This window comes from Lygodium microphyllum, chromosome 22 (genome assembly GCF_053477565.2).
Source record: "Lygodium microphyllum isolate KBCC chromosome 22, Lygodium_microphyllum_v1.1.10, whole genome shotgun sequence".
Classification (NCBI taxonomy): Eukaryota; Viridiplantae; Streptophyta; class Polypodiopsida; order Schizaeales; family Lygodiaceae; genus Lygodium; species Lygodium microphyllum.
The window spans coordinates 19,861,663-19,933,751 of NC_141156.1; the positions used below are offsets into that span (position 1 = coordinate 19,861,663).

The window sequence follows — 72,089 nt, forward strand, 5'->3', positions numbered from 1 at the left end:
GGGAAGTAGATCCACTCAGGGAATTCGAGATCCTCTATGGGAAATTTTTGCAACACATTTTGTTGGTTTGTAGCAGTGGAAAATATTTTCTTCATCCTTTTTGTTTTGTTGCTTCTTTAATAACCTTTGAGCTTCTTCTTGGTCTTCTTGGACTTCTTTTTCTTCATGCTCCTTGGCTTTTGTTGTGCTCCTAATCCCTTTCACCAATGTGTGGTACTTCTTTTTTTTTCCCCCTTCAATCTTCTTGACATGGTCATTTTGCTTCATGCTTTTACACGTGAGTACACTAATGGATACATGAGCTTTGTTTGAAAAACTCTCACACATGAGATGAATTTTGAGATACATGGTTTTTGGGTTTTCATTTGGCATTGGCTTTCCTTTTGCGCTCTTGTGCAAGCAAATCATTTCATGCGGGAAGGTCTTACCACGAGTATACTCAGGCAGTGTCTAGTCCCTTAAAAGAATATGAGTTCAATAGAAACTTTAATCACAAGTAACCTCTTAGGATTTTTGATAACTAATTATCAAGCATGTTAACAATCCATTCTTTTAGTTCAAACTTGATTCCAAATGCTTCCAATTGCCCACCCCGTGCATCCACCAAAAAGAGTGCCAGCCATGCCCTGATCTCAGAAACAAAGGGGTATTGAGAGGAAAACTGCATGAAATCATATGTATGTACCTTGTAACCTGGCCCATCCACATAGTTGAACCCTATCCTGTCAATGACACAAGCAACCTGATCCCAATCTTTTTGTCGTACAAGCAGCGAGATGCAAATGGATTCTATGAATCACACTCGAAAGCAATGATTCACATGAACCATCATCTTTGAGGATGGGCTCTGCAAGTGCACCCACATGGTTGTGCAGATGTTTGGGGAGGGTTCACAATCCCCATAAGGGATTTAGATGCTGGAACCACATCCAAGTACATAGGCCGCGAGTCGATCCATATGTCAATGTAGAATTTGAGCACATCAAAGGAGAGCTTAGGAGATGGGGAGGGTCGGGACTTGCACCTACAGAGTCTAATAAAGAGGCGGTGATATCCATGGGTCGATCCAATCGAAAGGCTGGTGGTGCCCTTACCACTACTATGGGTGATGGAGGGCCAGCGATGGGCACAGAGGAGCTTCCACAGGTATTTGTCTTTGGATACATACCTCCATTGCCTACAAATGCACATGCAGGCTGCAAGCTTGGGCCCAATGAGGAAGGGGAAGAGAGCCTTCAAGACCTCACTATTGGGCAAGCTGCTGTTCTGCTCCATGCCATAATGATATCACAATGCAAAAAGATTAGGGTAAGGTCAAGAAATCCATACAGAGAAAAAATATCACTCTTTCCAATTGTTCTTCTACACGAAGCCCCACAAACAAAGAAGGGAAGAAAAGAACGAGATAGAAAGGATTTAGAGTATGCAATGAGAGGAATGCTGAAAGACTATGCCTACTAGCTACCTAGCTCAGCCATGGCTTTGATACCATGTTGAAGAACACGGATCTAGAACTAGATGAGCTATGGTGGATGCAAATCAAACACACGATACATGATTAGAATGAGAAATTGTAACTCAAGTGAATTAGGTTCCAAGTTAGATTAGCTTGGACTCATAAACACAATCTTGAGTGACTCAAAATGATTTTTCCTCTATATCAAAATGAGTGTCAAGTGCATGCCTTTATAGCTTTTTGGATAGTACCAATTTTCCTCACTATGCTTATGGGATTCTGGGCATCTCTCACAGAGCTTCTAGAGCATACATCTTTTCTCTATCTTCCATACAAAGCCTCTTGTGGTGGGCAAGCCTCTTTTGGGCACACATCTAGCCTCTACGGGCATTCATGTTAAGCATCATTTGCTATTCTCAACACTAACTTGATCTCCATACACCTAATTGAACCCACTTGTTGCCCACCATGTTGCAAACTGAGCCACATGGTAGTCAAGATCTTCCTTCTTTGTCCTTGAAAACTTAGAAGCTCTCACCTTTGGATTGACAAACTGATTTGGATTCATTGTACTTTGCTTTTGAGACTTCTTTAGTGGTAGTAATGGGTTAAACTTCAAAGACTTCTTTGCTAGAACTCTTGCACTCCACAATAGTATTGTCCTCCCGAGTACTATATACTACAATATTTCAAGTGCCTATTTAGGAGGAGTATCTTGGTCTTTAGGAGATAGTATTGTTTCCTCATCATTTGACACACTTGGTAGGCTTGAAGGATCTTGAGTAGTTGAAGGAGATTTTGTAGAGGTAGCAAGGGAATGGTATACTATTGTAATACCTGTAGAGGTAACCACATCCTCAAAGTCCTACCTATCACTTGTGAATTATTCTTCATCCGACATGCCTAATCCTCTTGCTTCTCCTCTATTATTCAGTATTGCATCCTATTGCTATTGTCTTGCCAATACTTCCCTTAATTCTTAGGATTTTCTCCTCATTAAAATAGGATTTGACAAATATGGGAAATTTTCTGACATACATGCTGCCCATGAAAGGCACCTTGCACATCTTCAGTGCCATTACCATCATGCACTCTTGTAGCTAATTCATGTAGTAATTGCTTCCAAGCCTAATTTCTAAATCATGAGAATTATGCCCATGAAACTAGTAGGATTGCCAAAGTGTTATGGCCTCTCAAGACCAAAACCAAAACATAGAAACACTAGTCTACTTGGAATTTTCCTCTTGTTGTAGACAACTTCTTGAAATGATTTATATTCATATTGATCATTTAATCTTCAAGACTAATATGTAAACATAAAATATACATTATAATAATTCACAAAGCACTACTCTCCTAAAAAATATCAATAATATTACTATCATCATGATCATTCTTGAATAGATAACTTATCATAGACAACATTAATTTTCATGAGCTAAGAATAGAATAGAAGAATCAAACATAAATGATCGTGTGTGGGCATTGCCTTAAAGATTTTTGCATTTCCCATGACAAAAGATATGAAAGGATACAATTGAAACACACATGATAGACACCACCTTTTCAAACGAAATCACATGATATTTCAAGGTCTCTTTACACATCTTGATTCTAGGCACCTACATGCATACAAGTACTAAAGTGAAAAATTCTAATGTGGATGATCTAATCCAAGCCCTAATATTACTTTAAGAAAATATTATGTATTCCTTCTAGCTATGATTTGAAGAAGAAAATACTTTGGGAGGTGCATGATTCTCCATTTTCAGGACATCTTGGCTACAGTAAGACCCTCAATGCAATAAGAAAAAACTATGATTAGGAGAAATTAAGAGGTGTACTAAAGTATGTTATTAAATGCTTAGGCTACCAAAGAGTGAAAGCGGAGTGTGTTAAAATGCGATGAAAACTTCATCCCTCGATATCCTCTCAAATGAAGTGGAAATTCATTAGCATGGATTTTGTAATAGGATTGCCTTTAGTTCATGGAGAATACAACTCTATCATGGTGATTATAGACATGCTATCAAAAGTTGCTCACATTATTCCAGTCAAACTACAACCCTTTCGATGTTGCAAGGTTGTTTGTTAAGGAAATGTTTAAACTTCATGGACTACAAAAAAGAATTGGCATGATCAGGATTCTCTCTTTACTTCTTGGTTGTTGGGATAAAGGGCAGTGCCTAATGCACTGCATGTGCCTGCCCTAAGGGTTGGGCTTGTACACAACTTATATACCTATCTGAAAACTTTACTGGGTACTTGAGTATCACAAAAATATTGTATCATTCTCTCTCTCTCTCTCTCTCTCTCTCTCTCTCTCTTGCATCTACAACTTCACTCCTTTGATCTCTGCATTCAACAAAGTGGTATCGAAGTGCAGGACTTGGAGTTGGAGCTTGGCATTGTGGAACTAGAGCTTGGCAATAAGTGCTACTGCCCTGCCTGAATAGTCCACGTAGTTTGCACCTGTAGACAGCATCCCCTCTCTTGGCACTTTTCAACATATCCCTCATCATAGGCAATTAAGGAGTGCACACTTGAGCTCCTAGATGCTTGGTGTTGAGTCTTGTCATTGACATGTTGGTCGTGACATCGGCTTGGAGCACCTACCTTTAGATTTGGGACTGTGGTTTACACACTTTATGAGTTGGAAACAGGGCAACACGTATCTTTGTGTGTTTGGTGCATACTAATCATGCTCATTTGATGGCTATTGGATGTTAGTGGATGGCAGATGTCTCGAGGTTCATGTGGCATTATCTTGAGATCATTTAAAGCTAATCTTGGCAATCATTTTACTCAACTTGCAGACTTGCTTGTGGCTGGAATACACAGTCCAAAGCTTGCAAGTTACAGGTAGCTCTCTGTCCTTTGATGACATTGGTCCTTGGACATGCATGTTGATAAGTATACATGATCAAGTGATGTCAAAACATTGAGGAATGATATGCCTATGTATTGAAGTGCATTTGGGCTGATTTTGACTGAGATTTCACTCAGTTTTGATAGGGATTTGTTGGTTGAAACATACAAGGCTGAATGCTATTTTGATAGTACATGTCTCATGCATTGCTTCCAAGCTTGATCTCAGGGGTTCAGAATGATGTATTGATGCTTGAATTTTATGTCATGTATGTGGATATGGCCTTGGGAAGATCTTATGCTTGTTTTGGAGGATTGAAATCTTGCTCATGACTGTCATAAAATTGCAGGTCACAGGAACAAATCTCTGAGAGTTTTACTTGGATTCTATGCTTCTTGCTTGAGTCAGTAGACACTGTTTTAGTACTAGATTACTTGCATGCACTTAGGACAGAGATTGGACATGATTTATATGTCATGTTTGGGATGAAATGCATTATTTTGTGTAGACATTTTGAAGCTATAAATAGTGGACATCAAGTCTTGTCTGTAGACATGTTATACATGCAAATGTCAAATGCTTGTTGGACATACACTGATGTATGTAATTGAGTCCATATGCCATTGATATGCCAGGATATGATCAGTAAACTGATCTGAATCAAAGATCTTGGAATCTCTTGCTGGTTGAAATTTACAGTTCTTCTTCATCACTTGTCTTGACATTTTTTGGCTTGCATCTGTGTACTTTTGGGCTGCAACCATGGTTGGAAGTAGTGACAGTAGCAATTTATTGCACATTAAGAAGCTTAATGGAGCACACAACTTTGTAGTTTTGCAAAAGCAATGCTATAACATCTTATTGTAGAAGAAGCAAGCAAATCCTATCAAGGAGAAGCCGATCAGTCTCCGATGCTTTGTTGTTCAACATAGAAGGGCTTGACATTGCTTATGCCATTTGGATGCAATTGGAGGAATTGTATGCCCAGAAAAGTGCTACAAGAAAAGTTTAATGGCTGAAGAAACTCATGGATCTTGCTCATGAAAGAAGGCACTGCCATGTCTTCTCACCTCATTGAGTTTAATTCTATTTTCAGTCAGCTTGTTGCCTTGAAGTTCAACATTGATGAGGAGTTCAAAGCTACGTTCTTGTTGTGCACTTTGCTAGAGAGCTAGGATACTTTTAGGACTGCTATAAGCAATTCTAATGCTATGCTATTGTATTCGGATGTAGAGAGTACTCTACTCATGGAAGAAATGAATCAGCAAAGCAATGTGTCTAGCAAGTCTTCCAATTCTTTGCATACCAGAGGTAGACCACAGTAGAAAGGGAAATCTCACAGCAAGGGACGTAGTAAATCCCATGGTAAGGATGTTGAATGCCATCACTATGGAAAGAAGGGTCACTTCAAACATGTTTGCTATAGATGGAAGAAAGAGAAAGGCAAAGGGAAGAAGACAAATGATAGAAAAGAAGAGAAGAAAGAGAGTCATCCTGCTAAAAAGAGCAGTGTAAAGATCAAAGAGGTAAATGTAGTCAACCATGAGAGCGACATTGGGCATGATGTCCTCTTGGTTTCTTCTTGTTTCAATGCACATGCTGTGATTGCAGATATGGATGATGACATGCACACTTGGATTTAAGATTCAGGTGCCTCTTTTCATGTCACCTCTCATTGCAAGTGGTTTTCTGACTACATTGGGGGTAGACATGAAGTTGTCCATATTGGGGACAACTATGCATGTGACATTGCAAGTATTGGTAGTGTGCAGCTTTAGTTTCAGCATGGATCTGTCTTCACTCTTTAGCATGTCACGCATGTACCTCAGCTCAAGAAGATCTTGATTAGTACTGGTCAGCTAGATGATGATGGTTTTCATACCACCTTTGGTGATGGGAAATGGAAGATCTAGGGTTATTGCCAGAGGATGCAAGAGTGATACTTTGTATCCACTTCATGTATCTAGTGTGTGTTACCATGTTGTCTCCGTGATCGAGAAGCCGAGTGTTTCCTTGTGGCTTGGCCAGTTGTGACACATGAGTTAGACAAGAATGAAAGTGATTTCTTGTTTTGGTTACTTGCCTTGTCTTCATTATGCTGATTTTGAGCACTGTGATCATTGTGTTTATGGGAAGCATGCACAAATGTCTCATAAATTATCTCTTTCATTAAAATCTTTACCTCTAGATTTAGTACATTCCGATGGTTGGCGGCAGGGTTATCTCTAGGGGGAAAGAAATACTTTGTCACATTTGTCGATGATGCTACTCAAAAGGTATGGATTTGCCCTATTTGTAGCAAGGATAAAGTGCTTGACAAGTTTTGGAAATTCGTGGCATTGGTTGAGAACCAGACTGATAAGACACTTAAGTTTCTTTGATCTGACAATGGTGGGGAGTATGTGTCCAAAGCCTTTCATGCATTTTGTGATAGCAAGGGGATAAAGAGGGAGCTCACTGCCCCTCATAATCCACCCCAAAATGGAGTTGCAAAGTGCATGAATCGGACCATATAGGATAAGGTCTATATGATGTCGTCTCGTGCTGCATTACCCCATGGCTTTTGGGCAGAGGCTGTTATGACAGTCGTTCATTTGATTAACAGGTCACTGAACATGTCTTTGGGGGGGAGAGTCCCTCAAGAAGAGTGGTCGGGCAAGCCACCTTCTTATGCTCATTTACGAGTGTTTGGCTATGCGAGGCTTTTGTGCACATATGGAAAGAAGAAAACAGCAAATTGGAACCAAAGGCATGTAAATGTATATTCCTAGGATACGGTGACGACGGTGAGATGGGTATAGACTTTGGGATCCCGAGAAAATAAGGATAGTATGCAGCAATGATGTCATGTTTCGGGAATATCACATGCATAAGCAATCTGAGAAGACTAAGGGAGTCAGGAGGGTTGTTTTTAGGGAGGAGGATGTACCTTTTAGACAACCACTTGTGCCTAGTGGACAACAGTGTATACCTGCTGTAAATGACCCTGAAAATGCAAGGAATGGTGCTAGAAATGACCAGTAAGGTATTACCTAGGATGATCCACTGTTGCAGCAAGAAAATATGCAGTTAGGATAGCTAGCAGGGATTGGACAACATGCTGAAATTTCAAGACAACAAGCTGAAAATGCAGGTTTACAAGTTCCACAGTGTGCAAAAGCAGACAACAAGCTGAAAATGCAGGTTTACAAGTTCCACAGTGTGCAAAAGCTGAGCCTTCACTCCATAGGTCGACCCGACCATCAAGGGCACATGACAAGTTTGTTCTTGGTGCACAGTATGCTATAGATTATGTCATGGTTACTGACTATGGTGAGCTGTCATGCTTCAAGGAAGTAATGACTAGAACGGATAGCAAGAAGTGGTTCAAGGCCATGCTGTCGGAAATGTAATCACTTGATAAGAATGGTACTTGAGACTTGGTGCAGCTATCTAAAGGGCAGAAAACTCTTCCATGCAAGTGGGTTTACAAGATGAAGGTCACTTCTGGTTCTTCGCCAAAGTACAAAGCACGGTTGGTTGCAAAGGGGTACAAGCAGGAACATGGAATTGACTTTGATAAGATCTTCTCTCCCATAGTCAAGATGACTACTCTAAGAACCATTTTAGGCTTGGTTGCAGTTCCCCAAGAACAATAGAACTCTACTTTCTGCACAAAACTCAAGGTAAAAAGCATACACGACATGAACAAGAGACCAATTGGGTGCAATCTCCTCCCATGCCTTGTGTGAGCGCTCCACAAAGCATGTATTTTATGTATTAATCATCTTCAAGCTCAAATAATAGCCCAAATTACAAAATAGCAAGCTTTTAGCTTTTGAGTTTGCTTTAGCACAAAATAGAAATAAAGCTAATGGGCGGTGCCCAAAGAGTTTGGCATACCCAATACAATGTCCAAGTACGAATAACATAATCGTGTGCCATGCGCATACAAAATAATAAATATCCAACGCCTCAATAAATAGGCGCGACAAAATATAGGCGCCATGCCTAAGGTATGCGCCCATCAAAATATAAGTGATAACTCGAATACTCGCTATCCTCCAATGCTTTCCTTCGCCACTGCTGCTGCTATCTCTACACATCAACTAAAGCATTCACAATCGTTAGTAAAATAATACAATTAAACCGACAAAAGTGAATACCTAGCAGTCTTCAGCTACATAAATAAATCAACTGGTTAGAAATCAATCCTAACCTTAATTTATTACGAGTGCGCACTCTAAAATCATAAATGTTTATTAATTTAATATGCATTTTGCAGAATCACCCGCTATGGAATCACCCATGTACACACTAAATTAATGAAACGCCCGAAAAGGATAGGCGTCCCCATCAACTTCTCGCACAAAGAATCCACTTTGCGTATGAGCCCCGGTCATCAAAGTTTACGGAATCCACTGTAAAACCTCACGGAATCCACCGTGAAATATGCCTCCTGGCATCATACCCCTGGGGTGGGATAGCAATTGTCCTCAATTGCTATTAGCTCAATGTGGAGCTAACAGAGTGGGGAAAGCATTTAAGTCTCTAGCGTGCATCCATTGGGCTTCTTCTACAGGATGGTTCTTAAATTTGACTAGATATCTAGAATATTTTCGACCAGTTCTAGTGGTCATAAAGTCAGTATCTATGATAGCTTCAGGTTCAAGTATTTTAGTCTCTTCCTCTAACAAAGGTGGGTTTTCATATACGGGATATACAGGTAATTGGCCTCTAAAGGGTCGTAATAAACTAATGTGAAATGTGTTGTGAATTTTCCAGTGAGGAGGTAATTCTAACTTGAATGCATTGTCATTAATTTTGTGAATGATCTTAAATGGTCCATAGAATCTAGGGGCTAATTTGACAACTAGGTGTCTATCTACACCTTGTAATCTACGTTTTTCTATTCTCAACCAAACATAGTCATCAACTTTGAAATTCATTACTTGTCTTTTCTTATTGGCTTGTTTGGTATATGATTGCTGGGCTTTGGCAATTATGTCTTTAACCTCATCAAAAATAGTATTGTGCATACTAGCAATATCATCAGCACTCTGAATTCTATTTGATAAAGATGCAACAGGTGTAGACAATCTATAACCATAAATCACTTCAAACGGTGCTTTCTTTGTAGATGTGTGTGGTGTATTGTTATATGCAAATTGTAGTAAATGCAAATGTGTGTCCCATGTCTGTGGTTTAGAAATAGTGTAAGCACATAAAAGATCTAGAGTAGTACTGTTAGTGGCTTCTGTTTGTCCATTAGTTTCAGGATGAAATGCAGATGAGAAATCAATTTTTGTTCGTAGGTTAGCAAACAAAGTAATCCAAAAGTTGTTACAAAATCTAGAATCACGATCAGAAATAATAACTTTTGGTAATCCATGGTTAGTGAAAACAGTTTTCAAAAACAATTGTGCTGCCTGTGATGATGTTAAAGTTTTCTTACTTGGAATGCAATATGCTTGTTTACTAAACCTATCTACTACAGTCCAAATCATATCATGGTTAGATTTAGTATTAGGTAAACCAGTAATAAAATCCATAGAAATTTGTTCCCATGGTCTTGACGGAATAGATAAAGGCATAAGTAATCCATATTGTTTACCATGATGTCTCTTAACTCTTTGACAAATCAAACATTCAGAAACAAAGTTAGATACATCAGTGTCCATATGCGACCAATAAAAATTTTCAGTTAATGTACGTAAAGTAAATATGATACCTCTATGACCTTGATATGGAGGACAATGAATCTCATTCAAAACAAAAGATCTGAATGGAACTGTAACACATAATCTCTTTTCATAAAACATAAATCCATCATTATAAGATAGTGAATCAATAGGAATCCAGTTATTTTGAACTAATTTATTCCAATCAGCATGAAAAGTAATGTCCTGATGATAAGTATCTTTCATAGGAGTTAAAGAATCAAATGATATAACAGAAATATTATGAATGGCAGGTCTTCTACTTAATGCATCGGCCACTACATTTTCTTTACCGGGTTGATATTGAATGATAGGATGAAAACTCTGAATAAAGGCTGCCCATTTGATATATCGGTCAGATATTTGGGGTTGGCTAAGTAAATGTCTAATACTTTGTTGATCGGTCTTAATCATAAATTCAGAACCCATAGTAGTGTTTCCACTGTCTTAAGGCTTGTACTACAGCTAATAATTCTTTGTCATATGTGGAATATTTAAGTTTGGAGGGTTTCAGTTTAGAACTAGAATAGGCTATGGGATGATTGTCCTGCATAAGTGCGGCTCCTATTCGAGATCCGCTAGCATCGGTCACTACTAAAAAGAATGGTCTATTAAAATCAGGCAATTGTAAAATAGGAGCATGGGTTAATGCATGTTTCAATAAGTCAAAGGATTTCTGTTGATTATTGGACCAATGATAAACAATACCTTTCTTCAAAAGTTTGGTCAATGGTAAAGCAAGTAATGAAAAATTACGCACAAACTTCGTGTAGAAACTAGCAAGACCTAGGAATGATCGTAACTCATGCACATTTTTAGGTATAGGCCAATTCAATATTGCTTCTATTTTCTTAGGGTCAACCTTAATTCCATCAGATGATACAATATGACCTAAATACTCAATTTCTGTTTTAAAGAACTCACTCTTTTCCGGATTGGCATATAGTTGATTATCTTTTAATAACTGGAAAACCAATGACAAATGTTCATAATGTTCTTTCTCATTTTGACTAAACACCAAAATATCATCAAAGAAGACAATAACACAATGCTGATATTTCAAAAAGATACGATTCATCATTCTACTAAAGGTAGCAGGTGCATTAGTCAATTCGAAAGGCATCACTAAAAATTCATAATGACCAAATTGTGTCCTAAATGCAGTCTTGAATATGTCTGATTTATCTAATCTCACCTGATGATAACCAGATTTAAGGTCTATTTTACTAAATATGGCAGAAACTTGCAGTTTATCCATAAGGTCATCGACTCTAGGAATTTCATATCTATTCTTTATTATGATCTTATTTAAAGCACGATAGTCAATGCACATACGATAGGTATTATTTTTCTTCTTTACTAACAAAACATGTGCACCAAATGGAGAACTGCTAGGTCTAATCAATCCTCTATTTAGTAATTCCTCAACTTGACTTTGAATTTCTTTTTGCTCTATCTGGTTATGCCTATATGGTGCTTTACAAGGTGGTTGTGTGCCAGGAATCAAATCTATTTTATGGTCTTCTGAACGTGAAGGAGGTAAACCAGGTGGTAGATCTTCTGCAAAATAGTCTTTAAAGTATGCAAGAAATTCTTTATGCCTAGGGTGCATATGATTTTCTTTAACTTGCAGTTCATTCACCCAAATGAGATAGGATTTACTACTTTTGCGTAATGCACGTTTAGCTTGAGTATGCGAAAGTAGTGGAAAAGCATTAGATGCATGCATACCATACAATGTAATATGTTTTCCTTGAAATTGAATATTAATGGAATGTGTGGAATAATCTATATCAGGGTTATGCTGATGACGCCAAGGCATACCTAATATAATATCACTGGACTGTAATGGTACAACTAGAAAATTCCTTCTTTCAGTGTATTCACCAATTTGAATTTCTAAGTCATGCACTTCTTGTGTTCCATTATACCTAGTGCCTAAGAATGCTGCTTTAATGCGATAATGAGTAGGAACAGTTTGTAACTTCAATTCTTTCACTAGCTTTGCAGAAATAAAATCATTACTACCATCATCATGCAAAATAATCTTTTCCTTTCCATGCACTAAACATTTCATTGTCAATAAAGAATGTGGAGTTGGCATACCTGGTAAAGTATCCGAAGGAGTGGTAATGTCATCTTCATCTTCTGTGAAATCAGACATTTCTTCATGTTCATCGTCTTCCATTGCTCCAAGGTAGTTGATATGGACAGGTGGCTTCTTCGAATGGCAATTTGCTGCTAGATGTCCAGGTTGGTGGCATTTATAACACACTATAGGTTTGGCTTTGGTTACATTGTTTGCAATGGCAAGAAGTCTAGGAATATTAGGATTTGGCTTGGGATTGTGATTGGTATTGGATGGTAAAGCAAGTGGTTTTGCCCAAGTTTTACGGAAAGATGATGAAGGAAAACGACCTTGATTAAATCTTTTAAAATTTGAGTTGAATTGCTTAGATCCATAGTTACCATTGGCTTGAAATTGCTGTGGATGCTTGTCTCTTCCTCGAAGCTTGTCTTCAGTGTCATGAGCTAATGAAATTGCGTCTTCAAGAGTTGCAGGCTTGAACATATTAACTTCAGCGTAGTAATGCCCAAGTAGTCCAGACATATACTTGCGCTTGTGTGTCGCTTCAGGTACGTCTTCAAGTATGTGTAATTGGAGTAATGCATTCCAAAAGCGTTCGGAGTACTGAGGAATAGGCTCACGATCTCGTTGCTGAAGAAGGTCCCATTGCTTTATGGCTTTTTCATGGAATTGTGGAGGAAGGAAATTCTGCATAAACTTCTTCTTGAAATTCTCCCAAGTAGTGGGACAATCTATACTTTTACGAACCACGGTCTACAAAAGCGATGCTCTATCCACTAAATGATTAGTGACACACTTGATTTTATCTTTTTCTGCATATGTTTCCTCATGAAAGTAGTCATCAAACTGACTGATGAATGCAAGAACAGTTTTTCCCTCTCGAGTGCCATTGAAAGTACGGAATTTGAAATTTTTTTAACTTATCTTTGTTTCCTTGCTGATGGTTCGAGCTTCAAGAGTCGCGTCGATGAGGTTCCTCTTTGTCGGTAGTCGATCTTTGTAAATTAGCCAATTGAACTTGTAATGCTTGCCTAGCTCGTCGTTCTTCATCCAACTGCATCATAATTAAGTCTAGCTTTTGCTCCATCGTAGGTTCAGGAAGATCACCTTCAGCCATTAAATCATCCATATGTGGTTCCGTCATCCTGCAAAACTCAAAAGACCTCACACTCTCAAAATCAAATTAGCGGGATGAGTGTAGCTCAAGATCGGGTGTACAAGGCTTATATATATATATATATTATGTGGCTTTCACAATCTTCGTCTTTGGCTATTGCGGGATTTGTAATCTTTGAAAAATCTGTGTTTTAATCTTCTGCGTGTGCTGAAAATGGTTCAGCAAACCTGCGTATGTGAATAGTACCTTCCAATGAACAACTTTGTAGTTCGGAGTTTCTGCGCAAGAACAGCCCTTCTATGAGTTTTGAACAGAAGTCAGTTTTGACTTCAGGTGACTTGTCTGACTTGCAGAGTTGCAGACTTATGTGACTTGCAGAGTACGAAGACTTGCAGAACTTGGTTGCTTTATCAGACTTGTAGAACTTGAACTTTGTAGACTTGCAGTTCTTGCAGAGTTTGTGAGGCTTATGTGATTTGGAGCTTTGGAGACTTAGCTTAGAGCCTTATCTGAATCAAAACGGTGAAATTTAGGGGGGGGGGGGGGCGTTTTTTCAGCCCGGCGCAAATTTCGAACTCCTCCTCTGATACGTTGCGTTGAATTTTAGAAGCTTTTAAGCTTCTCTAAGCTTTGTAAGCTTTAGTTTTTAAGCTTTGAAGATATGAAAATTGAAACTTATCTCTGCAACTCCACGACTTGTATGTGAGGATGTAGGAGTGGTCCTCCGCTGTGCTGCAGGCCGGTCCTTCGCGATCTGATGATGGAAACAGAGGTTCTTGATCGCCAGGAATCCACTCGTATCGACCGTTTGCGACGAGATTGACCGTAGAGCTTGATTGTTCCAGGAGCTTTGCCTTCGCACAAGATGGGTAGCGATTGGAAGCTCTTGATCTCAGCTTCGCTCTGATACCACTGATGCGCAGATCAGATGCCGAATGCTTGCGTAGTGAATGCCGGAAGGTCCCCAAGAACAATAGAACTCTGCTTTTTGCACAAAACTCAAGGTAAAAAGCATGAACGACATGAACAAGAGACCAATTGGGTGCAATCTCCCCCCATGCCTTGTGTGAGCGCTCCACAAAGCATGTATTTTATGTATTAATCATCTTCAAGCTCAAATAATAGCCCAAATTACAAAATAGCAAGCTTTTAGCTTTTGAGTTTGCTTTAGCACAAAATAGAAATAAAGCTAATGGGCAGTGCCCAAAGAGTTTGGCATATCCAATACAATGTCCAAGTACGAATAACATAATCGTGCGCCCATGCGCATAGAAAATAATAAATATCCAACGCCTCAATAAATAGGCGCGACAAAATATAGGCGCCATGCCTAAGGTATGCGCCCATCAAAATATAAGTGATAACTCGAATACTCGCTATCCTCCAATGCTTTTCTCCGCACTGCTACTATCTCTACACATCAACTGAAGCATTCACAATCATTAGTAAAATAATACAATTAAACCGAAAAAAGTGAATACCTAGCAGTCTTCAGCTACATAAATAAATCAACTGGTTAGAAATCAATCCTAACCTTAATTTATTACTAGTGCGCACTCTAAACTCATAAACGTTTATTAATTTAATATGCATTTTGCGGAATCACCCGCTATGGAATCACCCATGTACACACTAAATTAATGAAACGTCCGAAAAGGATAGGCGTCCCTATCAACTTCTCACACAAAGAATCCACTTTGTATATGAGCCCCGGTCATCAAAGTTTACGGAATCCACCGTGGCACGGAATCTACCGTGAAATATGCCTCCTAGCATCACTATCATAGGGGAGTCAAGTTGATCACTACTTGTACACCAAGAAGGCAAAAGATGGAAGCTTAATTATCTTGGTTTTGTATGTAGATGACATGCTGATTACTGGCAGGGATACTCATGCTTTGGATTCATTGAAGTAGAATCTATATGGAAACTTTGACATGAAGGATCTAGATGGTAGCCTAATTATCTTGGTTCTATATGTAGATGACATGTTGATTATTGCAGGGACATGCTTTGGATTCATCGAAGTAGAATCTATATGGAAACTTTGACATGAAGGATCTTGGTAATGCAAATCACATTCTTGGGATGCAGATAGTCAGAGATAGGTCAAAGGGGTTACTCTATTTGTCTCAGCAGGAGTATGTCTCCAAGATTTTGCAACATTTCAATATGGAGGCGGAAAAGCAATCGGAGCTCCATTGCCTCCATATGTGAAATTCAATGCAGATGACAACTCTACATCTGATTATGAGAAGGCTGAAATGGCCAAGTTTCTATATGCTTTAGTTGTTGGTAGTCTAATGTATACCATGGTTGCTACATATCCTGACATTGCCTTTGCAGTGGGAGTGGTTGGCAAGTACATGGTAAACCTTAGAAAGAAGCATTGGGAAGCAGTGAAAGGTATTATCAAATACCTCAAGGGCACAAGGGATTTATGCGTCTATTTTGGTAAGCAAAAGGCATCTGTCGTTGGCTTTATAGATGTAGACTATTCTAGACATGCAAACTTCAGGAAGTCCACTTCAGGGTATGTGTTTACCTTCACAAAAGGATTTGTTTCTTGGATATCCAAGCTACAAAAGTGTGTTGCACTATCTACTACCGAGGCAGAGTATGTGGCTACCACTGAGGCATGCAAAGAGGCTTTATGGCTATCATTTTTGGTTGCTAAGCTTGGTATCACTGAGGTTCATGTCCTCCACTATGATAGTTAGAGTGCTATCATGTTAGCATAGAGCCCTATCTTTCATGCAAAGGCAAAACCCATACATGTGAAGTATCATTTCATCATGGAGATACTTAATAGCAAGAGCATTGAGCTAGTCAAGGTACATAGTGATGATAACCCTATAGACCTTCTCACGAAGGGTCTCCCAATAGAGCGGTTTGCCCATTGTAGGCAGATGATGGGTATTGGATAGGTATGGTCTCTTTCATCTTTCTAAATCCTTAGACTTAGCTGATTCTTTTCCTCTACCTTTGGGCACATTGCCTTTAGGGGGGAGGTTGTTGGGATAAAGGGCAGTGCCCAATGCAGTGCCCATGCCAACCCTAAGGGCTGGGCTTGTACATGACTTACATACCTATATGAAAACTTTATTGGGTACTCTTGAGTACCACAAAACTACTATGTCATTGTCTCTCTCTCTCTCTCTCTCTCTCTCTCACTTGCATCTACAACTTCACTCCTTTGATCTCTGCATTCAACACTGGTTCTAGAAGAGCTTATGTGAAGCTATTAGCACACAATTATACTTTAGTACAACATATCATCCACAAATTGATGGCCAAGTAGAGCAACTCAATCAAGTCATAGAGGATATTCTAAGGGCATATTGTAGAGAGCATAAGGAATTGATGCAATATTTATCCTTAGTGGAATTTGCCTACAATGTCTCGTACCACGAAAGCATTACGATTACTCCATTCCAGGTGTTGTATGGACAAGATTGTCTTACTTCTCTTAACTTCTTCAATATAGAAAACTCCAAGAAGATGTTGGAGGAAATGGATGAGCAAGTTAAAGCCATAAGACAAGACATCAAAAAGCATACACTGACCTTGGAAGATAAGAGCAAATCTTCAAAGGAGGAGACATGTTGTTTCTTCATGTCCTTCCAAAGAAGAGCTCACTACTAACGCTGGGTGAATTCAAGAAGCTAAATCTGCGATATTGTGGACATTATAAGATCCTTAAGTGCCTAGGGATCAATGCCTACAAGTTACAACTTCTTGAGCACTAAAAGATCCATAATATTTTTCATGTTAGTCTACTAAAAGCTTATGTACCCAATCCAAATCATGTCTCAAATTATCAACATATTGTAATGCCAAGATAGTGAGTCCTTGAGATTTGACTTAAGAGAATCCTTGATGTAAATGAGAGAGTCCTTAGAAGTTGAACTTTAAGAGAATATCTCATCTAGTGGGGAAGGATTATCTTGAAGAGGATACCACATGGATTGATGAGGAAGCCCTAAGCAAACAATATCCCTAATTTCTCTTAAGATTAGGATATCTTAATTCCACTAAGGAGAGAGAATGTAATAACCTTAATAATTTTTTTAAAAAATAAATTCAAAAAAATGGTTGTCACTTGTTGTCATCCATGCCTCCATGTCATCTCCATAATTGATGACATTCTCACAATCGCAAAATTGTCATCATTATCTTGGATCCGTCATAAAGCATGGTGACAAACAGAGCTTGATAATAGAGAAATCCAAAAGCTATATAAGGGGGAGAGAGGAATGAGAGAGAGGCATAATAGAGGGAGTGAATGAGAGATAGCAAGAGAAGAAGCTAGAGAGAGAGATGGTTAGAAAGATAGAGAGATACTAGAAGAAAGAGAGATAGTAGGAGAGAGAAGGATACAGAGAAGAACATAATGAGAGAGAGGGAGAGATAACAAGAAGATAGAGATAGATAGAGAGAGAGAGAGAGAGAGAGAGAGAGAGAGAAGAAGAAGAAGAAGAAGAAGAAGAGAGGGGGAAATAATGAGAGAGAAGGGAAACATAGAAGGAGAGAGAGAGAGAGAGTGTGTGTGTGTGTGTGTGGGAGCTTTCGCTCGACCGGCAAGACCCACGGACCGCTTATTGCTTCAAGAGTTTCAAGCCGAGCACTAATGGCTACCTCTCACACAGCCGACGCGCCATCCATATCTACGGGTGTAGTGAGCTTACCTCCATGCCATTCAAGTTACCTCCTCTCCCGCACACTCCGGTAGCTCCACAGTCCAAGTGCAAGCTTCAAGCAAGCTCCATCCTCAAGCTCCATGCTCCAAGCTCCATCATCGCGAGCGAGAGAAGAGAAGAGAAGAGAAGAGAAGAGAAGAAGAGAGGAGAAGATGCAGAGCTTCTCCATCCCACAGTCCCTCACCCTCACACACTCACTCCCTCACACTCCCACACTCCCTCTCTCAAGCACAAGCTCAAGCAAGCAAGAAGAAGAAGAAGAAGAAGAAGAGGAGAGCCACTTTTTGCCACACACAAGAATGAGCTTCTCATTCACTTTTCAAATTTATATACAAAACCCTAAATCCCTTTTGGGCGGTCATCCCCTTTTCCCTTTTTTACATGGCCGGCCGTAGCCTAGGCCCTCTTTCCCATTATCCTTCTATCTTCCTAGTTTCCTTTCCACCGCCTGTCTACATTTACAAATTGCATGGGTGAGAGCTCGGCGCTCCTTGAATTAAACCATGATGCGCTTGCGCTCTTTTACAAAAGTTTTGACTTGCGGTTTTCCTTGTGCGCCTTTCTCCCTTATTTAGGACTCGTCTCCTTGTGCGTCTTTGTCTTCCGTTTCTCTTTGTCTTTGTCTTCTGCTTTAGCTTTTCTGGATTTTTCACCTTTGTTTGTTTGAGGGTTAACACACACACACACACACACACACACACACACACACACACACATAGAGAGAGAGAGAGAGAGAGAGAGAGAGAGAGAGAGAGAGAGAGAGAGAGAGAGAGAGAGAGAGAGAGAGAGAGAGAGAGAGAGAGAGAGAGGGGGGGGGAGATAGTCAGGTAGAGAGAGGGATAGTAGCCTAGTGGAAAATAGTAAGGAAAAGTGAAGAGCATGCATAGAGGTATAGTAAGAGACAATGAAAAATCATAAGAGAAAGTGAGGAGTGTGCATAAAGGGAGTGAGAGATTGTGAATTTCATATTTGGCTCATACTCGAGGGTCCTGTGCTAATTCACACTTGTAGTTTTGAAGATCTCCATCATACCAAATTACATTGCCACTCTCTTTGCCTCCTCTAAAGTAAACCCAATTATCTACACCACTTCCTCCCCATCCCTTATCATCATTGCCTTACACTTGTCATTCCCTTTATTCTCTATTCAGGATATACATCAGAAACCCCTTCTAAAAATCCATCATAACCTTATCACTAAGCCTATCATCTCAAGCCAGATTTCTCCCTACTTAGACACTACCTACACTTCCTTTGAACTTATTGTCCTACTTCAACAAACCTCAGTTCGAGGTTACAAGTCTAATGAAGATCAGAGAAGAAGATAGCGAGAGTGTATTGACAAAGATGGCCCCTAAGCAGAGAAATACTGGAGTTGGATGTGAGGTAGCACATGCAAGCTATACCTCATTCCGCAATCCCAAGTCCAAGTTATTTCTTCATATTTCAATGCAATCTTGTTTAAATAATGGAATAGAAATCTAGTTAATAACTTCAATTATCTAAACAAACCATAAATACTAGACAGTTTGGGATCCTTGTGGATACCTGATACGTTGAGTATAAGAACAAACCACTAGACACTTAGGTGGACGTTCAACTAGAATTATCCTCCTATGATGGCACCTAGTCCTTATATAGAAAATCCTTAAATAAGTCGAATATTCTTTATACTAGTGATGAATTATGGGTTTACATAAATTATTGTGAGATATTTAAATATAAACCTAGCCACCTCATAGAAGGAATTAAGGAAGATATTACCCTAACTTCACTATTGTAGATACCAACAAGTATTTTTTTAAAGGCTTTAAACATAAGGATTCATCATCTAGGATAAACCTCGCTGCTCAAATAGAGGCATCACTATTGCCTAAAAATGGGTAAGAGACCCAAAAAAAATCATGAACCTATGTTTGTGAACTCATGGCCTATATGGGCCCTTACATATTTGTCCTATTGCTTGCTGCATCAAAAAGATTGTTTGAAAGTGCTTGTGATTTCTAAGGAGAATACTTAAATACAAGTCAAACTTATGGTTGGATCACACTAGGCCTCTCCTAAGGATAGTTCCATTGGCTCTATACCAAAGGAGTTAGTTTACTGCTCCAAATTGCTAGGATTGACACCACATGCGAGAGGTCTCTCGACTTGTTGTAGGCTAGGAGGCGCCAAGGAGCCAAGGGGGCTTTGGCCATAATTCATTGGGCGTGCTAGCTAAGGGTGGATTTGATGGTTTATTTTGACCTTTAGGCAGAGTTTGGACATGGACTAAAACAATTATTGAAATAAAGACAATAAGATTTGAATAAATGTTTTCTTTTCAAAAATATTATTTTTCTTTCTATTCATGTCTATGCCTAAATTACTGAATGAATATTGTTTAAAAGGGCTAATTAATGAAGCTGATCTCTATATGTCTAATTAAACTATGCTAGATTAATTAGAAAATTAAAGAAAACCACCCTTGAGAGAAATGGGTGGTTAGATCCTTGACACGGGTCTTTCGAATGGCAAGGTGGTTTTAGTTAGTCGAGAGGCTTCCATCACGGCCCAAACATTAAATGAGGCAAGCTAGAAAAGGCTGGCACGTTGGCTAATGTAGCATGTCATCACTAGAACCCAAAGAGTGCCATTTTAAGGGGGGGTTAGACTATATACTGTCTGTGGAGGGGTCAACACACTTCTAAATATTAATCAAAATTTATCTCGATACTTTATTTAACTCTTTTAATTTACTTTATATTAAATTTTAGATTTATTTCATTATGGCTTGTTTTGGTGTAGTAAATTTTTCTATTGATAAAACATAAAAAGTGAAATATACATTTTTTTTGTTCTTTTCAAGACAAGTATAGAAATGTGGATGAGTTTTTTTTTTAAATGCCATTAGGTAATATGTTGAAATCACATGTCATTTTGATGAATAGATTTATACATTTCATTATTATCATTTTGGTTATATATAGATGCTTTTTTAATCCATAATAATTGATGATTATGTTGACTACATCTAATTTTGAAAAAAAAAACAATAATATTGTTTTTCTCCATGTATTTATTTATCAATTTTTAGTAAACTTATTTAACATCACATTTATGGTCAAAATATTCTATGCTTATTGAAAAATATGCTCAAAGAATATTATTAATCTTTTGATCTTTGTTATAGTTTAGAAATTGCAATCAAAAAAGAAAAAGAAAGGAAAGAAAAAGGGTTATATAAACACTCCACTTAGAGTGTGTTTACCATTATTATTATTTTTCTTTGTAAGGATATCTTCGAAGTCAAACTTAAGCACCAATTGAGGGGAGCCCTTAGAAAAAAAAAGAAAAATACAAGGAGCTTATCTCTACATGGGAGCCCCATTAGCCCAATTTTAAAATCCCATATGAAGCCCTTTAAAAAAATGGTAAAATATTTTTAAACAAGGAAGAAAAAGGTTTAACAAGCCATTAGCCCTCTCTTTCCTCTCCCATGCCATTGGCCCCTTGCCACTTACTTCATCCGCATTAGTTATTGCTTTCCTTCTTGATTTCTAGTGTTGCACCTGACCTACTCTCTAACCTTATCCAATGACTTGCTACTTCTTTAGCCTCTTAAAGCCATCTCATGCCCCATTGGGTGCATCTCCTCTCTCACTACCACCTCAACCCTTCAATGTTGCCACTAGTGTGTAGTGAGTCTCCCTTAGCTTTTGTATAACTACTCCTCCAAACCCCCATCTCACATCTTGTAGGATACCTTCTCAGAACTAACAACACACACACACACACACACACACACACACACACACACACACACACACACACACACACACACACACACACACACACACACACACACACACACACACACACACACACACACACACACACACACACACACACACACACACACACACACACACACACACACACACACACACACACACACACACACACACACACACACACACACACACACACACACACACACACACACACACACACACACACACACACACACACACACACACACACACACACACACACACACACACACACACACACACACACACACACACACACACACACACACACACACACACACACAGAACCATATCTTATAACTCCCATTCTTTAACACACACACACACACACACACACACACACACACACACACACAGAACCATATCTTATAACTCCCATTCTTTAAAAAGAAATGATCAAATATCTTAGTGCTCTAAGGAACCATTATGGGACTTTCATCAAATACTAAAAAAGAGAAACATGTTGTTGAGTTAGCTCGTTCACAATAGAACTTCTGTCTAGCAGAAACTATTAGTGATATCTTGATGAATAGTCTTTGTGTATTGATTGAACTTTGAACTGATGACCATCTTGCAGTGAGATATTCACTATCCTCATTGATCATAACATCCCCTAACCCAAAAAGAATCTTTTTACCCTAGGTATAGTAGTAAGTTTGTCATTATTAGTATTACCATCATTGTATAAAGTTAATTACTTTGAAAACTAGGACTTGGATTCTACCTAATAAATCTGATTGTTCCGACTTCTATCAAGTTCTACAAAGAAAATGAATACAAGAGAGATATTCTTATCAAATTTTTTGTAGAGGCTAGATTATAGCTTTTGGCTTAGGAATATATCCATCTTCATATGGCTATTAGTTCATAGGAGCCTAGTGGTTGGCACTTAACTTGGATATGACATGGACCTAGTGACATGTGTGAGATTGGGTGAACTTGATGAGACACTTCCAATGGGATTGTCCTAGATCTCAACTCTTTATCAAGTCACCTCAAAGCATTTGAACCAGCATGAAGCAAAATATGAAGGAGACATTAGGAAAATGGGATTGTCCTAGATCTCAACTCTTTATCAAGTCACCTCAAAGCATTTGAACCAGCATGAAGCAAAATATGAAGGAGACATTAGGAAAATATGAACTCTCTTTTGGAATCTTTAGACCCTATCTTGATTTCTTAAATCAAGAAAAAGTTGGAGAGAAGAACAACAAAATGCTCCTTTCCTCTCACTATTTTTAGAATCTCATTTATAAAAAAAAAAGATCTTATCCTCATGTGGTTATCTTAGACTTCTTATATCTCTTCATTCAAGAGTTGATTTTTGACAAAATTTTATATCCAAAAAGTAACTATTTTCAAGAATGTAGTACTCTCTTTTATCCCATAATAATTCTCTTTTTGTCTATAGTTAATATTTTTAGGTAAGATAACAAAAAGTAAAATTTGAGAGTTCCTTTTTGGATTTCAATAGGATTTTTATAGCTTGAGTCTTGGTCAATAGATATAGCTTTTAGTAAATATTCATTTTTTAGACTTGTTTCAAGCATTCTAAAGGTCAATAGAATTCATATAAATTGAAATTTTACATTTGACTTCATGTATTGGCCTCTTTTCACTTCCCTATATGGGCTCTATTGAATCCTCCTCTCTAAATATGTTCTCTACCTCCATTGAGCTTTGTCATTCACCTTATTCTCCCTAAATTTTTGGGGCTCTATATGACTTCTTATCATCATAAACATTTGGGCTCTCTCCCACTAAAAGATAATGAGTTTAGGAAAGAAAGACATACATATGAAAATAGGTGTTCAATGTACTCCTTTATTTTTTATAAGAAGTTTGTACAATAACATTTCCTCAACTATCCCTATTTGGCCCACAGTTTGAGCCCTACCATAGAGGTAATCCATCAAACCTACCTATCAAACAACTAGTATAGGGCCTTTTGAGAATACTCTCTCAAGCTCATAGAGGCCTACTTATTCTTAACATACTTGGGATAATTACCAAAGTCCCATGGTTCCCTAAGCATTGTCAGTCTTAGCAAGTGGAGTGGACATAAGTCTTGCGGTGAACATGGAACATGTGACTTGGGGGAGTTAGCCCTATTTTCCATAACAATTTATGGGATACCACCAGTGAAACCATCTTATCAATCACATAAATAAGAAAACAATCTTCCATACAATTGAGAGGCAAACAACTCCTTTCCAAGAAATGTTCCTTCTTATGTTCTAATTTACCATGGGTTAAGTCTATCGGCACAATATTTTTAGCTGAATCTTCTTGGGTTCAACAAAGGTAATAAGTAGCTCCCTTAACTTCTTTATCCTATAATTAGTTGACTGATTTCCCTCTATAAGCTACAAAGGAAGATAGTCAAGAGGTGGCCAGAGGTCAAAAGTAAAATGCTACAGATGCAAAGAGAAGGGTTATGTTTTCCAAAACTATACAAAACTTAGAAGGTCCATGGATTACAAGCCCCTATGTAATCAATGTAAAGGTGAAGGCCACAATATTAAAGATTGTCTTGATCTAGCCCTTGTGAACACTACTGTAATCAATCAGAGGTTCAAGAGCCTGCATCCAATTTGGTGGAATTGGATGTTGCTGCAATTATGTATATCTAGAAAAGAGAACTATTAGTTCTAAAAGAAAATAATCCCCCTGTCACAATTGTAAAAGACATAGAGTAGTATAGTATAGGATAGTGTGGTGCCGAGCACCTCACTACCATAAAATGATATAGAGATTGTCCAAGAAACAAGACCAAAGGAGCCCCAGTCCCTAATCAGCTAAAGAAGCCATTGGATTCCATAAAAGGGTTTGTTTTGGTTAAGGACAAGAAATTCAAATGGTCTTTGTCATGTGACATTCCTGGATGCATCTTTAGAATATGAATCCTTGAGTCAAGAAGTGATTATCCCTAAAATAAAATAAGTAACAACTTTTATAAAATTTCAATATCCAAGAGTATGACCGAGGAGTTACAATCAAAGAAAGAAGAAGCTAGTTCCATTAGAGAATCCGAAGAAGAGGCAACTCCTCTCAAAGGAGTTTGACCTATACCCCTAGAACATGTCTGCAGACCTTCATCTGAGAAATAGAAGGTGAAAAGTAGTTGAACTTTATTGATGTAGATGGGACTGAGTATCATCTCAAAGTGGAGAGTAGTCTTTTTTACAAGGAGTTATTAGTCCTTTGTGACCTATTGAAAGAGAACTTGGATTTGTTTGCTTGGTTCTATAAGGATCTGAAGGGGATTGACCCCATAGTGTATCAACATCCCATTGATCCAAAGCCCAATGCTAAGCCAGTGTATGGCAACATTAGAGGTACATGAATCCTAAATATTCTACTTTGTCAAACAAAGTTGCTAAAACTTTTAGAAGCCAAGTTCATCATACAGTGGCCAACCATGAATGGGTTTCACCTATCGTGGTTATGTTGAAGAAGAATGGGAAGCTAGACATATATGTGGGCTTCCAAAAAGCTAAATTCTAAGATAAAGAAGAGTCATTTCTCTATTCCTTTCACAAACCAACTGTTGGACACAGTGGTAGGACATGAGCCATATTTCTTATTGGATGGATTTAGTGGATACAATTTGGTGAAAATTATAGAAAAATATCAATCTAAGATGAGCTTTATCACTGAATGGGAAACCTATGTCTATAGAGTGATGCCATTTGGGCTCTACAACACTTAACTGCCTTTCAGTTGAGGGATAATGGCCACCTTCAAAAACCATCTCATGATTTTATTGAGGCATATCCAGATGAATTTTGTGTCTTCAACCTACTCTGTAAGCATTGGAGACACATGCAAAAGTCTTTGATCAATGTCGAGAGTATGTAATCTTCCTCAACCTTGTTGACAATATTTTTGGTTTCTTTAAGAGTTCTATTGGGCCATGGCATCTTTACACAAGGGATAGCAACGATCTAACAAATAGTGGAGATTTTGTAGCCCTAACTGCACCAACTAATCTTGAACAATTGTAGGTATTTCTAGGCCATGTGGTATATTATAGAAGATTTATTACATACTTTGCAACCAATGCATCCCCCTTGTGCAAGCTTCTCTAAAAGGAAGCAAGCTTTTTTGGATGCCAAATTGTGACAAAGCTTTCAATGCCCTAAAGAAAGTCCTTATTAAAGTACCCATCTTGTGGCCTCCTAATTAGATGAAGGAATTCCATGTGCATATTGATGCATTGATTGAAGGGTTAGGTGCAATCCTATGCTAGAAATGTTTTCCAAAGCTAGATCAACCTATTTATTATGCAAGTTGCAAAGTCGCTGATAAGGAAAGGAGCTATATGATGACAGAATTGGAGTGTCTAGTGATGGTGTTAAGTTTTGGTACTACCAATTGTCAATTCATTTCAAGTTTTATGTAGATCATGAGGCTCTATTATTCTTGATGAATAAAGATGATGTGCAAGGGTGAATGATGAGGTGGATACTCTTGTTTTAGGAGTTCAATTTTTAAGTGGTGAAAAATCCCACTCACTCCTATGTTTTGGCTGATCATACTATTGTATATTGCTCAAAGTGATAAAGAGGAATAAGATGATTTGGACCTTCTTGATGCTTCCTTGTTTCTAGTGGACATTATTACCCCATGGTACATTGATATTGCCAATATCTTGGCTACATAACAATACTCTCCTAGTCTCTCCAACCAAGAAAAGAAGAAGCTTTTGTTGAAATCATTCCCCTACACCTTGCTAGGTGGCACACTATATAGAAGAGGCAAGGATAAAGTGCTACAGAGACTGTGTCATAAGACAATAGATTGGGATCGTGTTGAAAGCTTGCCATGATGAACCATGTGGTGGATACTTCATAGGAGAAGTGATGATTTAAAAAAAATCTCTACTCAGAGAATACTAGTAGCCTACGTATCCTTCCCTTGAAGCCATTTTAGTGATGAGGTATCAACTTCATTAGATCTATTGACCCTCCCACCAAAATGGAGTAGAACAGCTAAAGAGCGGCTAAATCTTCATATGTAACTGACTATGTCACAAAGTGGTATAACGCCAAAGCTCTCAAGCAAGATGATTGAAATAGCGTGGCTATATTTCTATATGAAAACATTATCACCCACTTTGGAAGTCCCTTAGAACTTGTTAGTGCCAAAGGTACTCACATCTTCAACAAAATCAAACATAGCTAAGACCGAGATCTATAAGATCCACCATTGGAAGTCAATGCCCTATTACTATAGAGCCAATAGCCAAATTGAGATCGCCAAATGCATTCTATGGTCAATCCGCACACAAACTATTGTTACACATCGCTTGACTAGGATGATCAATTTACAAAGGCCCTCTTAGCATACAAAACCTCTCACAAGACCACAATCAAATAGCCATCCTTTAAGTTGGTGTATGGCACAAAAGCTATCTTTCTAGCCAAGATTGAACTATCCTCTTTACAAGTGACCATCAAAGAGCATTTAGGAGATTATGAGTCCTTGTAGCACCATCTTCTGTATTTGTAATGCTTAGATGAGATTCGAAGGATGGCCTTACAGTGTATGGAAATCACATATGCCTATCATGACATCTTCATTAAGTATAAAGAATTCAAAGAAGAAAGCTCTATCAATTCTGTTGGGAAGACATTTGCATATTTCTTCATCCAAGAAGGTTCCTATTCTGCTTCTTTATCCTGATAAATCTTATTAAGCTTGATCAAGTAGATTGTTAACACTTTTCTTAATCCTTGGACAATGCACAAGGCTTTTGCTAGTTGGATCTATGCTCTTCTACCTTTACCTTGCATAGTTACTTGAATTCCTTTTGCATTTTGGAATGTGACTTGGCATGTCCCACAATGGATGTGGGTATCATTGGGAATTAGCCAATTAGCCAATCCATTTCAAGAAGGCACTCATAAGCACCCAAATTCATGATACGAAACCTTATGTTTGTAGGCTCATTGCCTAGATCAAACTCTACATTTCTATTTTAGTATAATGACACAACTTTTTTTCCACTAGCTAATTCTACCAAGATTTTAGATGCTTATATAATCTCTATGCCTAATTTTTGTGCACAATTTGTAGAAATAAAGAAATGAGTACTTCCACAATCTATCAAGACTTGGAAGGGTTTATCTTAGTAGTTTACCAGTGTTTGAATCATTAAGAACTTACTATTTGGCCCCGTATTGTCAAGAGTGGCGTGAATCATCCCTCTTTCTATCTCAGTCTCCATTGAGGGCTCTTTTTCCTTTCCTATGAGAGTTACTATAGCAACTCTTCCTCTCCCTCTTGCCCCTCTGTTTGGGTCATGAAATTATCCCTTTTTTTGCTTGCCTTCACAATAAGATAAACAATAATTGAAAATAAAATAAAAAGTAAATAAATTGCATGGGAAAAGAAAATTCCAAAATCTTACACCACACGATTGAATACAATCTCCCCTTATGCATGGGTGAGCACCTCCTTCATGTATGTATTTATAATATTAGATTAAGTTTTTGTGCTCAAAATACATTAAAAGCATCATTTTTGTGTTTTTCTTTTTCTCACCTTGTGCGACTTGCTTTTATGCAAATAAATCAAGATATACTCCATTCTAATAGTTTTACAAAAATAGTATTTTATCTTCTAAATACCTCAAATAAATCTATTGCACATGTGCGCATGTTAAGTCCTTGTCTAATAGATGTATATAAAATATAGTGCTTTCGGCAATATTTTTTCACAATGTAAAGCGCATAAATTTCACATATTAAAATTCACACTCCAAAATAATAATTCTACTTAACTCTGTCTAGTTATATGCTCACTATGACACAATACACAGTATTATCCTTCGATCTATTTACCAAGTATAATGTGACCAGTACCATATGCATACATTTGCACAATAAGTCACGAATTATGTGGCAAATAAACAAAATCCACAATAATAAAATTTGTTAAAATGTTATGATAAATATAATTCCATCACATTTCTTAGGGGTTAAAAAGCAACTATCCCTACTTGATAATCTGAAAGAAAAATGCAAAGGTGGTGATGATGCATATTGTGGCAAATATGCACCATATACTAATGATGTCTACTATAACAAATCTACACTATAAAACTCCATGGATTTTATATGAAACATTGTCTACTATGATGAATTTGTGCCCATGGAATATTTAATGTGATTGTGAGTGATAGGTATTAATTAGATAATTATATTATAGAGTTAGCATTGATTTATATATCCATTGGGATTTTTTAGCATAATGATTTTTATACTTAACTAAATATATATTGTATTGATTTCTTGTTCTAATAGTCGTGTGATCATGATCAAGGATTATTTCAGAAACTAAAATTTCAATTCCAATATATAAACAAAGGTGGGTCATCGACAACTAGAGTAACTGGAGGTGTTCCTTGCTAATGAGGAAAACCTAATGTAAATGCATTCTCATTAATCCTGTGAACAATTCTAAATGGGTTATAATATGTGGATGCTAACTTAATTTTCGGATTCTTTTCGATGGATTGAAGCCTCCTCTTTTCAATTCTTAACTAGACTAAATCATTTTCTTGAAATTTAATAGCTTGTCACCTTTTGTTAGCTTGGATTGTGTACCTCAATTGAGCTTGCTTAATCTTTTTGGTGACTTTCTCTAAAAATTTTCTATAGTTAGTGTTCAAAGAGTTAGTTGAGAGATCATTATAAATGGTCATCATAGGGATAGGTAATTTCTTCCTATAAAATACTTCACAAGGGGCTCTACCAATTGCAAAATGTGAGGTATTATTGTAGGCAATATTGGTCCCAATTACTAGGTTCATCAATTGTGTAGGATCTAAGAAGGTCAAGAATCATACTATTGGTCGCTTCAGTTTCTCCATTTACGTGCCTTTCTCCCTTCTTCTTTGATCTTTGTTAGACTTGTAACCTCGAATCAAGGTTCGTCGAAGTAGGAGAATAAGTTCGAAAGAAGTGTAGGTGGGATTTGAGTAGCAATAAATTTGACTTGAGAGGATATGCTAAGCGATAAGGTTTCGACAGATTTTTAGAAGGGGTTTCTTATATATTCCTAAGATAAAGAATAAGGGGGATGACAAGGGTAAGGCGATGATAATAGGGGATGGATAGAAAGTGGTATAGATAGTCAATTTTACTTTAGAGTAGGCACATGGGGGTGAAGAGAATGGCAAGGTAATCTGGTACGATGGGGATCTCTGAAATTGTGAGCGCGAATTAGCACATGACCCTTGAGTATGAACCAAATATGCAACCCTTGATCTCACTCCCTCTATGCACACTCCTCACTTTCTCTTATTATTTCCCATTGGCTCTTACTATCCCTCTCTCTACCTCATTATCTTCCCCTCTCTTTGTCTTTTATATATATGTGTATATATATCCTTCTCTATCTCTCTTCTCTCTCACTATCTCTCCCTCTCTTCTTCTTATCTCTCTTAAATCTCATCTATATCTTTCTCTACCTCCCTATCTTCTTACTATATCCCCCTCTCTCTCACTATGTTCTTCTTTATCTCCTCTCTCCCTCTATCTTCCTTTTTTCTACCACCTCTCTATCTTTCTCAGTGTCGCTCTCTCTAACTGCTTCTCCACTATCTCTCACCCACTCCCTCTCTATCTTTCTCACTGTTGCTCTCTCTAAGTGCTTCTCCCACTATGTCTCACCCACTCCCTCTATCATGCCCTCCCTCCCCCCCGCCCCACTCTCTCTCTCCCCTTAGCAATGCAGTGCTCAGAGAAAAAAGCACTCCATAGGCTTAAGCCTCTAAGGCTTATATAGCCTTTGGCCATCTCTGATATCTAGTGTGCCTTATGCTTACGCATGCAGGCCTTTGCGAACCTTTTTTTGCCACCATGCTTTACGACGGATCGACGATGATGACTATGAGTTTTGCGATTTTGAGGATGCCGTCGACGATGGAGATGATGTGGAGGCGGAGCTCCCATGCGACGGCCGTTTTTGTTTTAAATTATTAACGTTATTACAAAGAGGTTTATTTGATTTAATCATAAATGAGCTTATTGTAGTATGAAAATATCGATATAAGGCACATTTACATTAGAGGTAACAATAAAAATATAAGGTTTATTAAAAGGAAATCTTATTTATTAAGTGATGGATAAAATATGCTCTATAAATATCAACATAGATTATGGTCTTCCCCACAAAATGTATGAAATTTTAAAATAATATAAAATTTACATGGATGAAATTAAAAATAAAATTTCAAAGTAGATCAATAGCTAGAATCCAATGGTAGAGTGCTACCTACATATCAAGGCCATGTTATATAGATCTCTCCAAGGCTTTCAAGCCCATATGGGAACCTATAATAAGAAAGACTAGTCAAATTATAGGAAGAGGCAATTAGGACAGCACTTTAAAAGTCCCTTCACTTTAGACTTGTGAGTAGGAGGATTTTTGTTAGACTACATGCATCAAAAATCAAGAGTCTACTAAGTAACAAAAGTGTTATTGCAATGAGGATTAGAGAAGCATGGGAAATGAATGTCTCCAAAGAAGTGTTAATGGACATCTTTAAAGATGTATGGACTCTAGAACTTCCTTTCAAAGATGGGGTCTTTGTTTGGAGGGTCATCATTGATGCTCTCATGATAGCCAAAAAACTTGGCCGAAAAGAACTTATGGATGGGAAATGCCCTTGTAAAGAGGAGTCTATAATTCATTCTAGAATGGTTGTAGTGGGACAAATGCATGGTCAAGGGTCCTTGTATGCTTGCTATCATGCCTAGATAATGGAAGTATAGAGTTTTATATATTTGGAGATAAGGCTGTAACGTGCCCGTCTAAGGCACTTTTTTAGCACTCCATCGAGAGACGAGTCTAAACAACGCCGCCCGACACTCCCATGGAATGTTACGGGGCTTGTCACCTAGGGTTTCCCGAGTCCGCCTCGCAACAGAACGTCCGCCCAAACCCACTAGGATAGACCTGAAATTTGGGTTCCTAGTGGACAAGGTCTCCTGACAACATCCTAGCATTAGATTTTGGACATCCTAATTTACGCAAAGATACCCAATCCGAAGCATATCCATACTGCACTTGGTTCAAAGAGAATGGAAAACGAGAGGGATGTGCCACTCAACCTCTCTGCTCGTAGGGCATAGTCCCATTCATTTCCCCTAAAACGGCAAGAATCAAGATTCTAACCTAACAAAACCTAAGGGTCGAATGACAATAAAACCTTGTGAGAAGCCTCCCATTCTCTGGGACCACCCTACCATAGGACAGAGCCGTCAGGTTTCCGTCCACCCGCTTCCCTTGATAGCTTTAGTTTTCTAATTAGGTCCTATCACAATTACATGTGACATTTAAAACCAGCTTCCTTAATTAAGCCTTTAGGAAACAAGGTTCGTTCGCATAATTTACGGTACATACACGAATACAAAGCAAGAAATCCTTTGACAAACAAGTTCAAACAAATTCATTAACTTAACTTCACATTAATCTTTGTCTCCTACCCATACAGGAGAAATTATGTATCCCTTCTATTCAACAAAAGTACCCAGTCCAAATTACATGGTACCATAATTTCCATCCATTATATAGAATAGGATCTTCCAACGCCTCCAGACATTGGGCTCACAACAGTCTACAACTCCATTCCGAACTAGGCAAGGGGTGTCCAGAGCTCCACTGACCCCAAACGACCTAGGAGTGAGACACAACTTCTGTGGTTGGCCTTTTCACCACTCAACCTTTAGCCCATGAATCGAGTAGTGCACTCTGGGGTTGAAGTACAGTGTGACCTTGGAGATGATCCACCCACGCAAAATATCAATCCTTAATTAATCCAATTAAGTATCAAGCACAATCAAGGAAATTAGCCTAATATCATCTTCCAAGAAAGCATTCCTTTATTCCCCATGATAATTTGTCATCAGAGACTCGCCATGAATTTACCATCAATCACAAGCACTTGGAGTAATCATCCAAACCACAATCCAACAATCAATTGAATGTACGAGTATTTAGGGAGTTATTCTATCAACCAACAATAACGAATTGTATTTTTCCCAAACAATACAAGAATAGATGCAATAACAACTCCATCGCATATTCGCTCTTCCCCTTGGAATCAAAGAGCAATTCTATGCAAAATTTACTTAACACTTGTATGCACAATTTTTAATGTCATTCATTTTACAATTATGCCATTCATAACCCCTAACAGATTCTTCCTTGTAATTTCTCTATCAATGAATAAGCCATATGCAACTAGGTGCAATTAACTTCCCTTGATACATGCACTTAGCAAGCTTTATCTTTCGAATATGTGAGATAAAATTTATCATTTTCAATAACCTATACTCATGCATCATAGTATGGGGCCTAACGTATCTCATACTAGAATCAAAGCAAGCATATATCAATTCGGAAATACATTACTTACGACTGGTACCGTAGTTGGATTGGTAGTGATGCCTTCTCCAGAAGCTTCGTTGGTGGTTGTAGGATTGCCATCCGCACGCGATATTCTTCGCTTGGGGACCATCATTTGCAAATAGATTTGAGAGATAAGATTGAGGAATGGATTTTGAGATGGAAGGGCGTAAGAGAAGGTGGCTTAGTCGAAGACCGAGATAGGAGGAATTGAGCTAACTCTCTCCCTTCCAGCCTCTCAGGGTAACTCCTCTCTCTCTCTCTCTCTCTCTCTCTCAAGATCCTTCTCGCAATCTCTTGAAGGGGTATCCTTATACCTCTCTCTCGTAGCCTCTCGGGGTCTCCTTGTGCTTCCTTGTACCTTCTCATGTCTCATATTTATCATGAATTAGAGAATAGGGGCTGTGACTAAGAAAAAGAGCTCTTTGTGGAGGAGATCTTGAAAACAAATCAATAATTTGATGCTCAAATCATAAATTTGATGGTTCCATTGGCACTGAAAGGGGGGTAAAACAACGAGACACTTGATTAAAAATCTTTCATATCACTCATTCTTTTTCTCCCTATTTGAAGTACTGTCTATTGCCTGCAAAGTGCGATCGCGGCACGCACGATTTTGTCAATCTCTCTTTTTTTTTTCTTTTTATAAAATCTCCAAAACTAGTTGAAACGTCACTTGCCTTTTTGTTTTTAATATGACATCTAGTTCTAGAAATCTCCATATCTTTTTACGATAATATCTAAAATATGCTAGTTTTTTCTCAAAAATCTAATATTTTTGGACCATCCATACTATACACATTAACACTAGTTATTAATATGGCTCATAACTCTCGTTCACGTTGTAACATCCATGAAGGGTGGCTACGGTCCTTGTCAATCCAAGAAAAATATCGGATTACGACTCATTTTTTATATATTTAAATATATATTTATAATTAAATAAAAATAATTAATTATTAATGTTAGTTAGTTTTTAGTTAGTAATCTTACTAACTTATTAATTGACTAACTAACTTTTAAACTAACCAACTAACTTTTAATTGCATGGAAATATTACAAAGGCCAACATGAGCAAAAACAAACTATTAGGATTGAACACATTAAGAATTCTAGCACTTCAAGATATTTGGGAAGCTAGAATTAAGATAGTGTTTGAAGGTATAGGGGAAAAGGTTTAGGCAAGGAAGAGTCCAACACCCCACAAAGTATCGTGGCGTTAGTATATTGCATGCATGGTTGGTGAACTAGGCAAAGGCAGCACAAAGTGTGGTGGTTTTTAGTATACTCCATATATGGTTGGAGTTATATTAACACTAATCTTTATATTTTCATATATAAAATGAGTATGGTATATCTTACTACTATATTATTTTGTTTGTAGGTTTGGAAAGCCCCGAACCTCCAAAAGGCTTCTTGAACCTATTCCCTTCTTGAACCTCCCCTTTTTAATGAAAACCCCCTTTCTCTCACATTTAATCACTCCCTCTATCTTTCCCCTCCTCTTTTTAATTAGACCCTCCCCCCCGGCTCCTCTCTCACATGTACTCTCTCTCTCTCACACATGTACTCTCTCTCTCTCTCTCTCTCTCTCTCTCTCTCTCTCTCTCTCTCTCTCTCTTTTATAGTTAGATTAAACTTTTTAATTTAAACTCAGGGCCTCCTTTTTTCATTTTTTCTCCTCTTTTAATTATTATTTTTCTTTTCATTAAATGCTTCGAAATGTTTTTTAATTTAAAATATTTTGATATAGTTCTTCGCATATTTTGAGAGAGAAGGGGGAAGGGAGAGAGAGAAGAAAAAGAAGAAGAAGAAGAAGAAGAAGAAGAAGAAGAAGAAGAAGAAGAAAAAGAAAAAGAAGAGAGTGAGAGACACATACTAAGAAGGGGGAACTGAGAGATAGAATTATAGAGTGAGAAAAGATAAAATTTAAAAGAGAGAGAAAGTTACAAAAGAAAAAAATGAGAGAAAGAAAAGAGATGATAGAGAGAGAGAGAGAGAGAGAGAGAGAAGAAAAGCGAGGAGAGAAGGAAAAGGAGAAGAAGAGAGAGAATATGAAGAAAGAGAGATAATTATAGAGAGAGGAAAGATAAAGTTTAAAAGAGAGAGAGAGAGAGAGAGAACAAGGAGATAAGAGAAAATAAATTGAAATAAAAGACAGAGAGAGAGGGGGAAGGGACAAAGAGAGAGAAGAAGAAGAAGAAGAAGAAGAAGAAGAGAGGGAGGAAGGGAAGAGAGAAAAGATTTGAGAGAGAGAGAGAGAGAAGAAGAAGAAGAAGAAAAAGAAGAAGAAGAAGAGAGAAAAAAGGAAAAAAGATGAGAGGGAGAGAGAAGGAAAAGATAGGAGAGAGAGAGAGAGAAGAAAAGCGAGAAGAGGCTGAGAGAAAATATAGCATTTCTTAGAAGAGAAAAGACAAAATTTTAAAAAGAGAATGAGGAGAAAGTGAGAGAAGAGAAGAGAAGAGAAGAAGGAAAAGAGAGAGAGAGAGAGAGAGAGAGAGAGAGAGAATAAGGAGATGAGAGAAAATAAACTAAAATAAAAGGAAGAGAGAGAAAGAGAAAGATATGAAAAAAAAAATAGACATAAGAAATTGGGGGAGTAAGGGAGAGAGTCAAAGAGAGAGAGAAAGAAAAAAATAAAAATAGAGGGGAAAAAAGCGATATCGCAAAGCAGTCTAATGTTCCCTATGTGTGTGGAACACTAGCTACTATATTATTTTGGTTGTAGATTTGGAAAGCCCTAAACCTCCAAAGGGCTTCTTAAACCTCTCATTTTTAATTAATAAAACACCATTTCTCTCACATTTCATTACTTCTCTCTTCTCTCTCCCCTTTTTAAACCCCCTCTCTCACATGTAGGTTCTCTCTCTTCTCTTCCCTCTCCTTGTTTTAATCAAATCAAACTTTTCACAAACATCTCTTTCTCCCCTTTTTTAAATCAAAGCTCTCTCTCTCTCTCTCTCATAATTATATAGAGAGGAAATATAAAATTTAAAAGAGAAAAAAAATAAAAAAGTAAAAAGAATGAAAAGGGAGAGAGAGGAAGAAAAGAAAAAGAAAGAGAGAATTATAAAGGGAGAAAATATAAAATTTAAATGAGATAATTTAAAAAAAGGGGAGAGAGAGAGAGAGAGAGAGAGACAGGCAAAGAGAGAAGAAAAAGAGTGGAGAGAGGGGGAAAGAAGAGAGAGAGAGAGAGAGAGAGAGAGAGAAGAAGAAAAGGAAAAGGAGGAGAGACAAAGAGAGAAAACAAAAGAGATGAGAGAAAATGAAATAAAATAAAAAAATATAAAGAGAAAAAGATTAAATATAAAGAAAGAAAAAGAGAAGAAAAAAAAAAACCATTCAAGGAGGAAAAGAGGAGAAATGGATTGTTGCTGGGGGGTGATAAGGGCCAATAGTGAGTGGAGGGAGTGGTAGCTAAATAGAAGCCTGAATGTTAGAGACGGGGGTGCGGATGCGTTTTCTTAGAGGGGCTTTTTGGAAAGACGGGGGGAGCTTGTATTGTGGGTGATGAAGGCCGAAGGAGGGAGGGGTCAAAAGAAACGCGAGGTTGCATCATTCTGCGTTTTCCTTGACGTGTCAACCCGTTTGCGATTCACAAAAAGGTTAGCTCAGTGATTGGAAGCGGTGTAACCCATTATCTGTCCAGGCCAAAATGTCAACTCAAAGCGGTAAGGACACAGAGAGAGAGAGAGAGAGAAGGGGCGGGGGGGCAGCCCGTGACATACAAACAGTACACATGATTAACCAGCTTTACAGATTGTACCCCTACAAGGTCCCATAACCAGCACTCAGCATTATAAGAGAAGCAAGAAGCAGCAAGAAGCAATAAGATTTCATTGAAGACCTCCACATATAATATGGAAGCTTCTCACAGCACAAATGTTACTGCTTTCATCGTCTATGCTTCACTAGCAGTGGCATTATTAGCAGGTGTGACGCTCAGATTTAGCCTCTTAGCAAAGACTACTTTTGGATCTCTTTCAAGGCCTGATGCACGGCATTACCCACGAGTATGTTGAACCTGTGTGTGTGTGTGTGTGTGTGTGTGCAGCATTGCATGCTGTGAAGGGTGTGCATGGAGCAGGCAGCAGTCCCATGTTTGTGTTTGGGAGCTCTTATGTGGACACGGGCAATGTGAACAATCCAGACTCTGCGAGGCCATATCCGTGGTCCAAGCCTTATGGAGAGACGTGGCCGGGGAGGCCCTCAGGCCGGTACAGCAATGGCCGTGTTCTCACAGACATCCTAGGTAACAGGCAATGGTGCACCCCCCACTCATCATATTGGATTATATGTTTTGAGACCCCCAGCTTTATAGAATGCATAACAAAGTCTTGATGCTTTACAGTTCACCCACGTTGAAAGGGAATAATTGACAGCAACAAATTTATCAACCGTGATGAACAAACTTAGGCAATTTAGAAGCTTGATTTCAATGCTGATGCATTTGCATCTTGTCCCTACCTACAGACTTATGGCTCATGGATGGATACAGTTCTGTTAAGCTAAAAGCATCTTCTTGCATTGGCAGTGTGAGCGAAATGCAGCTAGTCTACAGCTTGGTTTTATCGATGGAATTCTGAGTGCTCTTGTGTGCCTGTGTGTGTGTTTCTCTGGCAGCCACGGCCCTAAACAGGAGCTCGCCCCCAAGCTATGCGAAGCGCGGTACCGCAGGGCGTCTGATCAAGGCGGGCCTTAACTTTGCGAGTGGGGGGAGTGGGGTGCTGTCAGGCTATGGCTTCCCTCCCATCTCCTCTCAGATCGATGCTTTCCAGAGCGTCGCCTCCTCCTCTTTGTACACCCCGCAAGAGCTCGCTTCTGCCATCGTCCTCTACGCCACGGCAGGAGACGATTACTTCCACTACCTCACTGTCCAGAACTCACCCTTGACTGTATATTCTCTCTCTCTCTCTCTCTCTCTCTCTCTCTCTGTCTCGGCATGACGTGTTTTTCAGCTTTCTAAGGGTCATTCCTGCCACATGCAAGTAATAACTAGGCTATACTAAAGTCTTATAATAAAGTGATCTCCTTTTAGAGTTAGTAGCAGGCTCGCCCTAACAAGGTGCCACATGCAGCTTACTTGCTATACTTCTAAAGAGTATAGACAATCTCCATGTGGCATTGCCATAAGTGTGGCAAGACATCACAATGGAGTATGGAGTTGCATATGTTCTCAATGTGTCTATCATTATTAATTGTTGTTTTCTATCTTTTTGTGAGAAATGTTAAAATATGTGCTATATAAGACATTAAACATTTTTAAGTTTTACTTTGATGCATATGTTAACATAAATATTTATCTAGCTTTAGTGGATTTGTAATATTTGTAAATCCACTAAATCCAAATAATGATTCTTATTAAATAAACTTAACGAAGGGTTAGGCTTTCCTTCCACAAAAATCCTCCCTACTTACTAATTGTTGTTTAGGAAGTGCATTTAAAGAAAAATAGCAAGGCGTAAGCTCCAAATGTGAAAGGGAAGGAGGGATGGGAGAGAAAAGGGATTTCGAAGACATGAAAAGCAAGCACATCAACATAATATTGTGCATATCATACCCAAAGGTTAACCATGATATATATGGCAGCGGGTATTAGGTACTGGCAAAGCACATCAATTGGTTGGCTCCCATATAAAGGCTTCATCACTATGCATTCAATAATGTGTCATTATTGTTAGAGAACAACACTATACACAACTATATATACGACTTCATACACTTGATATTCCCAAGCATAAGCTAAGCATGGTATAATCTCACTCTCTTAAGATGCATTTAGGAGGAGCATATTGTTACTTTTTTTAATGCCCATGTCATATATAACATTGTTAAGACTTGTATGTTAAGTAACCAATGTATATATTAGTAATGTGACTTATAAGTAACCAACATAAATATTAGTAATGTGACATGAACTACATGAATTTGATAAATTTGGATGGAAGCTAACTTTTCTTTGTCATATCATCACAGGATATATATCCTTTGACTGTGAATGTAGGCAAGCAAATCTCAAACGATTTGGTGAGATTATATGCATTGGGTTTACGCAAGTTCATAGTGACATACCTCCCACCCATAGGTTGTTTGCCCATTGCCTCATCTTCTACAACTTTTCAACATTGCAATGATAGTTGGAGCAACAATGTGGCCCAAGCCCACAATGCAAGGGTCTTCAAAAATGTGTTGGGATTGAGGCATTACTTCACCAATGGCAGCATAGTTCTCCTTGATTTGTATACGGCATTCTCATCTGCACAATCTTCATTAGGTAAAGTTGAGAAAAATATAATCTCATTAAATGTCATGTTTTCACTCGTTACACTTTCTGTTTTAGTACTTATTATAGTGAGAAGCTTACTCTGCTCAAGATTATATTTCTTGATAACATTATCATTCAATCGATTTGTGTCCAAACATGTCAATTATGTATCGACATCACCTCATCAAGCTAAATTGTATTATGGCATCCCCTATAGTTGTGCCCTACGTGGTGCATATTTTACATAACTATCTTGGCAAATGACCGATCATGGTACTCATGTGCTCAAACCTCCTTCAAATAGCTACAATGGAACTAAACTTTTAAAGCTAAGGATAAAGTATGAAAGAAGAGCATAGATGTGGATACCCATTGTAAGAACAACCCATGATATTATTTCTTGCTCTATGTGGAAAAAGACAAAGTGAAATGTAGATCACTTGAATCAAAATGACTAACATACCTTTTGATTTCTACCTTTTACAGGATCTAGTCTGAAACCATGCTGTGTGGGAAACTCTCCCCCCTTCAAATGTAGCAACTTAGATAGTCAAGGTCAACCTGCCTATACTTTGTGTCCCAACCCATCATCCCTATTTTATTGGGATGACATTATCCACCCAAGTGAGGCCGGATGGCAAGCCATTGTAAAACAGCTATCTCCTTCGCTTGTCTCACTCCATAAGTGGTAAAAAGGGTAAAACTTGTGCTAATTTTATAACCCAAAGCTCATTAACCTCCTCATTATATTTAAAAATAAAACAAACACTTCTATGTCCATGTTTATGATTTATCGAGACTTTCCCTTTTGCATTCACATCTTATTCACATATTCCCTTTTTTATTATTGTATTTATACTGTTTTATGCATGAAGTAATTGTACATTAAGAAAGGTATGGAATCTTGTGATTGGATTGATTTGTGATTGGATTGATACAATATTGCTCCCCACTCTGTGTGTGGATTCTTGCTCCCAATATTTTGTTTACAACAAGCATGTCTAATTCCATAACACCAATATTTTATGTGTACACAGTATTCACAAAAACCAAGGTTTAGTGTCAAAAAAGAAATAGGATAAATACTCAAAATTTGAGGGTGCAACATTCAAAACTTCAAATTCAAAACATATTTAGTCATAAAGATAGCAAAAACCTAGATATTAACCGAGTATATCTTCATGTATCATGTAGATAAACTATTTCTCTTGCATGTAATCTTGGTCCAACTAGTTTGTTTGTAAACATAGCTTTATATTGGTGATGTTATGAAAACTTATGCCCCTTTCTATCACCCTACCTTTTGTTTTTCCTCATTCCACATAAGGCGTGAACAAAAATGTGGAGCCTCATTGAGATGCTTGAGGTCTTTTGCAACATCTATGTAGCATGATTGAATGTTCTATGCTCTTGCATATCTCTCCATGTCCAAGTCCCCCTTACAATTTATGTTTTATTCATCCTTTCACGTCACCTTTTCTTGACTTTCAAAAGATGAATTTGTTTTGTTTCTTTTGTTACGAGTGTATACACCTACAAGGAAGTAACCATGTGTACATGATTATATCTACATGTGTAAATCTTTGTGTGCATGTAACCTTCCAAATCATGATTCCACGCATGTGCACTTCACTCTACATGAAAACTTGGCTATCAAGAATTGCCATGCAATGACTTTTTCACTTCATGAGCAATGGTTGGATGTATGTAGGGAAAATCTTTTATGGTTGCACAAGGACTCTCTCTCTCTCTCTCTCTCTCTCTCTCTCTCTCTCTCTCTCTCTCTCTCTCTCTCTCTCTCTCTCTCTCTCTCTCTCTCTCTCTCTCTCTCTCTCTCTCTCTCTCTCTCTCGCGTGCATATAAGGGTGGTAATCCTTGATTTAGAAATTATGATAGTGAACGAATTTCTAATTGTAATGAATGAAGCTGAGAGGAGAGAGGAGAAGACCTAAAGAGAGAGAAAGAGAGTGAGAAGAAGAGGAAAGAAGACTAGAAGAGGAGAGAAGAAGGGAGGAAGCTATGGAAGTTGGAGATGAAGGTGAAGAGTATGTTCTTGATAATAAATGGTTGCCCTAATCTGGGAATCTTACACCTTATATACCAGATCAATGTGATTGGGTGTCTAACCCCTGGTCGGTGTGTATCCCGCTTGTTACAATCCATCCCCACCCTGAAGATTTTTGCCCTAAAAAACAAGAAGAAGAAGAGGGGAGTGATGGGTGGACTAAGGGAGGGTTGCAGAGTACTACTTTGAGCCCTTTTACAATGAAAATTGGGTGGGTAAAGACTAGGGATAGCATGATGTCCCGGACCGGCTTGCTGAAGTTAACGTGTCATAACTTTTGATAGGCTACTCCAAATAAGGCGTACCACATGTCAAAATGGAGCTTATGTCGAGTACTTTTAGCCTATGTAGGATGCACATGCTTGAGATTTTGGACAATTACAAAATTGTTCTAAAAGAGTGTGCAGTCTACAAGCATAGGGTGGTCAAATGGGGCATGACTGGCTAGTCTTCAGGCGTGGGACCTCTTGGAGGTAGGGAAATTCATTGATAATGGTTTCCAGGTACCAAGAGTCTTCCTCCAGGGGTAGGCCTTGCCATTTTATGAGGTATTCTCTAATGGATCGAGACTATAAGTGCTTATCTCGTTGCCCAATGATTGCCTTAGGGATATGCTGAGTGATGCCTTCTTCATCTATGGGGGGAAGTTCTTCCACATAGTCCACTGAGGAGCCCATGAATGGTTTCAGCCGATTGACATGAAACACATTGTGGATTTTGGTGGTAGGGGGAAGTTCTAAGCGGTCGGCCAAGTCACCACCGACCAAGTCACCAACTCTCTTTAGAATCCTGTATGGGCCATAGAAGTGGTGGGCCAACTTGTTACTATTGCCCTCTTTGAGAGTCGAGTGGCGAGACTTAGGCACTTTCAAAAAGGACCAATTCTCCTTCTTGGAATTGCAAATTCCTTCTTTTCTCATCAACATAGAGTTTCATGTGTGTTTGGGCCTTTTAAAGGTTCACTTTACATTGTTGAAGTAAGGCTTGCATGTGATCCAACTCAGCCTGACTCTAAGGGTTGATCTTATCACTAAATAAGATTGTGGGGAGGGGAACCTTATACCCATACAAGGCCTCAAAAGAGGAAACTCCAATGCTAGAGTGTGTGGAGTTATTATATGCAAACTCAGCCAAGTGGAGCCACATATCCCAACTGTGTTGTACATCATGGCAAAAGTGTCTCAAATATGTCTCAAGCCATTTGTTCACTATTTCAGTCTAGCCATCAATCTGAGGGTGGTATGTAATGGATGGAGTAACCTTGGTCCCCATGGAGGTGAAAACTGTCTACCAAAAGTTGCTCATAAACTTTGTATCCCGATCATGTACTATGATTTGTGGTAAGCCATGCAATTTGAAGACATTTTCCATAAATTGAGTGGCCACTTGAGAGGTAGTGTATTGGGTCTTAGTGGGGATAAAGTGGGCAGCTTTGATGAGGCAATCAACTACCACATAGATATTTTTCCACCCTTTCTTGGTCTCGGGAAGGCCAGTGATAAAGTCCATTGTGATGTGAGTCAATTTCCCTTCAGGGATAGGGAGAGGTTGCAAGAGGCCAGTGGGCCTTAGTATACTATCCTTGTTCTGTTGGCATGGAACACATTTGGTTACAAAATCCTTGGCATCCCTCCATAAGCCTTTCCAATGAAAGATCTTGGCAATCATGTCGTATGTTTTGAAAACACCCAAGTGACCAACAGTGGGGCAAGAATGCATCTCTTCCATGATCTTCTGCGTGAAGGGGGAAGTGTGTGGGATGACAATCTTGCCATGGGACCAAATAAGGCCATGCTTGAGCTGATATTGGGAGTTTTCAACCATGACCCAATGTTGTAATTTTTGGAATATGTGGCTGAAGTGATCATCTAACAAGTAAGCCTCTTGAAGCTCTTCAACCCAATCACTGTGCAATTTTGAAATAGAGGATAATTTGCATGCCCACATTCGAGAGAGTGAATCTGCCACAATATTATCCTTGTCTCGTGTACGAAATGTCAAATTCATAGTTTTGTAAGGTTTCCACCCATCTTCTTTGCTTAGGAGTCAAAGTGGACTGGGTCAAGAAGTACTAGAGGACTCAATGATCGTTTTTTACTTGGAAGTAGTTGCCATACAAATTGTGGTGCCATTTCTTGATGGCATGGAGGATGGCCAACATATTTTGGTCATATACATTCATTTGCATCTCCTTTCTATCAAGCTTGCGGCTCTCAAATGCAATCACACCATGCTCTTGCAACAATACTGTACCAATACCCCTGCCACTGGCATCACAATGAATGGTAAACAACTTAGAGAAGTCAGGGCAAACAAGGATGGGGGCAGAAGTAAGCACCTCCTTTAACTGTTTGAAGCTATGATCAACAGTGGCATTCCAAAAGAATGACTCCTTTTTTAAGCGATCAGTCAAAGGTGCTGCAATGGTGGCATAGTGCTTAATGAAGCATCTATAGAATGAAGAGAGACCAAGGAAACCACGCAAAGAAGTAGTGGTGGAAGGAACGGGCCAGTCCCTAACACATTGCACCTTCTTGGGGTCAGCCTGTATGCCATTTTTGCTCACAATGTGTCTCAAGTACTCCATAGATGTCTGCATGAAGGTGCATTTTCTCTCCTTAGCAAAGAGTCCATGCTCTCCCAATAATCAAACAGACATGTGTCAAGTGCTCCTTGGATGACTTGTTGTAAATGAGGATGTCATCAAAGAAAACAAACACAAACTTGAACAGAAAGGGTTGTAGGATTTTGTTCATGACGTTCTGAAAGGTGGCAGGTGTGTTAGTCAATCCAAAAGGCATCACTAGAAAATGATAAAGTCCATGATCAGTCATGAAGGCCGTTTTGACATCATCTCCCTCCCTCATACGAATCTGATGGTAGCTAGAACGCAAGTCAATATTAGTAAAAAAGCATGCCCCTTTCAACTCATCTAGCAAATAATCAATCCATGGGATGGGATAGCAGTTCTTCACCATGATTTGTTCAAGTCTCTGTAGTCAATGCACATGCAAAAGGATCCATCTTTCTTCTTGACTAATAGGATAGGGGATGCATAGGGGAAAGAACTTGATTCAATGAAACCCATCTCTAACAACTCCTTGACTTGCTTTGCAACCTCTTCACGCTCACACTTGGAGAGTCTATAAGGGAGCTTGTTTACTGCCTTGGAATGGGGCTCTAAGTCAAGTGGGTCATCCACTTGTCTCTTAGGAGAAAGCATTGTAGGCATCTGAAATAGGTCACTGTATTCCTCAAGTAAGGCTTGTAAGGCTGAATCATTAGATACTGCAGAGGGCTGACTGGAATTGTCTTTATTCAATTGCAAAACAAAGATTTGTGAGCATTTCTGAAACTCCCTTTTGAGTTGCTTTGTTGTAATGAGCTGAAAATCAGCATGATCTTGAACTCCCTCTAGGTTGGATAGGTTGTCCATGCATCATAAACTCCATATAGAGCTTAGAGATGTCCATAGCAATTTTCCCCAATTTTTTTAGCCAATCATAGCCCAAGACAACATCAATGGGGCCCATATTTAGGGCAATTAGATCAACCAGTGCCACATTATTTTTAGCCAAGCATAAGGGAATTGTGGGACATACACGTGTGCTAATTTCTTCTTCTCCATTTGCTACTTGCACCTTCAAGGGGTGGTGTAATTACATAGGGGTGTACTTCAACCGATCAATGGCTGATTTATTGACAAAATTGTGCGTGTTATCACTATCCACAAGGATGAAGACATGCTTTCCATGGATACCTCCTTGAATGCGAAGGATACTGGGGCTTCAGGAGCCCCGTCCAAGCATCCAAGGAGATAGAGCAAAGGGAAGTGGTAGATGGGTGGAATGTTAGATCAAGTATCCGTGATGGATCATTGCCTGGGTCGTGAAGGGAAAACCATCCTCCGGGTCATAGAACTACTTGTGATCAACATCCTCCGCAGGCTTAGCCTGGTCGGTGGGTAGGTCATCCTCATCATTGTGTCATAGAAGAGGTAAGCACAAGTGCCTTTATCCCTAACAACCTCCCACTTAAAGGTGAATGTGCCCCTAATAAGGAGAGAACAAGAAAAAAGTGACAAAGAATAAATGTACATAAGTACAATAGGATGAGGAAAGGCGTCATCTCATCCAAAACCCATCAACTTCCTAAGTAAGGCAAAACGCTCTGTTGAGAGAGTTTTAGTGAGCAAATCTGCACGATTTTGGTCAATTGAGATCTTGACAAGCTCAATGAACTTGTCCTCAATAACTTGTCGAATAAAGTGGTAACGCATCTCAATGTGCTTCATCTTCATATGGAAGACCAGATTCTTAGCCAATTGAATAGCACTCATAAAATCTAAATGCAGTGTAGGACCTCATCACTAATGCCAAGGTCCCTGCCTAATTAGAGAGCCTCCTTGCAAGCCTCAGTAGAGCTGCAACATACTCGGCCTCATGGTAGATAGTGCCATGCATTGCTGCACCTTGGACATCTAAGAAAAAACATGTCCAACAAAGGTTAAGACATAGCCAGAGGTGGACTTTCTAGTGTCTGCATGTCTTGCATAATCACAATTAATATATCCCATGACTCTTTTATCCTAGCCAACATAACAAATGCACATAGTCGTCGTTCTCTTCACGTACCTCATGATATCGCTGACGGCATCCCAATGCAGTTGGCTACATGTAGACATATAGCATGCCACAACTCCCACTACAAATGTTATGTCAGAGCAAGTGGCTATCATGGCATATATCAAACTACCCATTATGGATGCATAAGGGATCTTGGCCATCTCGGCCTTCTGCTCATCAGATTATAGAAAATCAGCCTAACTAACCTTCACATGAGAAGGTAAAGGATAGTCAATATGCTTAACATCCTGCAAATAAAACTACTCAAGGACCTTCTCAATGTACTCCTTTTGTGACAAGTAAAGGAGCCCCTTAGAGCGATCACACATAATGCGCATTCCAAGAATATGTGAGACCTGTCCCATGTCCTTCATCTCAAAGCTCTTCTTGAGCTAACCTTTCAGGGCATCCAACTCATCATGAGCACTCCTAGCAACAATCAACATATCATCCACATAGAGGATCTGATTCATAAGGCTACCATCACGAACCTTCTTCCTATGTAAGCACGGATCCATATCACTAAGAGAATATCCCTATGAATGCATGAAAGCATCAAACTTGTGGTACCATTCCCTAGGTGTTGGCTTAAGGCCATAAAGGCTCTTTCTCAATCTACACACTAGGTGGTCCCTGCCAAGTTCTGCAAAGCCCTTAGGCTACTCCATGTAAATCTCATCATGCAAGTCCCCATGAAGAAAAGTTGTCTTGGTATCCATATAATAAAGATCCAAGTCAAGCTAAGCAACCAAAGCTAGCTCAAAAACATGCTCAAGCTGCTTATACATTTTCTCCTGATGGAAAATAACATCATGGCTATTGATAACCTTCCAAGCCTATGAATCCCATAGGCAATAGCCCATTTCACCTACATCACCATAACCAAGAAATATACATTTTCTAGACTTAGGATCTAGCTTATTGTGCTTGTCCTTGGAAACATGGCAGAAAGTCTCACAACCAAAGACATACAAATGAGCATATGATGGAGGTTTTCTAGGCAATATCTACTCTATAGCTTGATAGTCAAGAGTAGTACATAGAGACCGATTTATCAAGTGTATAGCAATAATAACTACCTCAGTCTAAAAATGCTATGGTAAGCTTACCTGGCTAAGCATACTACAAACTTACTCCTGAATGGCCCTATTCATGTACTCAACATACCATTCTAGGATGAGATGTACGGGGAGTCAACTTGACACTGAATACCCCTCTCATCACGAAACTACTCAAAGGCTTTAGAGACATACTCACCCCATTGTTTGACCTTGGGCATTTTAGCCTATACCTAGACTGGTTCTCAACCAAAGCAATCCAACATTGAAATGTAGCTAAGACTTCAAATTTTTGCTTGACAGGATATGCCCAAATCTTATGCGTATAGTCATCAATGAAGGTAACAAAATACTTTGCACCACCTAATGACTTACAAGGCATGGGACCACATACATGTGAATGAACGAGAGCCAGTGCCCCACCCATGTATGTCATACCATACTTTTTACGTGTATTACGTACTTGCTTACCATATAAACAATTATCACAAGACTCAAAGCACTTATAGTCAAGGGACAAAAGATACTGCAAACAGGTAAGCATTTTCATTCCTTTCAAGGACATATATCCAAGGCAACAATGATAAAGAGATACATGTGGAACTATATCCACACTACCAAAACATGGTCAATTGACCCTCCCAGATACAAACAAGGCATAGACAGTATTGGACTTAGCACCACGTGCAATGATAAGATTCCCGCGTGTAATCTTCCATTAAGAATTACTAAGAGAAACTACATAACCTATATCATCCAAAGTGCCATCAGAGATAAGGCTCTTCGTGAGAGCCAGTACATGACATGCATCATGAAGAGTAAACATGCAACCTGAACCAAACGGCATCTGGACATCACCAATACCAACTATCTCTAATGTCAAGTCATTACCCAAATGGACAGATCCAATCAACAAACTGCAATAGGAGTGGAATCACTCTCTATGTGGGGTCACATAAAAGGAAGCCCCTAAATCTATCAGCCAACATTGAGTATACCCTAATAAAGCATCAGTTAGCTATGAAGTATCAAGAGAAGAAGATGCAAGTATAAAATCATCATTAGAATTAGTCTACATGACATTAATCTCTTTAATCTTAACGCCTAACTTGCTAGGGACAATGTTGCGATCATCATTTTTTTCATGTACTTTATCCTTGCACTTGTCCTCGCGCATTTGTTGGCACTGTGGCAACCGAATATGCCCCGCTTTTCCACAATAATGACAATTCAATGAGGACTTACGGCCACAAGACTTACTACGAGACTATCCTCGTGACTGAGAACAAGACTATCTGCGCGACTGAGAACGAGACCGCTAAGACTATCCATGAGACTTACTACGAGACAATCCACGTGATTGACAACAAGACCATTGAGAGTCTCTCCTATGACAATCTCATTACAACTCCTACCATTATTTCCTCTTAACTGTCAAAGCATGAGAGGTGCGCGAAGCATCAACATTCTTTCTGTTAACCTCTCTATTCAAGAGTGCACCCTCTACACCCTGTAACTCTAGCCCATCATTAGGCATGTTTACACACATAGCAATATGAAATCTATCCCATAATTCAAGTAGTGTAACCAAGAGAAATAATGAGGGAAGATTTCCCTTGAATTCAATCACTTGTGAAGACAAATGGCTAAGAATCAAATGAAATTCATTTAAGTGGACTAACATGAAAGTGCCCTCCATGCAAAGGTCCATGAGTTGCTTCAGCCAATACACCTAAGAAGTGGGACTCTCTTGTCATAGATATTGCGAATCTTTTCCTATGAGTCCCATGTGCACTATCCATGAGAGACAACATTATAGAACATCTTCTTAGAGAGGAACAATGTGATGGTGGACTTACATAGCTCATCTAATTCAGCCCAATCCTCTGCATCAATATGTTTAGGCTTGATGCCCTTGTGTTCCAAAGGCTTAATTTTTATTTTTTACACTAAAAATTGCCAAATTTGGGCCTTCCAATAGCTATAGTTGGTGCCATCCAACTTGTCAATATTAAAGATAGCACTATCATTGAAACCACCAATCATACTGGGACCAAGTAAATGCACAGAATGCCAAAACAGATTGTCGTAATAACCTGCAAATCAGCCCCAAAATCACTACTAGATCAAGCTAAAACAAGGGATATTGACCAAGTAAGGAGCTATCCACAAACTCAATTCAAAGAATTGTCAAATGGAGGTGATTGCTCGCATAAACAATGTGGTAAACTCCAATTACATCATGTTGAAAATGAAGTACAATAGGAAGAAATCAATGCTAAAGAGAAGCAATCATTGATAAAAGACAAACTACAAGTGCCACGGAATAGCCCCAACTAGCAGTGAGTGAATATGTGACTTGCAGCAAGAACTGTCAAAGAATCAGTGTGTTAGACTAAGATACATCCCATCGGTATGAGCATCATGCAAAGAGTGGGTCTCATGGGTAACAAAAGAGACCAATCAAAGGCACAACGGACTGAGCAATGTAATAGAAGCTTAATACATAACCAACTAAGATGCATATAGCACTGACAGTATCATAACAGAGATAGGTGCTAGCCCAAAAGTAATGTTAGATCAGCCCACTAAGCATCAACTATGTACATAAAGCTGTTGAGATATCGAGCTCCACTCATGATATGCCAGGGTGACCGTTGTGCATTTATGTCACCGACTTGTCAGTTGTAGATGCGGTTGGTACACAGCCCATGAATAATAGCTAGATGACAGCTATCCTTATCTACTCTAGTTCGTGGCTCAGTTAGTATGCCACCTTAGTTAGTTGAGTTTGGTTTGAGACCCATATATAGGGTTCTTCTATTTCTTTGTAAGAGAGTTCTTTTGGCTTACACAACTAAGAAGAGGAAAACTGTTTTCAGCCTCCACCTTTGTGTGTATTCCCCCATTGTGCAAGCAAGAAAGCTACAAGTGAGACTCCTTCCTTCTCTCCCACAATCTTGACATGGTATCCGAGCCTTGTTCGTGGTAAGGAGCTCAAGAAAGCAAGCCAAGCTCGCGGTGTTCTGGTAAGAGGAGCAGTGTTGCTTTCATTTTCTGTTTTGGGAGCAGATCTCTGCAGGTAGCACAGCCGGAAATTGCAAGAGTGCATTGTCTCAGGTTGAGACGCCCTTCGTGGTGAAGCAAGAGGGCAATATATGCTGCGGGAAAAAGCTTTAGCTCTTGGCGACCCTATTTTTTTTATTTGAGGCCATTTCGGGGCCTGTTTTGGAGGCGGAAGTTTTCTGCATGTACTCAGGAAAAGGCCCAGTTTTATGCTGTGCGACCACTATTCTACAGGTCGGTGAAAAGTTACTATAGAAATTGCATCGTATGCTTGTGTGCAGAGACATTGGGAGTTACAGAATCATCCTTGTTGCCTGTTGCTGCAAAATCGTCACTAGGAAGTGACTGTGTGGTCAAATACCACTTTCGTCAGTTTTGCAGATTAGCCCTTGTGAGGCTGAAGCTGTGTTCTTTGCAGTGACAGAACTTTTTGCAGTGTTCTGTAATGGCGTCTGATTCTCTCTCACAGATTGTCACTGAAAAGCTTGACAAGAACAACTTCCAAGCATGGAAGTTTAGAATGACGAATTTCCTTATGGGAAAAGGATATTGAGAATTTGTTGCAAGAAATGAAGAAGAACCAGTTCTTCCTAATGTTCCCAATCAACAGCAAATGCAGGCATTTAAAGCATGGCATGAGAGAGCCAGGAAAGTTATGTACTGGCTGTCTATCAGTATTTCAGACTCTATGATTGTGCATATTCAAGATGCAAGTACGCCAAAGGAGGCATGGGATACTTTGTCAAAAATGTATAGCACAAATACGCAAGCCAGGAAAATGCAGCTCAAGCAAGAGTTGCACAATGTGCAAAGAGAAAATATGAGCATCAACGACTACCACATGAAGGTGAAGAAGATTGCAGATGCACTTGCTTCCATTGGGTCGCCAGTGGAAGATGATGATTTAGTTTCTGTAACCTTGAATGGTCTAGGAAAGGATTATGCACAGTTTCGGACATCCATTTCAGTTCGTGAAAGATTTCCTAACTTTTAAGGAGTTGATTGCTCTTCTAATTTCTGAGGAGCAGAGAAATGGTGGTGCATCTTCTTCAGGAGGAACTTCAAAAGAAGCTGTCTTCTACTCAAATGCTGGAAGAGGTAGAGGCAGAGGTAGAGGAGGCCAATTTGGAGGCCGTAGTAGAAATCAGAATATGCAGCAAACTCAAGAAAACCAGTCCTATGGAGGAGGACGTGGTAACTCTAGAGGTAGGGGGAGCCAAAGAGGTCGTGGTGGATGGCAAAGAGGCCAAAATGCAAACAGCAATGTTGAATGCTACTACTGTGGTAAAATGGGTCATATGGCTAAAGACTGCTATAAAAAGCAGAATGACATCATGAATGGAAAATTGCAACAAGGGAATTATGCATCTTCTAGTAGACAGGGTGATGATAGAAATGAGCATTTGTTTATGGTGCAGCACATGAATAATTCTGTGACAAGTGCAGAAGAAAGCAACGATGTATGGTATGTTGACTCAGGTGCATCAAACCACATGACAAGTCATGCAGAATGGATGGAGGATGCAAGGAAAATGGAAAAACCAGGATTTGTGGAGATTGGTGATGATACTGCACATCCTATTGTGTAGATTGGAAAAATTCCCTTGTCTATGCAGGATGGGAAAAAGAAATACATGTCCGATGTATTTCATGTCCCGAATATCACCAAGAATCTGGTTTTTGTTGGTCAAATGGTTGAGCAGGGCTTGCATGTCAGATTTAATCCTCATGGATGCTTTGTTGAGGATATGAAAAATAAAGGTCGCTTGATAGCAAAAGGAAAGAAGAAGGGCAGAATGTTTACATTGGATACAGACATGTCTGAATTGAGTGCAACAATGTTTGCACATGGGACCGGCGTAGTTGCAGATATTGATATCTGGCATAAACGCATTGGTCATGTTAATGTACAACGACTTAAATCAATGCAGGCCCAAAATATTGTTGCAGGATTGCCCAAATTCAAGGTTGCAGAAATGCATAAGGTATGTGAAGCCTGTCAGTTTGGAAAACAGGCAAGGAAACCATTTCCTAGACATGTTCAAGAGAGTGAGAAGCCATTGGAATTAATCCACTCTGATGTGTGGACTACTAAAGCTGCATCTCTTGGAGGCTGTCATTATTTTGTCACTTTTATTGATGACTATAGCAGAAAATTTTGGGTGTATTTTATGAAAAAAAAAAGTGAAGTTTTTGGGCATTTCAAAACTCTTAAAGCTATGGTTGAAAAAGAAACAAGCCTACAGATAAAATGCCTAAGGTCAAATGGAGGGGGAGAGTACCTCTCAAATGAGTTTGCAAGGTTCCTGCAGGAGCATGGCATAAAGCAACAATATTCATGCAGTCATACCCCACAACAAAATGGAATTGCAAAAAGGAAAAACAGGCATATTGGAGAGGTATCTCGTGCCATGCTCAATGAAAAAGACTTGCCAGATTTTTATTGGGTTGAAGCAGTTGCTACAGCAGTCTACATAATGAACAGGACTCCCACTGCAGCAATACATGGAATGACTCCAGAGGAGAGGTATACTGGTAGGAAACCAGATATTTCTCATTTGAAAATTTTTTGTTGCATTGCCTATGTACATCATACCCCACAACAAAATGGAATTGCAAAAAGGAAAAACAGGCATATTGGAGAGGTATCTCGTGCCATGCTCAATGAAAAAGACTTGCCAGATTTTTATTGGGTTGAAGCAGTTGCTACAGCAGTCTACATAATGAACAGGACTCCCACTGCAGCAATACATGGAATGACTCCAGAGGAGAGGTATACTGGTAGGAAACCAGATATTTCTCATTTGAAAATTTTTTGTTGCATTGCCTATGTACATCATACCCCACAACAAAATGGAATTGCAAAAAGGAAAAACAGGCATATTGGAGAGGTATCTCGTGCCATGCTCAATGAAAAAGACTTGCCAGATTTTTATTGGGTTGAAGCAGTTGCTACAGCAGTCTACATAATGAACAGGACTCCCACTGCAGCAATACATGGAATGACTCCAGAGGAGAGGTATACTGGTAGGAAACCAGATATTTCTCATTTGAAAATTTTTTGTTGCATTGCCTATGTACATGTGCCAAATGAGTTGAGATCCAAGTTGGATCCAAAAGCTGAGAAGTGCATCTTTATTGGTTACTCTCTACAGCAAAAAGGGTATAGATGCTATAACCCTTCTACTCATAAGTTTACAGTGAGTAGAGATGTTGTTTTTGATGAGATGAGTAGCTGGTATAAACCAGTAAATGTGATTGATGATGTAGATGCACAAAATGGTAATGCTGCACAGAATTCACAGCAGCAGTCACAAAATATTAGTGGACCTAGAGCGTCCTCTAGCAGTAGTTTACATTCTTCGCCATGGACAGGCAGATTGAGATCAGGAGAATCTTCTCAAAGCAATGTAGATAGTGGTATGCAGGTATCACGAAAAGGAAAAGAGAAGATTGATCAGCCCATGTTTGATGTGAATGCAGGTCACTCTTATGTGGATGGGGAATCCAGTGGCTCAGAACAGAGCATTGATGATGAGTTGGGTATTCCTTCTATTGTTACACCTAGAGTAAGGAAGACCAAGGATGTTTTGAGAGCACCTGGGAGTGAACCTATTTTACGCAGGTCTACGAGAGCTAGGTATCCTGTGGATAGGTTGAAATATGATGGATTTACAGCCATTCACTATGCATATATGGTCAAAGTGATACAGGAACCAGAACCCACTTCTTTTGAGCAAGCCATGGGAAAAGAAAAATGGGAGAAAGCCATGGATGAAGAAATGGATGCCTTGGAAGCAAATGCTACGTGGGAATTGGTACCTTTGCCTAAAGGTAAAAATGCAATTGGCTGTAAGTGGGTTTATAAGGTGAAGCACAATGCAGATGGTTCTGTGAACAGATACAAGGCAAGATTAGTAGTCAAGGGGTATGCACAAACATATGGCATTGACTATAAAGAAACATTCAGTCCGGTTGCAAGGATGGCAACCGTAAGAGCAGTCATTGCTATGGCTGCATCAAAGGGATGGTCTTTACATCAGATGGATGTAAAGAATGCCTTCTTGCATGGTGATTTACAAGAAGAGGTCTATATGGAGCAGCCACCAGGTTATGTGCATGCTGTTCATCCTGAGTTTGTTTGCAGGTTGAAGAAAGCCTTGTATGGCTTGAAGCAAGCACCTAGAGCATGGTCTGACAAGATAGGGCATTATCTTGTCACTATTGGCTTTCAGATTTCCAAGGCAGATTTCTCACTTTATGTGAGAAAGACAGAGAAAGATATTATGCTACTTGTCATTTATGTTGATGATTTGATTATGACAGGTGACAGTGATGAAGATATCCTTCATGTGAAAATGCTATTGAAGCAAAAGTTTGGGATGAAGGATTTGGGAGAGCTGCATTATTTCTTGGGCATTGAGGTGATTAGATCACCAAGTGGGATACAGCTCTTGCAGAGGCAGTATGTATTGGACATGCTGTCCAAATATGGGATGATAGGCTGTAAGCCTATTTCAGTTCCTTTGGAGCAGAATGTGAAGCTAAGCGCAGATGCAGGTGAGCTTCTGGAAGACCCTACTATGTACAGACGCATAATAGGAAGCTTGATTTATATGACTATTACCAGGCCAGATTTGAGCTATGCTATTGGATTGGTAAGTCAGTTTATGTAGGCTCCAAGGAAACCGCACTCAGGTATGTGAAGTCCACATTGCAGTATGGACTATTTTATGAGACTGGGGTTCAGATACAGTTGCATGGATACACTGATGCTGATTGGGCTGGTAACATTTCTGATAGACGATCTACCAGTGGATATGTGTTCTCTTTTGGGAGTGCTGCAGTCACTTGGAGCAGCAAAAAACAGCCTACAGTTGCCTTATCCAGTACAAAGGCTGAGTACAGGGGCGCAGCAATGGCTGCATGTGAGGTAGCCTGGTTGCATAAGCTACTTTATGATATGCATCAGCCTACAGATGGGCCAGTTGTCATTTATTGTGACAACATGAGTAGTATACACTTGGCAAATAACCCAGTCTATCATGCTAGAACAAAGCACATTGAGGTGCATTATCACTATGTGCGAGAGAGGGTTTTACTAGGTCTTATTGATCTAGTTTATGTCAGCACAGAGGATCAGGTAGCTGACATATTTACGAAGGCATTGGGTGCAAAGAAGCTGCGCAAGTTCAGAGACCTACGAGGGGGAGTGTTGAGATATCGAGCTCCACTCGTGATATGCCAGGGTGACCGTTGTGCATTTATGTCACCGACTTGTCAGTTGTAGATGCGGTTGGTACACCGCCCATGAATAATAGCTAGATGACAGCTATCCTTATCTACTCTAGTTCGTGGCTCAATTAGTATGCCACCTTAGTTAGTTGAGTTTGGTTTGAGACCCATATATAGGGTTCTTCTATTTCTTTGTAAGAGAGTTCTTTTGGCTTACACAACTAAGAAGAGGAAAACTGTTTTCAACCTCCACCTTTGTGTGTATTCCCCCATTGTGCAAGCAAGAAAGCTACAAGTGAGACTCCTTCCTTCTCTCCCCCAATCTTGACAAAAGCATGACAAGAGCACATATATATCACCAAGTCCCACAGTCTCAGTGTAAGATCTTTAAGCTTAATTACGTAATCAAATGCTCAATGTAATATCCGAGTGTCAAGTAGTAGCTCCCACTAGAATTTTAAAAAAATTAAAATGCCAAATGAGCAAACAAAACTCAAGACATCATGTGGAAGGCATCCATACATCCAAGTTTCAATTAGCATATATCCAGAAGCATTCGACCCAAGTAACATACAAAGCTCTTACTGGATCATCAAATAACCATACATAATAGTGAATGATAGCCAATGTCAATATTCAAAGCTCCAATCTCAGCTCAAAAGTAATCTAGGAGCATAGCCAAGCATGTGAGTTCAATTGTATATCCCAATGTAGCATCCAAAGTGCTCAAGAAGCATAAAAAAGCAATAGGCATGAAGTTTATCTAACAAAATAGCATTCAACCTTGCTTATCACAGCAATAAAAAACCTCTATAAAACTGAGTAAAAGTGCTCAAATCAGTCCCATAGCATTCCAATACATTAGCATAACATCCACTGAGGATGCGACATCATATAGACATCTTGAGAAGCATAAGTGACCTCCACTCAATGAGTGTAAGTGTTGTCCAGAATTATAATACATGAAGCTATCATAAACTATGAGCTAATGGTTGAACCCAAGTGCTCAAACTAATGCCCAAACTCATGCCAAAGGTGCCGAGTACAATGCCAAGTGATTGTCCAAGGCCATAAGCAATGCCAGGAGCTAGAGATGAGATAGGATAAAGTAGCCCTGAGCAAGAAAGGGGACAACCCAGTCAATGCAAATTGTGCTTGTTGTCTTGGGCTTAGTTATTGGCTGGGGAGCTGAGGTCAATAGGGCTTAAGGAGAGCTCAAGGGAAGCTCAATAAAGCTCTAAAACAAGCCTTGATGAGTTGGGAAGTAAATAAGCAACAATACATACCACTTCAAGCCGAGCCATGGCTAGCATTTTAAAACTATGAGCTAAAGCTTTTCTACACAAGCTGTCAGGTTAAGCTCCTCAACATTGATGCAATGGATTTTATATTAATTCAAGGGAGTGAGCCCTGAAGTAGAAGCAAGGAGCAAAAGCAAGAGCTATGGTGGAAGAAGTAAGAGCAACACACACACACAAAAAAAAAATCATTCATGAGGTTGACCTAGAACTAGCTGCCTGGAAATGGATTGAATGGCATTACTCATATAAATAAATGTCTAACATTCAAGTTGAATGTGCCATCTAGCTATCACATGGCAATGCCTCCCAAATGTATCTAAAAACAAGCTAGATATCATGAGAGAAACAATCTAAAAATGTAGTGATCAACAGCATATAACAATATTATAAACTAACACAATGTCATAGCTCTTACATCTCTGTCAAACTTTGATAAAGCCCGTTGTCAAAGGATTTGCCAAAGCAAAGCAAAGTCGTGTCTACAGAAGACCTTGACTAATTTCAGGATAGAAGATCAATCAGGTGAATAAGCAAGATGAGAAAATGATGTCAAGACTCTGTTTTATTTCTACCAATAACAAATACAAGGTAAAAGAAGAAGAAACCCAAGCAGCCTCTGGATTGCGTAGGAAACGCCTTTGAAAGGATAATAATAAAATGGATTTAAAGCTTTCTTGTTAAGCATAAAATTGATACAAGGCCGTAACAAAAGACTAATACATAGGATTTTGATATAGGAGCTGTGACAAGAGGCTTTCCAATTTCAAGATACCTATCCATCTGTGTAAATACATTTTAAGCATACTTCTTCTCCTCGAAGGAAGCCATGTCTGCTATTGACAACTGTTTGAAAGCTCATTAACTAAAGAAACTGGATCCTTGTGAGCTGAAAAGGAAAGTGTCTTTCCATTCACATAATGATTCTGGAACTGTAGTTGCATCTCCCGCTACATAGAAACTGTCCAAAATATCCACTTATCGAAACAAATCACGCATTGATTTCTAGGAACAAGATCCATTCAGGTCAGATATTTATCCAAATAGTAGATAGGGAATCTTAAGATAGGAAGTCACAATTCACGCCATTTGATGCACAAATCTCTGTGTCTAGATGTAGTTGTGCTAAAAGAGCCTTCGAAGAGTTGAGAAAATGATGCCATCAATACACCAAGTGACACAATAAGCATGCAAATAAACTGATCCAGTAGAGTAGCAGGTTTCCAACTGCAAGGGTTGTCTGAACTTTATCCATAAATCTCTCTCATGCTTTTTGATTCCTCTGCCAACAGTTTTGCCTTCATGGCCCTGGAGCAGATGAAGGATCGCGGCCGGAGCTACAAGAGACGGACGATCAACACCGCTATAGCTTTCCTTCCATGAGACTCGAGCTGGCCTGACCCAAGAGAAAATGATGTAAATCCACAAGAAGAAGAAGAAGCTGCAGATGATTCGGCATTAGCTCTGTGATTGTGGCCAAGTTTGAGAAGCGTTTCATCCAGCAATGAGCGGGCCTCGTCCAGGTCATAACGATAGCAAGGATGGAGACAAAGAAGAGAGGACGCTCATGTCCAAGAAGATCCTCTTGAGATAGGCATAATCTGGTTTATCATCAAAGCGTAATGCACAGCAGTAATGGAATTATGATGCAAACTCTGAAGGAAAAGACCTGTATAGTGACTCCATAGGAGTAGACGTTTTCCTTTCACAAATCCTTTCATATTTTTGCTTTTTGGTTCCAGCTTTCAAACCTTGCCATGGAAGACTTTCTTGTAGAAAATACATTAGCACATAACCAAGGGACTCCAGATCACCCCGCCTTCGATGTCAGTCCATGGTCGAAAGGAAAAAAAACTCGATAACCAGGTTTCATTCTACATGCGGCTTTTCTCTTATTTCTCTTCCAATTCTTTCATGCCAAAGACAAGTTTTACTCCTGGAATGCTTGCCAAAACTGAAGAAACATTTGCAGAACAGCCTTCCCCTTGTTGTGCTTCTTTGCATACCTCTGGTTGCGGAGGAACTTCGGATCCATCCTCCAACACCCTTTGTATAATTATTCCAACTGAAGACTAGCTGCAGCAATTCTAAAATTGACCTTCAAGCACGTTAGAAGTTCTCCATCCCGTTCTTCAATATGCATGTCCAGCCTATAAGCACCTATTTATCTCAGATTGCTCTGTCCACAATCTAAAAACTGAGATTTTCGAAAAAGAAAACCTGCAAAAGGCATTGCAGAGGGAAACAATCCCCAAATCTCAGGGGAGTCGTATCATACACCTTAGAAGAGAGCGATAGAAAAGCCCCGTCCAAGCAAGAAAAACATGCCGCCCTTTCGACCCAATAACGCGGCTTCCTTTCTGCTTTTTCTGAAAATAGCCGACTAATTTGCTCCTTCCGTGGCCCTCCCGTAACGCCAAAAGCACGCTCCTTTCAGAAGCTTTTTCAACTTGGAGCTTGATAATCCGGTCTCCCATGATGACAAGGCATTGTAATCATCTACTCCGCCAGCTTTCAAACAATGTTTCACAGTTTCTGTGACTATAGACAAATCTGATGTATCCACAACCTTGTCAACAGTATTCTGCCTTTGCAAATGCTTCTTGGCTGATACTCCAGTCCACTATTTCATGAGACATTGCGAAAGCATACAGATTGAATGTTCTATTGCATCAAGCTCTCTACACTGTGTATTCTCACCCTGTATAGTCAATCTTGCTACTAAAAAACTGGAAAGATTATAAATGCTTGAAACTAGCAATGGGTGTGTATTTGCTGATTGCTGTGCACCTTTTGTTAAAGGTGGAACATCTTCCATCGAGCACATTGTGCTAGTATGTGAGAGATCACATTCCATTCTACCCATCTCTCTCTCAGTATCATTGAATCTCATATGCAGGAGGATAGGCTCATCCTTCAATGATTTCAAGTTCTCCATACTCAATGAATCTGTAAGTTTGGTTGAAGTATTGTGGTTCAAGTAAGTGAAACTTTCACCATTAGCTAATTTGTCATCAGCTTTAGCCCCACTTGAGAATGAATCGACATTAGGATCAACAATGTTGGTTAATGGACCGTCTGAGGTTTGATTAGTCTGATGGTTGATAGCAAAGCCAAACATCTAGTAGGCACATCCTGAGACTTTAGTCCCACATCATCCTGCTTATCTGAAGGTGGAGTTTTTGCATCACAATACTCTACTGGAGCTTGACTGCTGGCACCCAACTTGTTGATTAATTCTTGATGGTTGGAAGTAATGTAAGAGCATTATTGATAAATTCCTCTTGCTCCAAACCCTCTTCACTATACTGCCTATGCAATACAAAAGTATAATCACAACAACTAAATATGTACAAAGTATCAAATCCCACACACAACTTTTGGGTGGATTTCACACCTCGAATGCGCAGCAATACGACATCCACCCCCTCTAATCCTGCACATCCTCTGGATGGGCCAACTACCCATGATCGTTATCATCAAGATCCACAAACAGATCAATCACTTCATTATGCATTTCCGGTATATCAACAAGATTATCTGTCATATCATCTGTCTCTTCCATCAGAGTTTCTTCTCGTTGCTCTTCTCTTGCAAATTCTTCCAATGCATAATCTTCATCATCTCTTTTCTTGAAAATCTTGATTCTTTTTCCAACAACAGGCACTCTAAGCACTCTCCCATCCAATTCTGTCAACTCATATGTTGCATTATCAAAGACATGTCTAACTATGTAAGGCCCAAACCATCTTTTCACCATCTTTCGAAGTGCAGTATGCTGATTTTCAAGGCTGCTATCAAAGACTTATACCCAATCTCCCTCTTCTATTGCTCTAGGCCGCAAGCGATGCCTGCTGTCAAACCTGTCCTTATTTCTTAGTCGAGCAACCTTCAACCTGTCAATAGCTAACTGAATATCCTCTGGTCTTCTCTCCAACTACCGAATCCGAAGAGCTAAGAGCTCTTCTCTCATCAAATCCTCCTGCCAAGGTAAAACTGACCAAGTCAAAGCACAAGTCTCAGTCGGCATAACAGGTTTCTCACCATACATCAACTCTGCGAGCATATATCCTGTGGTAACACTGTGAGTCATACGATCAGTCCACAAAGCAAATGGTAGAAGCCTTAGCCATTCTCCAATCCGTCCTCTGCATTCTTTGGCTAATGCTTTCACTATCGACGAATGCCCTCTTTCACTCTTCCCATTTCCCTCTGGATTGTATGCTGTGGTTAGAGCCAACTTGATTCCTAGTTGAGAGAAAAACTCCCTAGCTTCATCTGCATCCAATTCACCGCGATCCGCAGTGATCTTACCCACACAGCCATACTTGTAGAAAATTTCTTCCAATAAGAACTTACACACTGCACTAGTGGTCTTCGTTCTCAAATATCTGCCCTCAACATGATTGGTAAGATCCTCTCTAGCCAAAACAATATATCTCATCTGCCATAGACCCATAGGCATAGTAACCAAGTCAACTACCCACTTATAATGAATGCATAGCAGATAGGTCGGATGAAGCTCATCTCGATGACGCACTACCAAATACATCTGGCAGTCTCTGCAAGTCTCTACAAAGTGAAAAACATCTCTATACATGTCTTTCCACCAATATTTATCCTTGATTTTCTCATAAGTAGCCCACACTCCTCTATGACCAGCCCAAGGACTCTCATGAAACTCCCTCATCACCTGTAACTGTGTCTCTCTATCACAGACAACCCGCAAAGGTAATCCGCCTCTTTTCTTCGGATGCTTCCAAAGAAATCCGTCCTTGAGAAAATAACCATAGGCTTTCCTTCTGATCTTCTTGAACTCTTCATCTGTCCATTCATCTCTTTTGCTTAGTGTACTAAGGTACTTGCCAATCTGCAACCAATCTCCAACATAGAGTTCTTCTATGAAAGCCACAATATCATAGACATGACAAACATGATCAACCATAGTGGCTGAAATTTCTACATCATCCTCTTCTGCAAATAGTATGTCCTCATCATTATATCTGGCTCTAGACAGCATATCTGCCCCCACTGGATTATCCTTCCCTGCTATGTGTTTTAATTCCGGATTTAATGACTTGATGTATGCAATCCATCTCAGCATAGCTATATCCGGAGTAGAGCAACTCGTAATCATGCCAATCAATGGCAAGCAATCTGTCTCTACCACAACTGAAGCTCCAATAAAGTACTCCTTGTCACATTTGAGAGCCGTAACAATCCCCAGTAACTCCCTCTTGATTTGCGGATATCTCCTCTGTCTCTCATTTAGGACTTTCGCCCCAAACCGAATAGCATACATGTTTCCATTTGTATCATCTTGACCCACAACCCAACCTATGCCAATTGGACTAGTGTCAACTGTCAATACAATAGGCCTTCCACAATTATAATCCACTTTCCTGAGAGTAGGAGCAATCTGCAATAACTTCTTCAATTTCCCCATGGCTCTAGTGTGGCTCTCATCCCAATAGAATTTCTGCCCCTTTCGGAGCAGCTGATATAAACAATCTACTATCTGTGCAAAATGAGGTATCCAAATCATATAAAATACACAAGCTCCAATGAATCTCCGTACCTCTCAAGTGGTAGAACAATACTCCGTAATCTTGCCTATAGCATCCACTTATCAGGTGAGGGTTTCCTGCCATAATACCCACACATATGTCCAACAATGACAACCTCATTTACTCCAAAAACAGATTTTTGCCCTGATAGTGTCAAAATCACCCAAAGAATAGATGGCACGTCCAGCAAATGCTTCTGCAAACTCATCCACAACTGGACCTATACCAACATTCCTGATAGTAACTATGTTTACTGGCTGCATGTCCTGTATAAATCGGAGAGTACCATTCTTCTTTGGACCGTAAACCACCTATTTGAGTATAGTGCATATGAAGGCTCTAGGATTCCCATCCTGATTTTCTCATTCAACAAATCAATCAGCTTTGGCATGTGTGACTTAGGCACTAGAACAGGTCGGAGGTTCCATGGAATATGAGGAATAGTAAAGATCACCATAGGAGCAACAATATCCGGATTCACACATCCAATCTCATGCGAGAAAAAAGCAAATCCCCTTCCATGTCGCTCAAGCATCTCCTGAAAGCATTGCTTCTCTGTGGGTAGCAAGAAATCACCATTTCCAATTTTCAATTCAGCAAGAGTCTCTGCTGAAAATTTATGGCCAATATGCTCCGAATTCCTCAAAATTGGCTTTTTGGCAGCCCTCTCTATTTGCTGATCACTGTCAGGTGGAAGCGGTACAGCTACCGGCTTCACCTTCTTATCCACAGTCTTGTATTTCGTGTCAACCCTAGCTTCATTATGCTCTTCTACATTACTCAAATCTTGCTGTAAATCAGCAATTCTGCACTCCAATGGCTGAATATCCTCAGCCCTCTGCTCTATGGACTACATAGAAACAGCCCTAAACTCTGGATGCTGAAATATTTCAGCAGTAAACTCTGTTGGCTGAAAATTTTCAGCCCTCTGTGTCTCTGTAAGCTGATCATAATCAGCTGGAAACTCTATTTGCTGAATTTCTTCAGCACTCAACACTTTTTGCTGAATCACCTCAACCTCTGATTCAATCTGACACAAAATCTGCAATTTCATGAGACATGTCCAAGGATTGCACTAATACATTACTGTGACAACTCTGCATATCAGCTTTCACCATATCTTCCATCTCTGTCATCGTATCTGCACAAATCATACTGTCATACATCCCATCTATGTGCTCATCATCCTATAAAATTCTTGCATTTTTCAAATTTTTATCCTTCCTGCATATGTACTGCCTAGCAGCTCTAGGCAACTTAGAAGTCTTCTGATAGCTCATTGAACTGTTTGGGCTGAAATCCCAACAAAACCAGAGGAGAAAACACTGCTGCCAAGAGGCGAGAACTCCAATCTCCTCTGCTCTGTACCACCGTCGTCTCGCGAAACGGTGGTACCTAATGAAAACCCGAATCCCTCACAGTGGGCAAAGGTGCATCTCTCAAAGTATCCCTGTTTAACATGGTTCACACACACAGTCATAAACTGAACTGCTCTCATGCTATCTTTACTGTGAATCCGTGCATAAGCTGATCCATCATCCATTACCTTTGTTTCCATGCGCATCTCTGTGATGAATGGCTGTCCAAGAATTATGGGATAAGAGCATGAATCCTGCACAAAGAAATGAAAATCCTCCTCTACATCTCCAATAGAAACCCTGACAGTAGGACAGGCAGCATACAAATCACCTGCAGTGTTATTGGCGGCTCTCATATGCCACCCATGCTCTACATCTGTAGGCCATCTGTTACTCTCATAAACTCCACGAACTATGAGATTAATCTCTGAACCATGATCCACCAAAGCAACATAAGGCACCTGTTTCTCTCCAATTTTTACGTGGTATCAAGACAGGCTCATCAGTTTCAACATAATGCATAGGCTGAACCCTCTTCTCTATCTGTGGAAAAATAGAAGCATTCTCAACCAAAACCTCATTCTCATCCTCATCCAACTCCCCAATCAAAACTCCCTGTGTATCAGTAGTAGGCAATGCATGTCTTTTCCTCTTTAGGACCTCCTGAAACTGATCTTCAAACTCTCTTTTCGAGATGCCCAAAACCTCAGAAATAGTGAAAGTCACCTCACTGCCAAGTATCTTGTCATTAAAGATTTTCTTCATGTCTATAGATGTCTCAATATCGGACATCAATCTAAACCCTGGCTGCTTTCTCTCTCTAGGCTCTTGCTTGTTTTCTCTCTTTTGAGCATCTTCCATCTGTCGTTCTGGCCCTAGTCTCAAAGACAGTCCTGCAGTAGGTGGAGTAACAAACTCACCCCCTCTAGTCTTTTTAGCTGCACTTGGATTTTCTTCATCCCTCTTATGCCTCTCCTCAACAAGTACATCTGCTCCCTGAGACTTAGCCAAATAAGCATAAATAGAGTACCTGTCAACAGGCGAATCCCAACCTGTCTCAGATCTGATGCTAGAGCCTGCACTAGTCAAAACAGTTTGCTGAATTTTTCCCTTGTTTGCAATCTCCATAGCATAAGTCCATAGTGCTGACTGATTCCCTGATCCCTTCTCAATCTGGACTCCATATGCAGAAGCATCTCCTCTAGCTGTCACATAAGAAGTACGCGCAGCCATGTCATCCACTAACTTCTTCATTCCGCCTTTCCCAAAGTTGGTAGCAAGCGGAGCTCCTGTTTCAGTTAACCAAATCTTACCATCTTGTCCCCAAAATACCAAATTCTTCCTCCTTGCATCCTGAAAAGATTCACAATCCCTGCAATGCTGATGGTCCGTACTATCACGCCAAATACATCTCCGATCTCTCCTAGGTGCACTAGGAGCACTCTTAGGTGCAGTAGGAGCACTAGAAGAAATAGTAGGTGTAGTCGAAGCAAACTACTCTTTCAATTTTCCCACCAACTCCGCTTTAACTGACTCCAGTGTCAAATCCGTTATGCCTTTGATTATGTCATCAAGAGAGGAAGGCACTGATGAAGCGGATGGTTTTGGAGCAGAAGGTGCAGGCATCGGTCGTGGAACAGGAGGAATAGGAGGAGTAGAAACAGTAGGCACTGGCATAGGCCAAGAAACTGGCTAAGGAGGAGAAGAAATAACAGGGATAGAAGCAGGCATAGGAGCAGAAGACAGTATCGGTGTCATAGAACCATTCTATAGGCGGGTCTTCCATATCCTTCTCTTGGTCAAAGTCGAGACTGCATCCTGGGCATCCTGCAATCCGTTTTAAGTCCCATAGGCTTCGTGCGATCCTCAAGAAGTTCTCCCAATTCTTCCTGAAGAGCAAGATCTGCAACTTGCAAGAAAAGCTCAACTTTCTCAACATCCAATGCTCTTTGTTCAATAGCATCAAGCTGACTATACCTCTCTTCAAATTCTCGAATCAACTCTGAAGCAGCTAGACCTTTGTTTGGCATGTAGACGCACTCTCGGAATGACCCGAGTAGCCATACCAAAGTTCTCAAGGAAATACTCTTCTTTCAAGGCCTTCTTAAAATCTTGCCAATGTGAATTTTGAATAAAAAGATCAGTCACTTTTGCCCTCAAGGCGGGTGTGACAAGACGAAGGAAGTGCTTACTCATAAGTCCAGCTGGAACTCCAAAAAACCCCATCTTGATCTCATATGTCTTCAAATATGCTGAAACATTACGGCCATCAAATAACTTCTTCTCCTTCTCAACTGCTTCAATCGCCTTAGTCGCGCTGTTTACATTCTCCTGCTTCGACTATAGTTGCCTTTGCTGAGACAACTGCTGTTGCTGCAATTGCTGTTGTTGCTGCATATACAATTGTGTCTGCTGATTTTGAAGCTGCATATACATGGACATATTCTGCAAAATCTGCTTTAGATCATCTGTTGAAGTACTTGACGTAGCAGTCATTCATGGAGCTGAAGTAGAGGGCGCAGCTAGAATTGTAGAAGAGGCTGAAATAGATGCTGAAGTATCTCCCATCCTGAAATTTCTGCGACGCTTTCACGTCGGGTTCACCAAAGATGTCAAAGGATTTGCCAAAGCAAAGCAAAGTCGTGTCTACAGAAGACCTTGACTAATTTCAGAATAGAAGATCAATGAGGTGAATAAGCAAGATGAGAAAATGATGTCAAGACTCTGTTTTATTTCTGCCAATAACAAATACAAGGTACAAGAAGAAGAAACCCGAGCAGCCTTTGGATTGCGTAGGAAACACCTTTGAAAGCATAATAATAAAATGGATTTAAAGCTTTCTTGTTAAGCACAAAATTGATACAAGGCCGTAACAAGAGACTAATACACTGGATTTTGATATAGGAGCTGTGACAAGAGGCTTTCCAATTTCAAGATACCTATCCATCTGTGTAAATACATTTTAAGCATACTTCTTCTCCTCGAAGGAAGCCATGTCTGCTATTGAGAATTGTCTGAAAGCTCATTAACTAAAGAAACTGGATCCTTGTGAGCTGAAAAGGAAAGTGTCTTTCCATTCACACAATGATCCTGGAACTGTAGTTGCATCTCCCGCTACATAGAAACTATCCAAAATATCCACTTGTCGAAACAAATCACGCATTACTTTCTAGGAACAAGATCCATTCAGGTCAGATATTTATCCAAACAGTAGATAGGGAATCTTAAGATAGGAAGTCACAATTCACGCCATTTGATGCACAAATCTCTGTGTCTAGATGTAGTTGTGCTAAAAGAGCCTTCGAAGAGTTGAGAAAATGATGCCATCAATACTCCAAGTGACACAATAAGCATGCAAATAAACTGATCCGGTAGAGTAGCACGTTTCCAACTGCAAGGGTTGTCTGAACTTTATCCATAAATCTCTCTCATGCTTTTTGATTCCTCTGCCAACAGTTTTGCCTTCATGGCCCTGGAGCAGATGAAGGATCACGGCCGGAGCTACAAGAGACGGACGATCAACACTGCCATAGCTTTCCTTCCATGAGACTCGAGCAGGCCTGACCCAGGAGAAAATGATGATAATCCACAAGAAGAAGAAGAAGCTGCAGATGATTCGGCATTAGCTCTGTGATTGTGGCCAAGTTTGAGAAGTGTTTCATCCAGCAATGAGCGGGCCTCGTCCAGGTCATAACGATAGCAAGGATGGAGACAAAGAAGAGAGGACGCTCATGTCCAAGAAGATCCTCTTGAGATAGGCATAATCTGGTTTATCATCAAAGTGTAATGCACAGCAGTAATGGAATTATGATGCAAACTCTGAAGGAAAAGACCTGTACAGTGACTCCATAGGAGTAGATGTTTTCCTTTCACAAATCCTTTCATATTTCTGCTTTTTGGTTCCAGCTTTCAAACCTTGCCATGGAAGACTTTCTTGTAGAAAATACATCAGCACATAACCAAGGGACTCCAGATCACCCCCCCTTCGATGTCAGTCCATGGTCGAAAGGAAACAAAAACTTGATAACCAGGTTTCATTCCAGATGCGGCTTTTCTCTTATTTCTCTTCCAATTCTTTCGTGCCAAAGACAAGTTTTACTCCTGGAATGCTTGCCAAAACTGAAGAAACATTTGCAGAACAGCCTTCCCCTTGTTGTGCTTCTTCGCATACCTCTAGTTGCGGAGGAACTTCAGATCCATCCTCCAACACCCTTTGTATAATTATTCCAACTGAAGACTAGCTATAGCAATTCTAAAATTGACCTTCAAGCACGTTAGAAGTTCTCCATCCCGTTCTTCAATAAGCATGTCCAGCCTATAAGCACCTATTTATCTCAGATTGCTCTGTCCACAATCTAAAAACTGAGATTTTCGGAAAAGAAAACCTGCAAAAGGCATTGTAGAGGGAAAAAATCCCCAAATCTCAGGGGAGTCGTATCATACACCTTAGAAGAGAGCGACAGAAAAGACTCGTCCAAGCAAGAAAAACGTGCCGCCCTTTCGACCCAGTAAAGCGGCTTCCTTTCTGCTTTTTCTGAAAATAGCCGACTAATTTGCTCCTTCCTTGGCCCTCCCGTAACGCCAAAAGCACGCTCCTTCCAGAAGCTTTTACAACTTCGAGCTTGATAATCCGGTCTCCCATGATGATAAGGCATTGTTATCATCTACTCCGCCAGCTTTCAAACAATGTTTCACAGTTTCTGTGACTACAGACAAATCTGATGTATCCACAACCTTGTCAACAGTATTCTACCTTTGCAAATGCTTCTTGGCTGATACTCCAGTCCACTATTTCATGAGACATTGCGAAAGCATACAGATTGAATGTTCTATTGCATCAAGCTCTCTACACTGTGTATTCTCACCCTGTATAGTCAATCTTGCTACTGAAAAACTGGAAAGATTATAAATGCTTGAAACTAGCAATGGGTGTGTATTTGCTGATTGCTGTGCACCTTTTGTTAAAGTTGGAACATCTTCCATCGAGCACATTGTGCTAGTATGTGAGAGATCACATTCCATTCTACCCATCTCTCTCTCAGTATCATTGAATCTCATATGCAGGAGGATAGGCTCATCCTTCAATGATTTCAAGTTCTCCACACTCAGTGAATCTGTAAGTTTGGTTGAAGTACTGTGGTTCAAGTAAGTGAAACTTTCACCATTAGCTAATTTGTCGTCAGCTTTAGCCCCACTTGAGAATGAATCGACATTAGGATCAACAATGTTGGTTAATGGACCATCTGAGGTTTGATTAGTCTGATGGTTGATAGCAAAGCCAGAGCATCTAGCAGGCACATCCTGAGACTTTAGTCCCACATCATCCTGCTTATCTGAAGGTGGAGTTTTTACATCACAATTCTCTACTGGAGCTTGACTGCTGGCACCCAACTTGTTGATTAATTCTTGATGGTTGGAAGTAATGTCAGAGCATTATTGATAAATTCATCTTGCTCCAAACCCTCTTCACTATACTGCCTATGCAGAACAAAAGTATAATCACAACAACTAAATATGTACAAAGTATCAAATCCCACACACAACTTTTGGGTGGATTTCACACCTCGAATGCGCAGCAATACGACATCCACCCCCTCTAATCCTGCACATCCTCCGGATGGGCCAACTACCCATGATCGTTATCATCAAGATCCACAAACAGATCAATCTCTTCATTATGCATTTCCGGTATATCAACAAGATTATCTATGATATCATCTATCTCTTCTATCGGAGTTTCTTCTCGTTGCTCTTCTCTTGCAAATTCTTCCAATGCATAATCTTCATCATCTCTTTTCTTGAAAATCTTGATTCTTTTTCCAGCAATAGGCACTCTAAGCACTGTCCCATCCAATTCTGTCAACTCATATGTTGCATTATCAAAGAGATGTCTGACTATGTACGGCCCAAACCATCTTTTCACCATCTTCCGAAGTGCAGTATGCTGATTTTCAAGGCTGCTATCAAAGAATAATACCCTATCTCCCTCTTCAATTGCTCTAGGCCGTAGGCGATGCCTGCTGTCAAACCTGTCCTTATTTCTTAGTCTAGCAACCTTCAACCTGTCAATAGCTAACTGAATATCCTCTAGTCTTCTCTCCAATTGCCGAATCCGAAGAGCTAAGAGCTCTTCTCTCGTCAAATCCTCCTGCCAAGGTAAAACTGACCAAGTCAAAGCACAAGTCTCAGTCGACATAACAGGTTTCTGACCATACATCAACTCTGCGAGCATATATCCTGTGGTAACACTGTGAGTCGTACGATCAGCCCACAAAGCAAATGGTAGAAGTCTCAGACATTCTCCAATCCGTCCTCTGCATGCTTTGGCTAATGCTTTCACTATCGGCGGATGCCCTCTTTCACTCTTCCCATTTCCCTCTGGATTGTATGCTGTGGTTAGAGCCAACTTGATTCCTAGTTGAGAGAAAAACTCCCTAGCTTCATCTGCATCCAATTCACCGTGATCCGCAGTGATCTTACCCACACAGCCATACCTGTAGAAAATTTCTTCCAATAAGAACTTACACATTGCACTAGTGGTCTTCGTTCTCAAAGATCTGCCCTCAACATGATTGGTAAGATCCTCTCTAGCCAAAACAATATATCTCATCTGCCATAGACCCATAGGCATAGTAACCAAGTCAACTACCCACTTATAATGAATGCATAGCGGATAGGTCGGATGAAGCTCATCTCGATGACGCACTACCGAATACATTTGGCAGTCTCTGCAAGTCTCTACAAAGTGAGAAACATCTCTATACATGCCTTTCCACCAATATTTCTCCTTGATTTTCTCATAAGTAGCCCACACTCCTCTATGACCAGCCCAAGGACTCTCATGAAACTCCCTCATCACCTGTAACTGTGTCTCTCTATCGCAAACAACCCGCAAAGGTAATCCGCCTCTTTTCTTCGGATGCTTCCAAAGAAATCCGTCCTTGAGAAAATAACCGTAAGCTTTCCTTCTAATCTTCTTGAACTCTTCATCTGTCCATTCATCTCTTTTGCTTAGTGTACTAAGGTACTTGCCAATCTGCAACCAATCTCCAACATAGAGTTCTTCTATGAAAGCCACAATATTATAGACATGACAAACATGATCAACCATAGCGGCTGAAATTTCTGCATCATCCTCTTCTGCAAATAGTATCTCCTCATCATCATATCTGGCTCTAGACAGCATATTTGCCCCCACTGGATTATCATTCCCTGTTATGTGTTTTAATTCCGGATTTAATGACTTGATGTATGCAATCCATCTCAGCATAGCTATATCCGGAGTAGAGCAACTCGTAATCATGCCAATCAATGGCAAGCAATCTGTCTCTACCACAACTGAAGCTCCAATAAAGTACTCCTTGTCACATTTGAGAGCCGTAACAATCCCCAGTAACTCCCTCTTGATTTGCGGATATCTCCTCTGTCTCTCATTTAGGACTTTCGCCCCAAACCGAATAGCATACCTGTTTCCATCTGCATCATCTTGACCCACAGCCCAACCTATGCCAATTGGACTAGTGTCAACTGTCAATACAATAGGCCTTCTGCAATTATAATCCGCTTTCCTGAGAGTAGGAGCAATCTGCAATAACTTCTTCAATTTCCGCATGGCTCTAGTGTGGCTCTCATCCCAATAGAATTTCTACCCCTTTCGAAGCAGCTGATATAAACAATCTGCTATGTGTGCAAAATGAGGTATCCAAATCATATAAAATGCACAAGTTCCAATGAATCTCCGTACCTCTGAAGTGGTAGAACAATACTCCGTAATCTTGCCTATAGCATCCACCTTATCAGGTGAGGGTTTCCTGCCATAATACCCACACATATGTCCAACAATGACAACCTCATTTACTCCAAAAACAGATTTTTGCCCTGATAGTGTCAAGTTCACTTCTTCTAACCTGGCCAAAATCTTCTCACAAGCTGAAATATGATCAGCCACAAAGTATCTGCATCCCTAGTCATTTAGACTCTCATTTTTCTCTTCTTCTACACACCCCTTAATGGGCACATCATCCAAGAAAGGCATGGTAAACTGAGGTATATAATCACGAAGGACCTTATGCATGGCATTCATCATATGCGCAATAGAATTAGTGGCACCTTGAGGCAAGGTACACATCCTGACAAGCCCAATAGGAGTTCTCATAGTGGTTATGTCCCTGCTTTCCAAAGCCAGCTGAAACTGATCATATCCCGAATACAAATCACCTAAAGAATAGATGGCACGTCCAGCAAATGCTTCTGCAAACTCATCCACAACTGGAACTATACCAACATTCCTGATAGTAACTCTGTTTACTGGCTACATGCCCTGTATAAATCGGAGAGTACCATTCTTCTTTGGAACCGTAAACCACCTATTTGAGTATAGTGCATA

General features: G+C 39.6%; 1 protein-coding gene and 1 pseudogene across 1 annotated transcript; one reads left to right on the forward strand and one right to left on the reverse strand.

Annotated features, from left to right (window-relative positions):
• Positions 1-520: 520 nt before the first annotated feature.
• LOC148016937 (F-box protein At5g39250-like) lies at positions 521-1,275 on the reverse strand (annotated as a pseudogene).
• A 35,478-nt stretch (positions 1,276-36,753) lies between these two features.
• LOC148016938 (GDSL esterase/lipase At5g03610-like) lies at positions 36,754-40,209 on the forward strand. Its single transcript, XM_087663239.1, has 5 exons — positions 36,754-37,099; positions 37,221-37,418; positions 37,790-38,061; positions 39,143-39,440; positions 39,918-40,209. The coding sequence occupies exons 1-5, from the start codon at positions 37,027-37,029 to the stop codon at positions 40,121-40,123; spliced, it is 1,047 nt and encodes a 348-aa protein (XP_087519365.1). The 5' UTR covers positions 36,754-37,026; the 3' UTR covers positions 40,124-40,209.
• Positions 40,210-72,089: the final 31,880 nt, after the last annotated feature.

What these genes read in the sequence shown, in the direction of transcription:
- LOC148016938 (XM_087663239.1), top strand. Translation starts at nt 37,027, where the DNA reads ATGGAAGCTTCTCACAGCACAAATGTTACTGCTTTCATCGTCTATGCT. An exon ending in TGTTCTCACAGACATCCTAG is followed by an intron (nt 37,419 to 37,789) that starts GTAACAGGCAAT and finishes TTTCTCTGGCAG; the next exon opens with CCACGGCCCTAAACAGGAGC. An exon ending in ATCTGCACAATCTTCATTAG is followed by an intron (nt 39,441 to 39,917) that starts GTAAAGTTGAGA and finishes TACCTTTTACAG; the next exon opens with GATCTAGTCTGAAACCATGC.